Consider the following 60584-nt stretch of genomic DNA (forward strand, 5'->3'; position numbering starts at 1 on the left):
CAAAATCGAGAGAAAAGCTTCAAAAATCCCTCAAGCTTTTATTTTCTTTAAAATTGCGGTTCGGCAAGATCTGTCTATCAGAATTTGAATCTGAACACAGTACCGTACTCCTCTCATCAACAGCTACAACTGGACGTAAGTTTTATTGAGTTCTGTTATCATTTGAAATTATGATATTGGAGAAATTATTATTTGATCATTATTATGTGTTCTGGGAATACTACACATCGTAGAATTGAAGTCAGATCGAAGAACAGATTGATTATGGAATTGTTATGAATTTCTGATTATATGGACTGAAAACCGGACAGATTTAGATTATTGATTGATTACAGATTGTATCGGATATGGGTTATGATTTGTAATTGATATTTGTTGATATTGTATTGACGGGGATATCGGGATTGTGCCGTTATGTCGTTGATTTTGAACTAGATTTAGATTAATCAGATTCAGGATTGAATTGAGAATGGAATATTGATATTATGATTCTCGCTATGTCGTTTCAGATTTACAGAGACACTCTTGAGTTCAGAACTGATATTGCTTCAGACCGACACTACGAACGAAAGGTATAAGTCAATGCGGTATTGGGAGATCGACTCAAGTAGGATATACTTGGGTTTCCCTAAATCACATACTTATTGTTACTATATGCATTGATTTGATTTTATATGCTGTTCTATTGATTTGTAGGAAGCATGTATTAGATGAGTATTAGACGAGTGATCTTGTGACAGAAGTGCCTGATAGCGGTGGGATCCCCACGGGCACATTGCACGATGTCACAAGATAGTGTATTGGCGATAGTGCCATAGTCTGTGACGGATAGGTCAAGACACCGGATGTTTGGTTATATCGACGTGGATAGAATCGGAGTTTCTTCTATTACTGTTGGTCGATATAGGAATACCAACGTCTGGAAACCGGGATCCCTAGACTAGGATTGAGTCTAGTCTGAGTCGTGGAGTCACGAGCATTGTCGACAGTTTTGTATTGATTATGTTTCAGATTTTGATACATATTGCTGTTATCTGTCCATGCTTTTATGTTTATCATATGATTGCATGTTCGTTGATTTATACTGGGATTATATTCTCACCGGAATTATCCGGCTGTTGTCGTGTTTGTATGTGTGCATGACAACAGGTGGGACAGGATCAGGGTCGAGGAGATGACGAGAGATCATGATTAGAGTGGAGACCACAGACTTTGATGTTGCTGTAGATAGGGTTTGAACACTTGATAGCTAGTTGGTGAACCTTCGTTTGTATCGAATGTATGCTGTACAGGACTTGTACCTTATGTTATATTGATATGTATACTAGTATGATTTCCATTACGTTCCGCATTTTAAAAAAAAAATTTAGACCGTGTTTATTGTAATTAATTAAATTGTCCCAATGACGATTATGAACTTGATTAGCGTCCAGGTCCCCACATTATAAGCTCTTAAAACACTTTATAAACGCAAGAATTTATAAACTGTTTTAAATAAGTTTTGTCAAACATTATTTAAATAAAATATAATTTTTTTATATAATATTATCTCAATATAAATATTTTTTTAACACATTATAACAAATAATTTAAATTTTAATCAAAATTATTCATCTAATAAATGATAAATATTTGATTTAAAAAAAATATTTATTTGTTATTTAAAATTTTGATAGATAAAATAATATATGATTTTTAATATATATTTTTTAATTTTTTATTAGAATAAGTTTCACCCTATCAAGATAAACAAGTCTATTAAGCGACATAATATTGTTATCCTCGTTTAAAATTTATCTGAAAATATATAAATATTTTGATATAATAATTTTTACAATAATGTTAAAATTTATATATAATCAATATATTCTATCAATAATTTTAATAATTATTCAAATGCTAATACTTACTAAATTTAATCACTAATTACATAAAATAAAATTTCATACATCACACAAATAAGATACTAATTCATGAAAAATTTTAGTTTTCCATCCATAGGATGTGTGTTGGTGATAAACGAACGATACGGCATTGTTTATACCAACATATCGAGAGACGGTTTAGAACGACTAACTAATAACATTTCCGACAATAAAAAATAGTGGAAATGTTTTAAGTTTTTATAAATTTAAAATAAAATCTCAGCATATTTTTTAGTTTTAAAAACTTGTGTTTATCTTCTAGACATATATGCTTCTTCTGCTCGAAGGATTCCCAATATCAATTAGGTAGGTTTTTTTAAAAAAATAAAAATCAGAGCGTTGTTATTATTATTATTATTATTATTATTATTATTATTATTTCTCAAAATTGTTATGACAATTTATTTTCAATAATATTTCTCTCATATTTGTAATATGATCATCACTAATTTCCGTCGCTCATTTATTGAATATGATATGATAAAAAAAATATATTCAAATTATACAATAAGAGGTGAGCACGTGTGTGTGTCTCTATATATATATAATTGAGGGGAGGATTTCTTTAACTAAATTTTACTAAACTAGTCACATAAATGAGATTTGAACTTAAAATCTCATGAATCTTGGACATCACTTTTAGTCATTAGGCCAATGAGTCTTTGGCGAATTTTATTAATGAGCACGGAAATTAGTGTTATATCAATAAATCCATATATTATGAAATATATATCCTTAAATACATATTTGAGACACCTATCATGAATGTGATTTTGTTCTGCCCCGGAAGTCATAACAATTAAGCGATGATTATTTGAGTTGGCGACCCGACTTTATAGGCCCATAAAAATTCAGTAGATGGATTTATTGGCCCAATTAAGACAATGCTTGTTCTTAGGTTTTATATATATAATAATAATATATGTATAACAATGGTTGTTTTCAGGTTTTTTTTTTTTCCTTTTCAAAAAAACTTTTGTTTTTATTTCTATTATCAATTCAACTTTTCATTACTACCAACAGCTCAATATTTATGACGATATATCACATAATAAACCATATATTTCGACTTTAAATTAAATTAACCTTCAATTATTTTTTGAAAATATGTTTTCAAACAGAGATTTTGAAAACTTCGAAAATAAAGCGGAGATGCCCTAAGCTTTGACGTTCTCTCTCGGACAATGGCAAGCAAAATTTAGTGTCAGCTTTTGGATGTATCTTAAACGCACAATTTTTATAACATAATTTATCCTTTTTCCATTTTATGTAAATTAATATACTCGTGTAATTTAATTTTAATAAGATTAAGTCATATTATATATTTCAGACGTGAGGGAGTTGTTTTAATGGCTTTCGGACGTTTCTCCCCTCACATTGCGGAGATGTCGGAGGCTCTTTCACTAGCAATTCGTCTTGGCTGGATTCGTTGGTTGATCGAATATCATCGAATTTGAGCAAAGTTTTTGTACAGTTTTATTTTTCAAAATATTCAGCTAACTTTGCTGCAGGTGTGAATTTATTAATACTTTTAATACACATCTCTCAATCTTCTTTCGATTTTTTCTCAATTTATCGTTAATTTATCTAAACGTTCAAACTATTTCAGTAAATCTTATCTATGATAATAAAATATTATAGATTTTTGTACACAAAAAGTTATCGAACAAAAAAAAATTTAATACAGTTAAATATTTCATAAAGCGGAGTAGATATTTTTTGTTTACGTTTATTTTATTGGTAAAAACTTCTGTGACACGATCTCACGGGTCGTATTTTGTGCGACAGATCTCTTATTTGGGTCATCCATGAAAAAATATTACTTTTTATAATAATAATATTACTTTTTATTGTGAATATCGATAGGCTTGACTCGTCTCACAGATAAATATCCGTGAGATCGTCTCACAAAACACCTACTCTATTTTATTGGATCATATCGGATGACACGTATTCATAGATCCAGACTTCCAGTAGGACGATATGATACAGGCCAAACAATGACCGTTTTCCACATGGTAGAATTAGGTGTATATACATTACTTATTGTAAATCGCTATCTAATCTAAAATTTTAATAAATAAATATCCAAACTTATAGTATTATATGCGACATATAATTCAACGTATCTACGACCAATAATTTAATACACCTGTTGCAACTAACGAAGCACAAATAAACTATTGAGCTGGCATTAAAAATAATTCATTGAGAACAACATATTCAATTGTTGGTGCATATCCAATAATTATCTATACATCATCTCTCCCACTACCAAATAAATTATGGCCAAAAATTTATGTGAGACGGTTTCACAGGTCATATTTTGTGAGATATATATCTTATTTGGGTCATACATGAAAAAATATTATTTTTTATGCTAAGAGTATTACTTTTTATTGTGAATATCGGTAGGATTGACTCGTCTCATAAGTAAAGATTCGTGAGACCGTCTCACAAGAGACCTACTCATAAATTAAAATACAATAAAAATAAATTATCATTTCTTTCTTTACGCTGCCATATATTTAGAGGCAGTTACGAATATATAACTTATGAATATATTTAGAAATTATTAGATTTATTTGTTATTTTTTACAAATATCGGGGAAATTATTATATGTAATATTTAAGTATAGATGAATTTGTTTGTAAATATGACAAAACTTCGAGGAGATAAATGTAATTATCTCATTAAGGCACACTATTATACATGTGTCAATGATTTAAGAATGTATATATATGAATTTGAAATGATATTGATCTTATTGTCTATTACAGTAGTGATTGGTAAATGGTAGATCTAAAATTCTCAAATATATCCAAACAATAATGGATTTGAAATCACGAAAAAACTTCAGAATACACTACGTATATCATACATATACACTTCACGAACAATATAAAAAGGAACAAATGCATCTCTTTGCAGATAACAAACTATTCATGAGTAGCTAGTGAGCGACTCGGTCAAAACTCTACTCGATTACACTCATATTTGTAGCTAGAAAACTTCGGTTCTATGTTATAACATTTCCAAAACAACACTGAACCAAAAAAAAAACCTTGAATATCTAATTTGAGACAATGGGTAAGAAAAACTAGCAACTTAATTTCAAACAATTACATATGCGCTCTGCTTTGTGTCATAAAATAAATATCGTGAATGTTCTAGCTAGGATGTCGTTCAAAGAGTGCGTGACAGCATAAACTGAAAAATGCACATCGAAATTGATATTCGCAAAAATCGAGTGACTAACAAATGTATTACCGTTTCAATCGACTCGTCACAAAAAATCAAACTTTTTTTTTTATATAATGTTTTGATTACTTCATTTAGATTTTAGACCATTTAGCTTTACACAAAAGCCAACACCTCAGCTTAGCTTATAATATTTAATTAATCGGATACATATTTAAGTCCAAATTATCTCAACTCACAGTCACATTAAGCTCAGTCCATTTTTTGTCGGGTCAGGTGGACCGAACTTAACCCAAACCCGATCTATTCAACAATCGCGCTTCCAAAAAAAAAAAAAAAAAGCCAAATATTTGATGTATAAGATACACACATGTTCATATATACATTATTTTTCATTACACAACTTACAAGTAATATCACATATGTTTTCTTATCCGCTTCCTGCACCACGGGAAAACTCGATGTTGGCCAGCAAGCTGCTTCCATATCCCATGTTTGGCCCACGGGTTTGATCAACGTCGATCAGTTTCATGTGACAACATACATGCTTTTTAGGTACTATATCCACATGCATCAACTTTTCCCTCTCCGTCGGGAAATTGCAACCAATTCGTACCATACTAATTAACTAACCTTCCTCCTAGAATGCTCATAATTTTCCTAAACCTAGCTGCTATCAAAGCTACAACAAAATATGGATAAGTTGTCATTAATATTTATATATGTGCAGTTTTAAAAATTTTATATAGTTAATTCCATCATACATGAATATTCCACTACGTACAGTGCCAGCCCGATTGATATATAGTAAGAATCGATTTATTTTCTTGTACACGAGAATTGTGCATGCAACATTTCTTATTTGTATTACTTGACAAATTGGAATCTAGCTGTCAGAATTCATGCGGCATTATACATATATTATATAGATATATTTAGAAAGCCGATTATTAATTTATATACTTCGAAAACAATCTAGCTATCTACCCATGGAAATTTTCTATATCCCATCGCCGGATTCGCTTCCACCTGTTGAATCTATAACCACTATTTTAAATCCTACAATCCTAATTCATTCTCAAATCTAACGCGTGTCCTTAGATTCATGATCTTTTCTTGCATTATATAAATACCGTTACACCATCGGACGGAGAATCAGAGAGAGAGAGAGAGACGGAAATCTTCTCTTGTTCATTTCTTGCTGACAAAGCCCACCACCCACCATTTTCTTGAATCCAGGGCTTAGAAAAAGACAGAGAAACGGATTCTTACGCTAAAATCTGTGGCAGAATCTGCAAGAGCATGATCTATGGAGGGAGTGACTACACCGCCTGGATATTCACGAAATAGCTCACAGTCCAGTTCGTTTCTAACGCCATTGCTGATCTCCATGGTGGGCATAGTTGCCACATCTGTAGCCATAATCGTGTACCATTTATTCCTCGTCAAGTACTGCTTGCGATGGCGGCGACAAGAACCCGTCGACACGGTGGCGCGAGCCGTGCCGGTGGTCTCTGCCGGGGTGGAGAAGAAAGTCCTCGACTCCATCCCTGTTCTCGCGTTCTCCTCCGTGAAAGGCGGCGACCTTTACCTCCGGTTAGATAAAGAAGAATGCGTCGTGTGTCTAGGGGAATTGGAGGACGAAGATCTTGTCCGATTATTGCCTAACTGCAAGCACGCTTTTCATGTTCGGTGCGTCGATCAATGGTTTCTTGCCCACACGAGCTGCCCCTTGTGCAGGTCTTCGATTCTGACGCAAGACAATCCCAAAGAAATTCCGGCAGATACCGAGCCGACAAATTACAATCCTGGTGAAGAAGCTTATCACACGCCGGATAACAGGGAAACATCGCTGCCGTGTGTACGACCTTTTGGCCGTCTCCGCCACTGTATGTCGTTGGAACTTCCGCACGCGGTGGAGATGAAGTCTCCGGCACGTCCCGTCGCAGGATTGAACCGATCAATTTCAATGGACCCGTCTTTTGCTGTGATTAACATCCAAAATGAAGGAGAATTCATAGTGAATAATCCTGGGACTGCTTCATCTTCTTCGAGAAGTAAAATGAAGAGGAGTGAATCGTATAGAACGAGACCAGTGAACCAAATCGATCGTATGTCGTCAAAGTTGATGAGATCATTTTCACGGTTACGATTGGGGAAGGGGGGTCAAGTCGGGCCTATTCTTCCATACTGAATAAATTTTCATTTCTCGATTTATTTATTTTTATAACAAATTAAATAAAATTTGTGATATGTATAAAAATTAAACACAGAGAGAAGTATATTTTTCTTGTTTTTGGCAATCAGGAGAAAACATTGCAAGTTTTTTTGTCAATGTTTTCGGCAGTTTTAATTATTATTATTATTATTATTATTATTATCTTATTTCAATAGCTGAATGAGATATGGAAGTAACGTAATGTCATTAACCTTGTCATTGTATCAAAAGATTGCGTGAGATTATATATATATATATATATATATATAATTCTTGAACTCCAAAAGCTTTGTTTGGTTATATGCTGAGATTTTTAGGAAAAGAAGTATAAAAATTGGATTTGGAACATCTGCTTTGTTGAAAAGACAACATTTGGTGCTGTATATTTTTTTAATGAGATGATCACGTGATCATCTTGTGGACATCACACCCATAAGAGATAAATTTAAAAAGTTTTCAGATTAAACGAGATGATCATGTCATTAAAAAAATGCACAACACCAAAATCCTGTATTTTCAACGTAGCAGAGGATCCAAATCCCTAAAAATTACTCAAGAAATATGTTTTTTTGGGAAAAATTTAATAAATCTTATGTTTGCTTATGTTTTAAGGAAAAAAAGCTAATTTTTATTATAAATCTCGATTAATCACGAGATCAGATTTTTTTGATGAGAACTTGCAATTATTATATTTAAAAATTATCTAAGAAATATGTTTTTTTGGGGACACAATAATATACTCAATTATTTGGACTAATTAATTAACCGAAACTTTACACGAATATGAAGAAACAGTTACTAGCAATTGAAAAGTCAAGGGAAGCTCTTATGAGTATTGCAATTAGATAATAGAGCACCAACCCGACAATCGTGTCTCTAGACAATTTCCAAGTATTTTAACAAATATCTTGCATTTGAAATAAATTTAGCTTATTTTTTGAGTATTTCATACTCATTTCTCATTAATATGAATCTCACAATTTTAATAAATTTTAATTTTAAATTATGTTCATTTTTGCCGTTTGCTCATATTCTTGTTTTTAATATCCTTATCGAGTTATAATCAAGCCAAGTCGAATTCTAATATATAATTTTGATATGTAATTTATTAACTGTGTATTGATATGACATTCACTTAATAAATATATTACAAAATTTATCAATGAACAATATTTGAAAATATTATATACAATCAAATTTTTGGAAATTTGAAAATATCTCCAAACTTGACTTAGAGATTATTTAAATATTTATAGTCTTTCTATTATTATTATTATTGAGACGACTCTTTCTAAAAAATTTATATGAATATAATTATGAACACACACACGTAACTATGTACTATAAAATTAAAATTAAAATTAAAATGAATAATGAGAAAAAGATAACTTTGGCTTAGTAGAAGCTGAAATTCTCAAGTCAAGGCCAATCGAACTCGGATAAGATCGGAGGCGGAGCCCTAAAGAATCTCTCCATTGAAGACGAGAATCGATTCTGTGTTTTAGGGTTTTGATCCTTTTTCCGATCCATTCGGAATTCATCCGTCGACTCAGGCCATTTCAAAGTCATGTTTAAAAATTTTTGGTAATCATTTGTTTCTGAAATTAATCGGTTTCCTTTGTAAGGAAGTAATGATTTAATATTAGTTGATGCTCTGAAATTTTTCTGTTTTTTGATTTATTTGCTTGTCGCGACGAGACTTTTGCATTATTAGGCCGGGAATTGATTCATCTTTTATTGTTTTTAATCGAATTGTAGGAATTCTCAGGAGCAGCAATCTCAGCCACGGCCGCAGGAGACGTCTACAAATTCAAATTCGTGGTATCCGCCTTCTGTTGTTGGTTCACCCAGCTCTTCACACCCGGCGACGCCTGGCGCTGGCTCCAGCAGTTCTAGCGGTATATCAAGACCTGCAGATCGACAGAACTCTCCGGTGAATGTTTCACCTGCAGAAGCCGCAGGCATCATTGCTGCGTTGAAAGATAAAAGGTTAGTGCTTTGTATCACTAAGTTGAATGGGATGATTAATCCTGAAATTCATTTTTTTCCCTTTCCGATGTTTTCAACCTATAAAATACTTATACTTTTTCTTGATGTTCGTTCTGGGTTGTAAGGCATTATTTCCTACTTGTTGAAGTTGTAAAATCGGATTATTTTGAGTACCTTAATTGGAAGAGAAATTCATGTTATCCTTCCTAACCAATACCAATCAACAACTTAACCGAAGATCAGTCTAGCGCGCTGTTACTCACCAATGGGATAAAAAAAGTATAAGTTCTCATGGTGAAAATTGTTAATTAAGGCAAAATGAAGAAAGATTATGCTTGGAAATTCAAATTAGTTTAATCAATGGGTTTCAAAACAAAGATAACAACTAGTTGTGAGCTGAGTTTATTTAGTTATTTTAATTAATAAACAATTTTGTTAGTTTGTTGGGCTTTTTCTTGACTATTTTTTATTTATTTTCAAGCTTCACTTGTTGGGGTATATTTTGGGTTAAATTAAGTCTTCTTTTAGGCCCATGTAGCAACTATAGACGGGTTCTTATGCCTAATAAGGCACTTAAGCGAGAATTGTATATATTGATCGGTCTCGATATTTTGAGTTTTAATATTGATTTAAGAGTTATCATTTGTGCTCTTCTTAAACAAACGAACTTAGAGAAGTGTCATCTTTGTGGCAACCGAAACTTGAGTTATCATCCTCGTATATTTGCATGTTTGGATGTGGCATATACAAATCGATACCTAGATTCTTACCTCTGTATTATTAATGGTCGGCATTCGTACCTAACGTGTGGCTTAGGTTCTTGCTAGATCTAAAACAACAGGTTGAAGCTTTATAATTGCTAGATCTAAAACAACAGGTTGAAGCTTTCTATGCTAGTGTGAGCCTTTGTTGAACTAACATTGTTGTGGATTTGTTTATCATAATATTCTGTGTGTCTTATTGATGTGTTTTTGGGGTTCACTTCTATTTCAATAATGAATTTTTCCTTTATATCCTCACGTAAGATAGTGATGTTATGAAAGTGAGTGTCACATGTTAGACACTACTTCGCAGCTTTCTCTATTTGTCATCTGCAGAAGAATAAATATAAATGTGTGTGTAAAATAATTTTGGCAGTAAATTGTATTGTATTTGTGAACTTGTAGAGTTTCTTGTCATCATCTCCATTGTTTGATGTTTCAGTGTTGATGAGCTAAGGAAACTCTTATCTGACAAGGAGGCTTATCAGAACCTCTTACTTTCACTTGAACCTGTGAAAACTCAAAACAGGGTAAGTTAGGTTTTGTGGTTTTTATAATTCGTCTGCACTCTGCTGTTCATCATCTTTTACTTGAACAAGGTCTACTTGAAGCGTTCTGCACTTTTTCTATGATAGAATAGATATTTAGAATTACGTGCAATACAAGTGTCTAAGTAGGTTAAAACAATAATTTTGGGGCCGATGGCGAATACTAATAATTGTGACCTTTCATTTAATTCTGAACATATAAAAGGAGTGTGAATGTTTCTCGAAGTCAATCATTTTGGTATGACGAACTAATAATTGTGACCTTTCATTTACTTCTGAACATTTAAAATGAGTGTGACTGTTTCTTGAAGTCAATAATTTTTTCTTATCGATCTGAGTTTTTTTGTTTGATGCATGCCCAAAAATTCTCACATTTCGATGCTGTATTTTCTTCATCCACGTCGTTGCGAGTTAAATTGCCGCAACTATTTTGAGACACTGAATTTTGTTCATAACCAAATTAGGTCAGGGATGAACTGAGGAACGAAACGCTGCAGCTTGCTAGTATGTTCTTTATTTATGTTTACTTTAATTTTTCTATTTGAGTGCAATACCAAATTAAGATCCTAATCAAAGAAAATCGTTGATATTTCGCTTGCAGGAGAGAATCTGGAAAAAGAACCACTCATAATGGAGCTTAGGAATCAGGTAAAGTTTTTTTTCTCTGAGAAGGCGTATACTCTATTATTTTCCTTAAAATTTTAATTTAGCTTTAAGTGGATGATTGAAATTGTGTTTATCTACTTTTTGTGGCTTCAGTGTAGAATCATTCGAACTACTGAACTGGCCTCTGCACAAGAAAAACTGCATGATTTGGAGAGGAAAAAGGAAGAAACGCTGAAATATTATTCTCCTTCTTCTCTCCTGCATAGACTACAAGGTAGATTAACTGCATGTTTTATACATCTAATTTGTTACTCTTCATAGTACATCTTTTGGATCAAACTTAAAAATTTGGAAGCAGTATCCCAGTCTCTTTTCCTATTTGGTTTCATATACACGTATTGTTTCGATTAGGAGGAAAGTGATTCTTACACACTCAGTCACAATCTGAGTATATCCTGTTTGACAAGTGCGGTCCCTTTTTTCCCAATTTACCCCAGAATATCTCCTCTATGCTGGGGCTTCTCTTAACTTTTTTCTTCCTTTATCATGAAACACTATGCCTTGTTCCTGCATATCATGTATGCAATTCATATTTTATTCTTCTTGACAGACTTGATTGAAACATTTATGTCTTGATCTTGAAGTTCTCCTTATGCATTTCTTTAACCTAAACTTCCACGACATTTGCATATGACTTAAGGGACTGATGTTTTCCTCAAAACCATGCCTATGACGATGAATTTAATTAAGGAAAACCCAACGGGTCTCTATGATATTCTTTGGTGCGACAATATTGTCTTAACTTTAATCATCTATAAGATTGATTGCTGCCGATGTTATTAGCTTTACATGTGTGTCTATGCTTCCTCTCTGAATTCTTCTCAAGGAGACGGGGATATTGAAAATATTGAATTACTTTTCATTATCAGAACTGTCGGTCTGAACTATTTGCATTGTGTAGATGCAATGAATAAAACAGAAGAGGAATCCGATGCCTTACATAGGCAGCTTCTTGACAGAGAGATTGATCTATCAGCTTTTGTACAAAAATACAAGAAGATGCGCTACACTTACCATAAACGTGCTCTTACTCATCTTTCTGCAAAGACATCTTTCACGGCTTGAGGAATGTTACAATGTGTGTGTTACCAAACAAAATTCTATTATTAAAAGTTGTGTGATTTCTCCTGTAACTACGTAGTAATATTGTTATTTCATGTAAACCTGTTTTGGAATTGTCAGATAGCGAGACACCAGCTTGTCTCTCGTTGTATTTCAACTATCTGCGTGAGTATAATGTCGAATTTTTAGGTGAAGTCTTTGATTGAAAGATTTTTTGGAAATATACATTTCAATAATATATCAGAGAATGCGATGTGTTTATAATTTTATTTTTTAAATGAAATAATAATAATAATAATAAAAAATTTGAGTTGAGGGGGGAATCAAATAATTTCTCCTGCACGAAGGTGGAGTAAATTTTCTGTTAAACCGAAATAACCAAATAGTTGAATGAACCAAGCTAGTTTGGAAATTCAATTTGGTTAATTTGTTTTTTATTTTTCAAAATCAGTTAAATTGGTTCAGATTTGGTAAAAGAATGGGTTAAATTGAAGACAAAAACTTGTATGAGACGGTCTCACGGGTCGTATTTTGTGATACAGATATCTTATTTAGGTTATCCATGAAAAATATTACTTTTTATGTCAATAGTATTACTTTTTATTGTAAATATCGGCATGGTTGACTGAAGAAGACTCCATTACTTAGTTTTGACACTTTTTCTTTATGTTCGAAATTACACACGCATTTTGAATCTAACTAATGTATATAATTTTGTTCTCGAAGTTGACACTTTCAAAAAATGAAAATGATTGTGTTTTATACATTAAATTATTATTTATTTAGTTTTTTTATTATTTTGTAAACAGAGTATTCTTAAATTTGTATATTTCATAATTATAGAAAAATATTCTTTCTAAACCCCATCTTATATTTAATTTTATAAATATCATATTATATTACACTAATTGTGATTTTCGTAGTGTGGGAATTGGGCTTTGGTATTTGGCCATCTTTATAATAAGCATTTTGCGGTACTAATAACTAATAAGGGATGAAAATCCATCTTTGTTCTCTTTACACATAAATTTCTCCATCTCTGATATTCAACCAATTCTGGTGGTGGGAAAGTGAAAGGGTTCTGTTTCTGTCCCTTTTTTACATGCCATTTTCCAAATATGTGGGCATAGGGTGTTGTTTGGCCGATGTTTTTGGTGGTATACAGAATTAAATGACAACTGGAATGAACACGAAACTGCACAATTCCTCACTATGTTTTCAATTGCAATGGCGGTATGAAAGTATATAGTGAGAGGAGCAGCAAAAAAAAGTATTCTGAATGCAACAAAAGGTCTGTGGTCTTTTCGTATTTTTTTCAAAAAATTATGTTGATTTAAATTTGATTCGGTCCGGTTCATTTGGTTGGTTATGTTTGATGAAAAAAATCGGTTAATATGATTTTTGGTAATTCAGTAAAGTCGGTTAAGTTTTGACCTAATTTTCACTCTAATTGTTATTATATAAGAATGCGAAATGTATTAGATTATTTAGTTTTTATCAGCATATATAAGTTTTAGTATACAGTAACTGTACTGGATTCAAATGTATCTGTTTTTTTTTTTTTTAATATAAAGAATGATGAAATATCACTGGTTTAATGTGAATGTTGAAATATTTAGAATTAAAAATGAAAACAATGTTGTGAGTAAGGTTGAAAGTAGTGTTTTCAAACCAGTCCAGATGTTGCTTAAGAACCGTTTAACCAATCAAATCGATTAAGAACCGGTCGGACCGGTGTTGAAACAGTTCAACATGTTTCAATTTTTTTAAAATTGATTTTGTTTTATTTTTAAAATCTTAAATTTAAAATTTGGTTATATACATACATGAATTTTCAGAATTTGGAATTCATTGAAAATATTATTTTAATAGTATTAGAGTTCATTTAAAATATTTTTTTTGTTTTAAAAAATATAACTATGATTGGTATTTTTAATATATGTATATAATTATTTAATTTTTAAAATTTGTTAAGTATTTTTGTGTCAATTTATATACATCTTTTAATTTTTAAAATTAAAATTTAAAATATAGTATTCATTATATTATATTAATATTTATATGATAAAACAATATTGGTGTCCGACTATTTGATTAAACCGGTCCGACCGATCCGAATAATATCTAACTTTATTTTTTTTAATGGAAAACACTCCCAAAAAAGTAAATACCTGGACTCAAAAGCTTGTGTCATGTTTGTTTAAGTGGGAATCACATCTGTTATCGTCGATATGAGCTTGATAAATCACCATACAATGTAATAATTTGCAAATCACATTAGTCAGATAAACCATACGCAACAAATTCTGTTTGATAAGCTCGTTCGAAAAGACGTCCGTATGGTGAATTGAAGTCATCACCATTAATCAAGCGTTCACCTACTCCATCAACTCAAACTTTCCTTAAAAGCTTGTGTTATATATTTATATATATGGTCTATATTTATATATGTATGCATACGCGGTCTACATTTATATTCCTAAAGCGGCAACATTTATCCTATATCTCGTTTACTACTAATAAAAAAAAATTCCATAGATATCATATGGAGTTAAATTAAAATTATATGCTTAGTTATATCAATCTTGCGCTTATATTTGTTGAAGTAAGCCAGATCCAACATCCAATTCGACAGAAAATATGTGAAAACCAATGATTTTATAACATCAAAGCCACCAAAGATGAGCAAAACAACATTACAGAAGCCAAGAATTGCAAATACAACCGAAACCATCATCAGTAATTTCCTTGTTCACCATCCTTGGAATCATCATCATCATCAAGAATACTTGTATCAGGTTCATCGCACATCGGAGTCGTATAATAGAACGCCCCCAGCGCATACTTCACCGTATCTCTGTACACCACAGCAGGCCGCTGGAGCTTGACACCGGTCTTCCCTCCGGCAAAGTTGGTGGCTACGTTGCACACCGGGTCCGGTGATGAAACCAACCTCAGAAAGCAATTTTTGGGGTTAAGTTTCTTGCCATTGGCATACTTGTTACAATTCACCTCAAAGTCTCCGGCCCCATCTGTTAAGTCACTTGCATAGTGCACAATTCTGCCCCTCTCGTCTAGGCATGTTATCGATACCTTTGCCCCTAAAGCGAAATAATCAAAATTTCGAGACAGGACAAATGCTTATCATGTATAAATTTTGAAAATGCAAGAAGAACGTATGTACGTATATATATTACAAACCTTTGAGGGGGTCGGCACCATCGATCCATTCGTTCCACCCCTTTGAGCAATCCTGGCAGAGGACTTTTCCGGTGACTTGGAACACCTGAGTTTCTTCCTTCGAATATCCGGCCGCTGCGACTCCGACACAAATGCCCAAGATTAATAGTGTTGATAAAAAACCGGTCCTCATCTTTCCTCCTTCCCACTTTAATTTTGAGCTTGTGAAAATGTATATTCTTCTTGTATAAATATATATGGATTATGTAGATAACAAGGGTGCACGATCATTTATTTTATGTGGAAGTCCACCACTCGTGACGTGCAAACCATGAAGGTGTTCTATATATTGAATAACAAATATTCCAACAAGCATCGGTACTGTGTGAAAAAATATCTGACATGATACGAGATTATTTTATAAGTATATATATGCGTATTTTGATTTAAATCGTATTTGAATTTTATTATATGTTTCTTCATTTTAAATTTGAAATTTAATTTTATCATTTATCTTCAATGAAATATGGCAAAAACTTGTGTGAGACGGTCTCACGGGTCGTATTTTGTGAGACGGATCTCTTATTTGGGTCATCCATGAAAAAATATTATTTTTTATGCTAAAAATATTATTTTTTATTGTGAATATCGATAGGGTTGACCCGTCTCACAGATAAAAATTCGTGAGACCGTCCCACAGAACATGACACTCCAGTGCTTCTTTGACTTTCGGATATTGTTATTTAAACTTAGCCAATATTATTTTTTAAAAATAACATTCTGTAGTATATTTCACATATACTTGAGAAAGTCATTTTTTTTAAAAAAAATTACTGATTAGGTCCATTTTCTTTTATATCTCCTTCTTTCTTAAACAAAAAAAAAACCAAAAAAAAAAAAAAAACTTGAGGCTCTTGTAATGTAGGGAAAATAACTGATGGGCCAGTCAGTTTTAGTATTGGGTCTCGACTTCATTCGGAATATTGGGCCTCCATATATTTGATTGGGCTCCTGTAACAGATTTGGGGCTAGTTTATATATACTTACTCATAATTAAATTAAACATCCTATAATAATTAATTTTAATAATGTTGACCATTTAATCACCTAATTTCATATTTCACATTTATATCATATTTTATCTCCGATCATATCAGTTTCGAAAATTGATAACTTCGTTTTAATTTTTGTTTAAAGAACTTTATCACACACATCGTATATATCACGATCCGCTAATATATTTATTGACGAACGAAAATAAATAATATAAACAATTTTACGTTAAGGAAAAAAAAACAAAAACAAAAGTGAGTTGGAACCACCCAGCTTGAAATTCGGAACCGCCAATATTAGTATATGTAGTTGCATTATTGTGGGACAAAAGAAACCAAAAAGCCACCATCCTCGTTTTCTTTTCTTTGGCGAAGTGATTAATGCTTCCTATTTGGGTACTGTAATTCATATATTTGGACAAAGATCTTGTTTCAAACTTTGTCGCTCCAATCTTTTATATGTTGCTTTGTACCATGAACGGTTAAAAAGATTGAGAATTGGACCTAACTCAACCCCAAAAACTAACTCAGGAGGAAGATTGTTCAAGTCCATATAAGCAACTTCCAGGTTTATCCAACCGATATGTGATAACTAACACAACCATTCACGTCCAAGAATGAACATTTTGAGCGTAAAGTTTACAAGTGACCAAACGGATGACCAAACTATAAGTAGACAGTCCAACACACAATGATAGAACATGCGCTCTGATACCATATTAAGATTGAGAATCGAATTTAACTCAACTCCAAAAACTAACTTTACGGAGGATGATTGTTCAAGTCCATTTATTCGACTCCCATATATTTTATCTAACCGATCTGAGACAACTAAAATAAAATAGTTAGTGTGTCTTGCTATTCGAATTATTAGAAATTGCGAGGCAATGTTTGGTAGTAGTTTTATATGTTTCGGGAAAAGAAAAAAGGTATAATTGGTATTATTTTTGGTGGAAATTTTGATTTTAGTTTACGAACAAAAACCAAATATTTTGTTGGTCTTTTGGATTTCTTTTATAAAAAGAAATTATGGAAACGAAAACAATAAATATCGATAAAGTTGATCGGAATTTGAACAGAGAATCTGATGAGAATTCTATGTGGACAAAGTTTGAGCTTGAAACCTTAGTGCTTAAGATATCTAAGTAGCCCATGTTACTTTGGTTTTTGATGTCGTACCAAATTTTGTTATTTTTAAAAAACATCTTCCCGGTAAATACTATTGTTTTAAAATAAATCAAAATATAATAAATTAGTGACTAAAAAGACATAATTAATCAGAAATTCAAAAATTAAATTTAAATAAAAATTACAATAATCTCATTATATTTCATATAAAAATGTATTGTACATAAATATAAACTATATTTTAGCTAAAAAAAATTAATTTATTGTATATAGAGATCGTCCAAGATTACAAGTTTGCATGCTATAACAAAGATGAATTATGTGTATTTCTTGACGATAAAATGATATATTATACAATGATTAAATTTTAAACTATTAAACAACTTAGATGAACTTTTTTCTGCCCAAATTTATTTTGAAAATATTAAATATTTTTTATTGGAATTTCTTTTAATTTTTGATCAGACGATTTCTATGAATATATCCAATAACAAATAATCAGCAAATCCTAATAAACCAATTTTTTGGTGTTTCCATTTCTTTAAACCACTATTAATGCATTGCAATTAGCAGAACTAAAATTTTCATGCAAATTTGTTTTACCAAATAAATAAAGATTAATTTTATGGTAAATAATTTTAATACTTAGAAATTATTCTTAATTATTAACAATACTAATATCTGTACCGGTTCAAGTGGATTTATTGCTATTAAATATTAAATATAATATCACAAAAAATTCATTTGAGATGATCTTTCCAGATTAATTTTGTAAAACAAATATCTAACTCGATCAATTTATAAAAAAATATTATGCTAAAAATATTCTTTTTCACTTTTAGTATGGATCAGATGGATCCGTCTAACAAAAATAGATCTATGAGACGGTCACATAAGATACCTACTCGTACAAAATATACAATGATATACTTATTATGCTTACGTGTTATTTATAAATTTACTAATAAATAGAAAAAAACTATTATTTGCATTTTTTTAATTAAATAATATAATATTACATATGATACCGACCATCAAGATTTCAAATTTAACAAACCACTTGACTAAAAACATAATCATATATTTAAATTTTTAAAATCAAGAGGCCGTCAGGATTCCGGAATAACCTGCTCTTAAGTTGACCGCTTGCAGAGAATTTTTAATAATTATTTATTATTTCTTTATATATGCAATTAGCCTTTTCTATATATCACATTTTCTCTCTGTGTGTGTGTAATGTGTGTATATTATCACATGTAACAAGTAATTGTTTGTGTTAAGGTGATTACTGGCGAGACTATCTCACATGGAGTTCAGTTGAACTAAGAAAATTAACTTACTTGTGGTTTTTCTGGAAGATTTTTACTATGAATTTGGTATAGATATGCATATTATTACACTTCGTAGAGTGTAGAGATATTTAAGCAGATACTCCGGTGGGTTTTGGAATGCCTGTGATGGCTGGCGGGGGGTTAGTGATGGTGTCAGCAGTGGTATTGGTGGCGGCCGCGGTCGTGGTTGCGGCTGCGAGAGGCGGCGGTGAAAGTAAAAGGGTGTTGATTCTGGAGAGGGCGTTCCCAGTGGAGGAAAGAGTCGGGATGGAGGTGATTATCGCTCAGGACAGTGCGAGGCACGCGCGGACGTTGCAGAGCTTCGCCGGTGGCATCGTGGATTTCCCGGTTTACGGCACCTCTGATCCTTACGTTGCTGGGTAACCATATCGCTCTTCTAAAAAATTTATCTTTTGCTTTTTGTAATTGTTTTTCTTCTCCTTTCTGTTATTAATCTTGTCATTATTATTGGTGCCGTTGTTTTGTTTCTGATAGCTAGAGACCCGATTTTATGGTGTAAAACTTTGTGCTGTTTGATTTTATTTATCGCTTCTGTTGATTGATGAAATTCAATGTATGTTTCAGAAATTTATTTCGTATTTAAGGTTAAAAAAAAAAAGATGACATCCATAGGTCTTGGTTTTTGTATTAAGATCCTTTGCATCTGTATGGACCAGCTTTTGAATGAGAAAACTCATAGTATCGTGTGTAAATTTCCTAGTCGTGATTCTTGTCCTCTACGATCCCTTGTTTGAACTTTCTTGGGAATGCTTTCAGAACTTTTGTGTTGGGCCTACATCATTTGACAATGATGTCGAGAATTTGGACTCTTCTGTTCTTCATTGTTTGGTTTTCTATGCCAATTAGGGTCGTTAATTATTGTGCTTCTAAGATTTTCAGTTGAGATTGACTGGGGTATTATATAGTATAATACTGCTTGACTTTATGTCTCCAACTTTGAAGTGCTCTGTTTGTCTTGATTTCAAGTCATTGTTAAGCATTATGTTCACGTGCAGTCATATACTCCTTAGTTGTAAATTTGTATTTTCCTCTTATGATAAATGATTAAGGCTGTTCAATTATGTAGACTTTATTATACTAAAGTGAGATTGGGGTCTCCACCACAAGAATTTAATGTACTAATTGATACTGGTAGCGATGTCCTGTGGGTTGCTTGCAGTTCATGTAATGATTGTCCCCAAAATAGTGGCCTAGGGGTAAAGTTCTCACTCTATATTGTCTTCCAATTGTTTTGTTTGGCAAATCACTGATGTAATCCAGGTTTTTAATCTGAATTCATACTGCTCTTCACTTGCAGATTGCTCTCAATTTCTTCGATCCTGCTATCTCGTCAACTGTTTCTTCCATTTCCTGCTCAGATAATATATGTGCTTCTTTAGTGCAAACCTCGTCTGCCGAATGCTCTGCTGAATATAATCAGTGTGGTTACTCACTCAAATACGAAGATGAGAGTGGTATTTCTGGTTTTTATGTAAATGATCTGATTTATTTTGACACAATTTTGGGTACCTCATTGATTGCCAATTCATCGGCTCCTGTCGTTTTTGGGTAAGCTACCATTATGATACATATCGAGTGAATGTGCGATACATATATACTGCTGTATATGCATCTGTAGATTTTGATTTCTTAGCTAACTGTTTTGGACTATCTTAAATTCTATTTTGATTTCTTAGCTAACTGCTTTGGACTATCTTAAATTCTTACTCTTGTTTGTGTGCATGCTTGTGCACTGTCATATACGCATCTGTGGAAATTGAAATTACTTAAAATAATTTTGGATTCCTCTTGATAAATCCAATTGTTTTGTTCTCAACGTTTTTAACTACACTGTCGCTACGATTCCTGTAAATTGTTAACTACACTGTCTCTACGATTCCTGTAAATTGTATAGAACTGTATGTACTTTGTATGTGGACTAGTCAACAAAGTCTTAGAAAGAACCGGGTGATTTTTTAAGTCGATTTATAACTTGATTTGGCACAATCTTGGATACCTAAATCCTATCGAATCCTTATGCTCCTATGGTTAATGTTTGTTATTATGATTCCTATTTATTGCAATTTGTATGTTTATGCTTGTATGTACTATGCATCCATAAGAACAGCTCTAAATACTAAGGACGGAAATTGTAAAAATGTGTGGAGTTTTTAGGAAATTTGAAGTGAAAATCAAATTATAACAATTTAAATTCTTGGATTTGGCACACAATAGGCCTCGTGTCTTTTCATTTTTTTACTTCTATCTCATTTTTTATTCTAGTTTATGGCATGAAAATGTACACGAGTTTGGCAGTTTCTAAATTTTATGCCTTTATTTTCCAAAATAAAACCTTGAACATAAATTTTATGGGGGAGCAGGTGCAGCACGTCTCTGTTTGGTGATTTGACAAAATCAGATAGAGCATATGATGGTATATTTGGGTTTGGGAAGCAGGGTCTTTCAGTAATTTCGCAATTGTCATCACGTGGGATCACCCCAAAAGTATTTTCCCATTGTTTGAAAGGAGAAGGCAGTGGTGGAGGTATACTAGTTCTTGGTGAGATAATGGATTCAAGAATCGTTTATACTCCCCTTGTTCCATCAATGTACGTACTATTTATGTTTTGAGAATATTCTAAATATTATCGTGGTTTGATTATACAATGGAAATTATGTTTGCAGTTTATAAGTTAGTTTTCAGTCAAGAAATTTAGCATTCATCCATGTGATTGAAACCTAAACAAAGAATATATTCTGTACAGTTATCCACGGTTAGATACATATTTTTATGTTCATGACGAGTTTGTAATTTAGGGATCATTCATATGACAGTATGATATTAAAGTAATGTTGGAAGGTCTCCTTTTCTTGTACATTTTTTAGCTGCAAGCATTTGTAAATTGTGCATTTTCCGTCTTCTCTTATCTGGTCTTGGAGCTGCATCTTATTTATTATGTGTAATTAGGTTGTAGAATTAACATATTTACGAATTGAAGGTAATAGTGTTTGTTTTGCTCTTGAAATTTATGTTTACGCTAGAATTTATCGACCAAAATTATGATGTGAATTCCTGAAGATCTAGTATACTTGCAATGTCAATCTTTTCCATTTACTTTTGGAGTGTTTAAATATGAAATTATACTAGGCCTTACTCATGTAACATCACTCAACCCATATGTTACAGCTTTGTCTCTAAGCTTTTAAACTCTCTCTTCTATGTTATGCATTCAGATCACCCATTATCCAGTTCCTTCGACCTTCTTTTTCAGAAGATGATTATGAGATGATTTTCCTGTTTTTGGATTTTTTTCTAATTGCTCGGTGTCGCATTAATTCTTTATTTCTAATGTTTCAGGCCTCATTATAATTTATATCTGCAAAGCATTGCTGTCAATGGGCAGTTGTTACCTATTGATCCAGCAGTGTTTACGACAACAGACAAACAAGGAACCATGATTGATTCCGGAACAACTTTGGCATACCTTGTGGAAGGAGCTTATGATCCTCTCGTGACTGCTGTAAGTGTATCTTCACCCTCCCCACATCTACCTGGTTACTCCTATCCCGATTTTGCTTGAAGCCACAACTCGCAAAATAGCCGCAAATATATCGGCTTTATCTTGTGCATGCCTCTTAGTGGTGTCCCTGTCTTGGATTAAGTTCTTTTTAACCAGTCACACACCACTGTAATAAAAATTTATATACGGTAATAATGGTGTCATTTTAAACCATATAACAATATAGTATTAAGTGTTGTCATTGTACCTTATAAGACAACAAAGGCAAGTGTTGTTTTTCAATAATAGCAATCTAATGAGAAGGAATATGTAATCGTGACTTTGATAATAATTGTAAGACAAAATGTCTACCAAAAATTATAGCTGATAATGACAGTATAAAATTCAAATCTTTATAATCCTTACAATAACACTAATGTCATATTTTAATCACTGTACCACACAAGACAGTAGAGACAATCATTATTCCCCATTTCTATGGCAAGTTCTTTTTACAGAGCTGAGCGATTTGAACTAGGCTCTTGTTTTAAATTAACCCACCATTTTTGGAATAAAAACACAAACTATTATGTTATATTTGTTGATGTTGCCATTATCTCTTATGAAGGAATCAGATGTTCACCCAAGTTCATAGGCAACATAAACAAGGGAGACTCTTCTTTAAATCTATTTGAACTATGAAGTTTTATGAAACTTTCCTTACTGAAATTAACATCATCCCAACTTCTTTCCTGATGTATTACTGGTTTGCAGATTACTGCATCTCTTTCTCCATATGTGACGCCAATTGTTTCTGATGGGAAGCAATGCTATCTAGTCTCGACAAGGTTCATTGAATCCCCCATTATTTTGATTGTTACATGATCGCCAATTTGGTTTCTGACTTGAAATGATAGTTGACATAAGATTCTTCACGAGGCTGTTTGGACTGTATAAAGAGATCGTTTCTGTTCTTGAAACAGTGTAACAGAGTTGTTCCCACCTGTTTCTTTCAATTTTGCTGGTGGCGCATCCTTGGTTTTAAGACCTGTTGACTACCTTGTTCAGATGGGATTTTCTGTTAGTGTTCCTATTATACTCATAATGAAGATTTAAATGTGTATCTTATTCATTTTGTTAATTTTTTCAATGACTCTTGGGTCTTGACTAATTTGAGCCGAACTTATAATTTTTACCATTTGTCCCAGGATGGCGCCGCAATGTGGTGCATAGGCTTCATTAAAGTTGAGAATGGAGACACAACAATTTTGGGAGGTTTGTTACATGGCAAAGGCAGCCTTTTTAGTTCCTCAAATCACAATAATCAACTTGATATATGTGTTAGTAGTGCTGTCTCAAAATCCCCAGTAACTAAATACACATATTTTTGGAATTCAAATCTTAATTGGATTTCCATTACGATTATGTCCGTCTGGCCCCTTATTATTTGTTTCAACTTTCAGCATATGGGTTTAGGATTTTACTTAAGTTCTGTAGCCATTTCTTCAATGCTGTGTACTGACGGTAACTTGATTTCAAATTGGCTTAAAAGTTTTGCAGGAATGAAAAAATGTTAAGAGAATCAAGTACAACACTCTAGAACTATAAGAAACATTTTTTTATCATTCAGTCATCCATTCACGTTGTAGAGAAGATCTATTACTCTTAGAAGAGAACCTAGTTGTGCAATGCTCGATGTCATAAGTTGTGTTTTCTGGTCTTTCTGTCGATATTTTCTTTCTCGCGCAAGTTCACTGATAAATGTGGGACAAACTTCAACTGCTATTTTCTTGTTTACAGATCTTGTTCTTAAAGATAAAATCTTTGTTTATGATTTGGCTCATCAAAGAATAGGGTGGGCAGACTACGATTGTAAGTGATTGATTTTCCTCCCTTATGTTTCATCATTCTAACTGTATCTAACATTGCAATCCCATGTAGCTCAGACAAGAAATTGAGACTAGCTTGTCAAGTGTCTCATCTAAAAGGCTAGTTGTTTGGCTTATGGGCCCGTCATTTTTGAACATCTAGCTAAACACTCTTTCATCTCAAAAGTCCGATTCTGTAAATCGTTTAAGCGAATCTGAATCACTTTGCTTCAGGTTCTTTGTCCGTGAATGTTTCCATAACATTTGGGAAAGATGAATTTGTAAACGCTGGAGAATTAATCGTGAGCAGGGGCTCGTCAAGTAGTGTACCCTTCAAAAGCACGCATCAGATTATGAACTTTTTCTTGCAGCATATATTTTTGTACGTCGGATGCCTCGTACTTCTGTAAATTATCTACCACCATAGAGGCTTGGCCAATTTGTTTTATTATAATTGGCAACCGATTGTAAGAGTCTTACTTTGGGATCCTGCGACGCCAGACTAGAAATCGGGCTCTCAAAGGTTTGTCCTTTTGAACATTGGCTGCAATTCGAATTCATAGAATGAAGGTGATGGATAGAATGAGTAAAGATTGTTTCATACTTCATTTCATACATAAAAAGGGATGAAGCTTTGGGAACTTGTCTTTGTCGAAGTATTCTTAGGTTGTATTTTGTTTTCTCATATGTAAATGTGACCAGATGATTCAGAATTATTCTTGTTTGCCTGTAAAAAATGGTTATTGCTAACATCAATTGATGTAGATAGAAGTTTTGATGAATCTAGCCTACTCGAACATTCGTTATTTGTATTTTTCGAAATTGTAAAACTCAAATGGGTTCGAACATGTTTGAATATTTTGAATCAGATTTTATGTTTGAGTTGGTGTTTTATTAAATACATAATGACTCATTATGCTCTCTAAAGAAAATGACTCCTTATATCAGAAAGATAAATAATGGCCTGATTTAGGCGGCATGAGACGGTCATACGGGTCATATTTTATAAGACATGTCTCTTATTTGGGTCATCCATAAAAAAATATTCTTTTTATGCTAAAAGTATTATTTTTTATTGTGAATATCGGTAGGGTTGATCCGTCTCACAGATAAAGATTCATGAGACCGTCTCACAAGATACCAACTCTTTTAAAAAAATATACTATAACGAAAGTGCGTATTCCGTAATTTTTCCTAAATTTGTAAAATTTAAACTTTTTCCTTCGTTCGTAAACATCCGCGTACACGAATGTTTAGGTAACTTTAATTAAATAATTAATTAGTTGAGGCTTCGTGATTGCGTTGTGTAACGATGATGGATACGTGGAGGAGTTAGTTTTTTTTACTATTTAGCAAAATCCTTGCTCTTTTCCATAGAGCCCCGTAAAAATAGAAACCATGCAATTAGTGCTCTCTAACTCACGATAGCATTAGCCTAACGTAATGCTCTCCGAACAAAATAGGCAGAATCTTAAAAATATAAACATACTGCCGTATGCAGTTAAGTTAACATCACGCCGATCTCTATTCGAACAGTAACCGAATGTAATCGATTGATATTTTAGGATATACGACGTACATGCGATGATATATGCCGCAAATAGTAGCGATTGCAAAATTATATCTTTGTCATAATTCACATGGACTCGAAAGGAGTTTTGTTATGTTATTTTCATGATATAATAAAGATGGTGTCCTAATATATAAAATTTAAGCATTTACAGTCCCCATCTTATGTGCTCAACTTTTCTCGAGTAGATCTCTTGTGAGACGGTTTCACTGATATTTATTCGTGAGATGAGTCAATCATGCTCAGGTTTACAATAAAAATAATACTCTTGATATAAAAAATATTATTTTTTCATGGGTGACCCAAATAAAATATTTGTCTCATGATATTAAACCGTGAGACCATCTCACGAGAGCTTTTGTGCTAAAATATTGGATTTATTTTACTATCTACTATCTTATTTCATAGTTGTCACTCAACTTGACGTAATTTAATAGTGTTTTCACCTTTCACTACTACGGAAAGTTGTCAAACGGACCAACTCATGACGGATTGGAGATCCCCAACCCAATCCATGGTGAGTTGCGGGGTTAGTCCGGCCCGCAAAAATAAAAATAATTAACTAAAAATTTCATTTCATTTCATAAATATTTATAAAAAATATCGATAAAATTTTTAATTATTTATTTCACACTTCTATATTTTATACAAAGTAATTAATATAAAAAAACACAACTTTCAATTAAAAATACATATATCACCATAAATTCATAATGTAATTTTTTTTATTTTCTTTTCAGGCCCGCAAACCAACCCAAGCCCCCTTAGGCAGGCATGCTTATCGGTTCCGTCGAACCGGTTTCGGATCGGTTCCTACCGGTTCTGGGTCCGATGAGTTCGGAACCGGTCTAAACCAGTTAGGAACTTAACCGGTTTCAGTTCCAAGTTAAAATACTTGGAACCAATTCAAACCCAAGACCGGTTCGACTGTTATTAAATTGGTTCCGGTTTGGGTCGAACCGGTTCCGAACTCTAATTTATTATATTTTATTATATAATTAAAATTAGTAATATTAATTGACAATTTTTTATTTAGTATTTTGATTACAAATAATTGTGATTACATAAAAAATTATAACAAAATAACTTAAACATTTTTTTTACAATTGAACATCTAAAATTCACGATTTATTAAAATATATTTTGAATACTCTGGATCTTCGTTGGAGCGTGAGCTTTGAAATTCTTCGATCGCTCCAGCGGTCTTATTCTTTTTTTCTGCTACAAATCAATCTTGTAGGCATGTTAGCATGGAAAGTGTTTCGAGCTTTAAATTGGTTCTTTGTTCACCAATGATCTTTCCACATACTGAAATTGCTGATTCGGAAGCAACACTTGAACTTTGAATTGGTAGGACATCTCTTGCAATTGCACAATGGATAAAGTTTAGAATTTACTTTCCACCAATTAAGAACATCGAAATTCTCCGTAGTCTCAATATATTGGCTTTAATAAATTTGGATCTCATTGTAATTGGTTGTTGTAATCGATTTTCCTTTGAAATTTTATCGTTTCAAACTTTGAAAGAAGTTCAGTGCTCCAATTTTGCTTTTATATGTCGGCATCTCCTCCGGCTACGCACTCGGTTCATCACATTGTCCACTAGCATACAAATCAAATAATTCTTGGAGAGAATTCATGATTGACATTTTTTGATCGTCAACATTCTTCTGAAGAAATTTAGAATAATATTCAAGCAAATACGTCTAATCCTCCTTGATTTTGAGTAGGATCATGTAATGTTGCTAAACCATGCACAATTGGGATAATTTCACAATATCTTAAATTTTGTTTTCCGTATTTGAAACAAATTCACTCATAACAGAATCATCACGATATTCAATAAATTTATAAAAACATATTGAAAAACAAAGGTAGAAACATGGTTGAAGTAGGATAGTTAACATTTCTAACAAAGAAACACATTTACTCAAAATATTTCAATCATCGTCAGTTAGCATTAAATATTCTACCGCAATATTATTGTAATATGTAGTAACTAAATCTTGAAAACGTAATAAAATATGAAGCAAGTGATATAAAGAATTCCATCTAGTTTCAACAGAAAAAGGAATTTTTTTAAATTTAATTCCATTTGATTCGACTAGTGTTTTTCAGTCACGTCGATATCTTCTTTCACGTAATAATTTCTCACATAATTTGAATTTTTCTATTACAGTGGACATATGCTCATTACATGCATATTTAACACATAAATTGATAATATGACATGCACATCTAACATGAAGCAAATTACCATCTAAAATTGGTTTTAGTGAATCTTTAAGATATTTAATTGCAAGAGTATTGGCACTCGCATTATCTAACGTGATCGACATTATTTTATTTTGTATGTCATAAATCTTAACAATATTTAAAACATATATAGTTATAACGTATGCGTTGTGTGACGATTCTAAATAATCTAGAGCTAAATTTTTTTTTTTGCATAGTCCAAGTTTCGTCAATCCAATGACATGTAACAACAAGATAAGATTTATATTTTAAATTAGTCCAAATATCATTTGTCAAACTAACTCTACAATAAATATTTGAAAGATGCGATTTTAATGTTTCTTTATAAATATCAAAACAATATTTTTTAAATGTGTGCCTAGAAATATTGTGAAACCAGGTTGAATAGTACTAGTAAATTCAACAAAATTTTCTTGTTCAGCTATTATAAAAGGTTGACAACATTTGATAACAAACTTTACGATGGTTTTTCGAGAAATTTCATTTGTAATTGTGAAAATTTTACCACTCGAAGGATTAATTTGTTGTTGTGTTGGTTCTCTACCGAATGATTGTAGTGTATCAGGGTCAGGTTTATGTACCTTAACTAAATATTTTTTCAAAGTTCCGGTACCACCGAAACCACCACCCGTTTTGCAACTTTTACATACAGCAAAAGAGTTATTCGTACCTTGTTGTTCAATATCGAAGTGATCCTAAACTTTGCTCTGTTTTGCACGGGTTGGTTCATATAGGCCCGCCTTTAAATAGATTGAAAAAATTCAACCCAACTTATCTATAATGTCTATACTATTACTATATTATTAAGTGTGAGGACATGATAATAACTACCTAGAGAGGACACCAACTTTTTCTTCAAATTTTACCCTTATACGATACTAATATTACACTTTTGTTTTTTGTTTTTTTTTTTCAATTTCAACACACAATCTTCCAATTTTACACTTATATGATACTAATATTACAATTTTGTTTTTTTTTTCAATTTCAAGTTTTCAACGCACACTTTTATTTTTATTTTTTTATTTCAACAATTCAAATATCAATTTAGTCTCTTCATAATTTGTCAAATTTCACTTTAGTCCATCGATAATGATAAAAAAGATTGTACACACACATCACGTGTGCAGAGTAACTAGTTTAAATTGTGTGGCGGCACAAGCCTAACTTGACGAATTTGATTCAAATTGACGGCTCTACTGCTACGTTTGGTTTCATCAATAAATTAAGCCTTTTTGTGAAATTTTTGTCCACGACCCATTTCCTTTATATAATATAATATATGTTCATTTTCGAGTGACAAAGCATCGAGATCAAATTTGATTTAATATTTGTAAATTTAAGAGTGTTTAATAAAAAAATTCAGCAAATTAAAAGCTTGAATATATACAATAACTTGCAAACCACACGCATTAAATAAACATGCGGAAGACAGTAGACATCCTCAAAGAATTGTAGAAATCATATATTAATATGTCAGATATTTGAATTGGTATGCATTGAATTATACGAACCCATCGAATAACTCAGATTAACCTATGGAATAATTGTTACCATCTCTTCCGAGTCCGTCTAGTAGCTAGTGTTTATAAATTTATTTTTTTAAAGCATACTTTTATGTATGTGTTTTATTATTTAAAACAAAATTCTTTGGTGACAGAGGTCATTAAATCATTTACAGTTGGATGAATAAATATGTTGATTTCATCCTACATGTAGGGGTACTACCCCATGATAAAATCAAAGGCTCAAATTTAGCCACACATATACGGGGTCCACTAATTTTTTTAAAATCACATATATGTGTGAATCTTGTCCATCAAAATAATGTGGTACAGTGCCCACATGTAACATCGAAGCTACCGAATAAATATTTGGACTCGAGTAAATGCCCAGTTGATTAGAATTTGTCCGCATTAAATTCATACATATCTACAATACTAGTATTGAAATTGTGAACTGTCTCATTGGCACCTGCATCTGCAACAGATTATTAATTATAAACAACCAGTATTAATTGTCCCTTATTAATGAATATTAGTGCACAAACGTATGAATATATACAAATAATTCATTTCATTTATATTTAAAAACAAATATTATATGCGTTGAGCTACATATGAGATGCACTGAAGTTTCAATACTTTATTAATATATATAATTATTAAAACAGATCTTGACATAAAAAATTAGTTACTCTAATATTTAAGAAAATTATAACTTTGTGTGGGCTATTCCTATATTTCAAATTTCTATCGGAAAACAAACAATTTCAATATAATCTTTATATTTCTACATGAAAAATTATCAACACAACAAATATTAAATGTGATCTTATTAAGAAATAGAATTTTATAATGTAAAAGCACTGCATGGGGACAAATATTGTACTCCCCCGATTAATTAATTCCAGCGTAACCCGAGATGCGTGAATATACATCTAAAGTATTTAGCATAATTAATTCTCATGTCATATTTTTATTCAAAATTAGGAAAAATTTGTGTGAGACGGTCTCACGAGTCGTATTTTGTGAGACATGTTTCTAGTTGGATCATCCATGAAAAATATTATTTTTTATGCTAAGAGCTTTACTTTTTATTGTGAATATCTATAGGATTGATCCGTTTCACAGATAAAAATTTGTGAGACCGTTTCATAAGAATCCTATTCATTCTCAGTGAATGATTTGAAATCAAGTGTGTTGACCAAATATATTGTTTTGTTTCAATTTAAAATTTATTATCAAACCTATTAATTTGAATCCACGCACCTTCTCACAAATTCAAATCATTCTATATCTTCAATTTTTGAAAACTTATAAAGTTCTTTTGTCAAACCTGATCAATGAACTTACAAAACTTTTCAAATTGTATTTGATTAAATCCAGTTATTACAGACATTGTCTGATTTCCATAGTCTAACATTTTGAATTTATTATTTATAAAAAATCTCATTATTAAAACATTCTTCATCAAATTAGAATGACCACGGTTCAATGACAAACCTCAGTCAATGTTTAGTAGATCTATAGGAGCATATCAATAAATTATCATTGCCTAGCATATTTAAGAATTCCCTAAATTATTAGGTTTCTATGTAGGGATTAAAACAATTTATAAACATCATAAAAAGTTTAAAAGTTTATTTGATAATTTGTTTTTTTCCCCCCAAATTTACCGCAATTTTGTGGAACTTTCCGACTTAAGAAGAGTCGGTTTTAAGGCAAAAACTTATGTGAGACGGTCTCACGAGTCGTATTTTGTGAGACGGATCTCTTAGTTGGATAATCTATGAAAAATATAACTTTTTATGCTAAGAGTATTACTTTTTATTGTGAATATCGGTAGGATCGATCCGTCTCACAGATAATTATCTGTGAGACCGTCTCACAAGAAACATACTTCTGTTTTAATTTAAATAAATATATATATATATTTATAAATTTAAATGGGTGTAATATATATAATAATATATTACGTCCATTTGAATTTATAAATTTAAAAAAGTGAATTCACTGTCATTATTTCAAAAAAAAGAACAATAAATAAATTATTCCAACGAGGTCGTTTTGTTAGGAAGCAGTAGCTTTCCGTGTAGTTGGCTTTAATGTTAAAATTACTCGACATTCAGAAATAGACCAACTCACTGCACTCCGATGCGATGACCAACGTGTCATTCTCTGATTCGCTGTTGGTCACTTTTATTTTAGTTTCGCACACTGCATGGTCAGCACTACCTGTATAAATTTTTTGGCCGGTGCCTTCCTTCCTCTCTCGCTTCTCTCCTCTCTGCGGCGGCGGAGTACAAAAGCCATGATGAAAATGGAAGCTCTTAGGTTCACGGGCCGTGCACAATCGCCACTTTTTACTGCAGAATTCACCTTCAAAAATTCCTCCGCCGCCGTAAAGAGCACATGCATAAAGCCATCGATCCATGCCGCACTGTCGAAGTCGACGGCGGAAATTTTACCGGCCCTTGAGATTCCAGTTCCTAGGATGTCTCAACTGTCCCCGCCTTGGGACTCTGTGGGGCCTTCTTTGGAGAGAGTTTCTCCGAGTTCTCTGCAGTGCGAGAGCGGGTATTTGATACCGAATCTGAATCACTCGGGCAACGGTGCGGCGAGTAACGGTAGCTTGAATGCAATGGAGTATTTGACGAATATACTGTCGTCTAAGGTGTATGATGTGGCGTACGAGTCACCATTGCAGCTGGCCACCAAGCTGTCGGACAGGTGGGGGGTTAATGTCTGGCTCAAGAGAGAGGATCTTCAGCCCGTATGTCTTCAATCTTATGCTAATATTACTTAATGTATGCGGCATATTTCTGCAAGTGTGTTGTTGAGTTCAAATACGGGAAAAAAAACCCTTCCATATTTACATGCAAGAAATTGTAGTCTGTAGATTGCCCAGGATTGAAATCCCAATATTTCAGCTGAATGTGGAATGATGGATAAAATAAGGAAAATTTATCTTTGTCGAAAGTTTTTTTTTTTAAATCCATTGAAATCATCTTGTAACTTTATCATATTGTTATTTTCTAACTTTTTGGGGGATAATTGTCATGAAATGTTTGTAATGTTTCAATCTTGGTTAATTTTTACACTTTTTCTTCCGTATCTGGGTACAAATAAATTTGTTATTGATTTTGGGAATGTTTTGGAGCTTTATACCTGAGTTTTCCTAGCGTACTTTGTTTTGACTGAGCTTTTTATTGAGGAAAAAGAGAAGATGTAAAGCTCGTAGCTTTATGGTGCGGTGTGGTAGGAGATCTTGGAATGTGAATATTATATTATAATTCCCAGGTTTTTTCATTCAAGCTTCGGGGTGCTTATAATATGATGGCAAAACTTTCGAAGGAACAACTTGAACAAGGTGTAATATGTTCATCTGCCGGAAATCATGCACAAGGTGTGGCATTATCCGCTCGGAAACTGGGTTGTAGTGCTGTCATTGCTATGCCCGTTACCACACCAGAGATTAAGGTTATTGTTTATTTAAATCTTTTTAATTGTTTAATTTGTTTTAGAATTTTTTTCCTGATTGATATAACAATATTATTAAAACCTTTTTATCAATAGTGGAAATCGGTTGAAGGACTGGGTGCCACTGTCATACTTGTAGGGGATTCTTACGATGAAACCCAAGCTTATGCCAAAAAACGAGCCGAAGAGGAGGGTCGCACATTCATTCCACCTTTCGATCACCCAGATGTGATCATAGGCCAGGGAACAGTTGGAATGGAGATCGTGCGGCAAATGAAAGAGCCTCTAGAAGCAATATTTGTGCCAGTCGGTGGCGGGGGCCTTATTGCTGGTATTGCTGCCTATGTGAAAAGGGTCTCTCCTGAAGTGAAAATAATTGGAGTGGAGCCATTTGATGCGAATGCGATGGCGTTATCTCTGCACCATGGCCGGCGAGTAATGTTGGACCAAGTTGGAGGTTTTGCTGATGGTGTAGCAGTCAAAGAGGTTGGCAAAGAGACATTCAAACTTTGCAGGGAACTGATAGATGGTGTAGTTCTTGTTAGCCGGGACGCAATTTGTGCATCAATAAAGGTCAATTTCCATTTGAACTGTTTGGGTTAATCTTTTTTCATCCTTCTTGATGCATTATCAGAGACTGCTGCTGTTATTGCGTAGTTATGTTCTAAGTTTGTGCCAGTCTGCACAATAGAATGTGAAGCTGTATTTATTTGTTGGGACAATTTGTATGTGTAATGTTTTTATTCCATCTTTGTTCTTGTATTCTCTTGTTATCTGGCTTTCTCTCTTTATTTATCTGTCTCGTATTTGTTTTTGCCTTATGACAGGACATGTTTGAGGAGAAAAGAAGCATTTTAGAACCGGCCGGTGCTCTTTCTTTAGCTGGGGCTGAAGCTTACTGCAAGTTCTATGGAATTAAGAGTGCAAATGTTGTCGCGGTAACAAGTGGAGCTAACATGAATTTTGATCGACTGAGATTGGTAACCGAACTTGCGGATGTTGGTAGACGTCGGGAAGCTGTACTTGCCACTTACATGCCTGAGGAACTTGGGAGCTTTAAGCGATTCTGCGAGCTCGTGGGTTTTCTGATCTATTTAGGCCTGTTATTTCCCACCATCTTAGGAAATGCATCCAAGTTTACATGCTTCAATTGTCTGTTTGCAGGTTGGACCGATGAATATTACCGAATTCAAATACAGATATAATTCAGAGAAAGAAAACGCACTTGTATTATATAGGTGAGAGATACATTTCACATATTTCTTCATATTACTCAAAGAATAAAGAAAAAGGTAAAGAATTGATAATTAAGCGTTTAGACAGAGAAGCTCATTTAAATTAAAAGTACTTTTTTGGCAATTAAGTATTTAGATGGAGAAATTCTTTAAAAAGTGACATTTAGTTGAACTTTTACTTTAAAAAATTCAAACACCGTGATGCTAAAAAATGTAATTTTTAGGGCTATTGCTACAGCTTCTTTATAAGAAACTTATGCGATATTTTAATTTTATCCAAACATAAACTTCATTTACTTTTTTAAGTAAAAAAGCACTATAAAAAACTATTCTTTTATAAATTGTTTTTTAAAACTAAGTGTTTTTGTATCCAAATTAGCTCCAATTTATCTTTTCTTTTTATTTTCTCCAGTGTCGGGCTTCACACTAAATTGGAATTGGATGCGATGATAGAAAGAATGAAATCAGCTCAACTACTGACCATTAATCTTACAGAAAATGACTTGGTCAAAGATCATTTGCGGCATTTGGTTAGGGCCTTTTTAATTCTTTCTAAGATTTGATTGAGCTTGCGAACACTTTGTTTCATCAATCTAATTGATGCTCATAACCTTTTTTAAGACTTTATAGGAGCTAACTTAGCTTGAACAAAGTGACTTTTCTTTTACCTTTTGAATTTTGTATGTAAGCCTGAACCCAGGTTCATACTAGTTAAGAAATCATACAAACTAGGTTATTCATCAATTTCAGTTCAATCTTGTCTTTGAGACGAGACAAGTATGAAACTTGGTCCCTATTGAACTCATTGAAAAGTTATCTTGAAAAGCTTGAGCATTTTCTTATTATATCGAACAAAGTAGATTATAAGCATTTATCTATGAGTATTGCAATCATATGTGAGATGAATGAAGGTTGTGGGAAGTTGCCACTCTTTATGTAGGCTACATTCCCAAAATATATCAGTTGCCAACTTTTATGTAGGCTACGTTCCCAAAATATATTTTGTTCGTACATGAACAAATTCAATCTGGAACTCTTCTCTGTAGGTCAGCTTGTTAAGCAATCAAGCCTAGTTTGCTCATTAACTTGACATATGTACATCTTAATGTTGTGTAGCAGAGCCGGATAGTTGTCTTCCAGACTCGAACTTCTGCCATACCTGTTGAAGAATGCAATGCCGGGTGTGGATTCTGTTAGAATAAGCAGAATATAAAATTCAGAATAAAACATAGTCAGAATTTGTGAAACATTTGTGAGATTTTCAACAAGTTCTTTATGTGAAACAGCAACCTGCTGAAAGTAGGAGTGGCTGAACCTGATGCCTATTTGCTTAGACAGTTTCCTGAGCAATTCAGTTTCATCGGTTTTAGGTCCAACTTTTCATTTCGATATTGTACATATTATGGAAAGAGAATTGTTTAAATAAAAAGGGCTAATGAGGGATCAGGGAAGGAACACAGATGTTTTGGTATTGTCAACATTTTCCCGTGACGGTTTTCTGCAAAAGAATGTTGTCGGATAAATTTGTCTGTTTCCCCTCATATGCTTGAGTCTGTACATATAGTATGAACATATATTTTACACTTACGGTAGATTGTTTTGCTTTGCAAAATCTCTATTTTTTTGGTTTTATAGTTTGTAAACGAACTTTAACATAAAAGATCAGGAATGTTTTCTTAATTTGGTGTAATTTTCTTTTGCCAAGTTTAGAGTACCACGCAAGATGATGAAATGTGGAAAAATCTGAATCTAGAACAAATGGAATGATTATATTATACCGAACTACAAACATGTTGAAATCATAGTTGGCAGCCTATCAGAGAGGAGCACACAATCAACTATACGTCAAATTCATTGTAGAACATGAGCTTTGTTGTTCAATGTTTTTGTTTTTTTTTTTTGTTTTTGTTGAGCCTCGTGCTATACTCTTTGTGTGATGTGAAAGAGTGGAATATATGTTTGTATTCGAATATTGATATAGTCATGCGGTTATTTTTACTTTTTTATAATGTATTCCTCCTCACTTGGATGTTTTAAAAATTTTACGTCCCTTGGAAGATGATGAAGAAGACTACACAGCATATAGTCCCGATATTCCATTTTTTGCCTTAAGTTCTACATGTATTGGTTAAGAGTATACATTCGATTTGCGTGCTCACTTTTTTTTTAAACTTTTTCCAGATGGGTGGCCGATCAAATCTTGAAAACGAGCTTCTATGCCGTTTCGTTTTCCCAGAGAGGCCAGGAGCTTTGATGAAATTCTTGGATATGTTAAGCCCGCGTTGGAACATAAGTTTGTTCCATTACAGAGCACAGGTAATTGGGACGATCTTTTTAAACACGCCGCCATCAATTTCATCCGTATGCATATGATACTGTTTATCTTTGTTATATATACCCTCACATATCTGTAGGGAGAAACTGGGGCTAACGTGTTGGTTGGCATCCAAGTTTCAAAAAATGAGATAGACGAGTTCAAGAATCGTGCAAACTGTCTGGGATATGAGTATGAAGTAGAAACCATTAACGAAGCGTTCCAGCTCCTATAATGAGATGATGATGATGCCAGATTTCTAGATGCCAAATTCTCGGAAGGATACAAGGATTTCGTCGATACTTGGTTCTATGGTTGTGGGACTTTGCAGTTGTTGAACTGTTGTGATCGTGGAGAGTTCAATGTATCTGTAGTAGTATCGTACTTGTAGTCCAGCTGAAATCTTGCGGCACGCAGTCTTTTTCGTTACCCGTATGCTTTGCATCAAGAGATTGTCAAACAAGAATCACTTGTGATGGGAAGAAAATTCTTGATCGAGTGTTTGTAGTGTTATATCTATGTTCCAATAAAATGATTCAAACATTACATGAGAATCGCCAATTACGAGATAATACGAAAATCGTCCGTCTCACAAAAACGACTCGTGAGATGGTCTCACATAAGTTTTTGCATTTTACTGCTTATGAATTAAAATTAGTATACGCAAAATATTATAAATTAAAATACTTACACACATTATAGAATTTTGCAATAAATAACCTACTTTAAGGTTTATATGATTATATATACTTGAACTAAATTATGCAATAAATAAATTTTCAATATAATTTAAGTCACTAATAATATAATATAAATTTAAAAATCTAATAAAATATTTTTTTTTTATCATAGAAAAAGCATATTAAATTACCAAAATTTATTACACTATTAACTTAATTGATTTTGATCAGTTTAATTCGTTTTTTTTTAATCCAAAACTTGAATCAAACTAATTTTTTTAAGTTTGGTTGATTTTAAAATCAATTCAGATTGTGATTGACTGAAAAATAATTTAAATCACGCAGTTTAATTTGATTTTATTTACACTTTATCTTTTGGTTCAGTTTCTGAACACCCATATATATGGAATACATAAATTGGATCAAACCTATAATTAGATAACTCCTCTGCATCTCTCTCTATTCACATAATTCGAACATGAAATTTTGCGTTAGGAGATTCAGACTTAATGTCAATAGAACCAACTTCAAATATCCATGTCATAATTTTTTTTAAATTTCTTTCAATTTTCGTACTTAGCTTGCTAATATAATCAGTTCATTAATTCTAAAAAATACTTTATTATTATTATGTAACACAACGCACAATCATACATTGTAAAATGCTAAAAAAATACCCCTTTTCCTTCGCATAAAGCGTGCAAAATACTCCAATAAAAGTAACAAATATTACAATAAGAAGCGTGTTTGAGCAAGCTAAATTCCCTTGTGTTACTAAAAGTGTGTTTACCCTCCAACGTCCTAACCAAATCTTTTGTCCCATGCAGAATTAAATCCCCCCAAAATAGTATTAAAAGGAACCAATAATTCCACCTTTTCATGTTCAAAACAAGTAATGTGCATCTCAATAATAAAAAAATTGAAGTCACTTTATTGCAACACACACCCATTGCTTCATCCAAAAGGAGCCAAACATGAGACATGCGCCCATCATTGGGTTAATTCAGACAGCAAACATGAAATACACACCCATTGCTTCATTCATATTTTGGTAATTCAGACATGTGTTCTGTAAACTGGTTTCTTTTTTACGTTCTCCGGTATATCTTTTTGCGTAAGAAATGTGAATATACATATACAAGAAAAATGGTTTTTGGTCAATTGGTAAGAAGGCATGAATGAACCCATGATTGCTAGCTGAGATATACACAATCATGGCAGATATACAAAACCAAAAAGTCCTATGCAAACTGAAGTACATGCAGCTCACGCCAACATACTTGACTTATAAATGAATACCATACATACAGAAACAATTCAACAAATACTCATATTTTCCATATATATATATATGAAAAGCAATCTAAAATACACAGTGTGGTGATTTGCATCAACGAGCTCTCCATGCATTCTTCCCCCTAAGCCACAAAGTAACATAAATCTAAAGAAATCTTGAAACAAATGGGGTTCGTGAGATACATAATAGGTGCACTTCTTGTTGTGCTGTTATCGGTTGCTAACGGGGATCCTCTGGTTCCCGCACTCTTAATCTTTGGGGATTCTGTGGTTGATGTGGGGAACAACAACAATATGCTAACCTTGATCAAGGCCAACTTCCCTCCTTATGGAAGAGATTTTGTTTCACACAGACCTACCGGAAGGTTCAGCAACGGAAAACTCGCCACGGACTTTACTGGTAATTTGATGATCAGTCCCTTGTTCTAATGCAAGTTTTCACCATATACATGTATGCTCACACACGAAAACACACAGCGGAGTATCTTGGGTTCAGTTCATATCCACCGGCGTACCTTAGTGAAGGAGCCAGAAGGGGGAACAATATTCTCAATGGTGTCAACTTTGCCTCAGCTGCTTCGGGTTACTACGAGACTACTGCACGCTTATACGTAAGTGCTCCATCACATGTAAATTAAAGATTAACTCGTGTAAAAGAATATCAAAAACGATTACGAAATTGATATGTTCTGAATTTGTTATAGCTAGTTTTGTGAACCGATATAACAGTTTTACATAATTGTACATGTGCATGCAGCGGGCCTTGACGTTAAGGCAGCAGCTAGCATATTACAGGGAGTGGCAGGGCCGAGTGGTGGACTTAGTAGGAAGGGCTAAAGCCGATGATATATTCTCTGGAGCAATTCATCTCATAAGCGCTGGGACGAGTGATTTCATTCAGAATTATTACATTAACCCAATCCTCAACACACTCTTCTCTACGGATCGCTTCTCAAACTCGCTCATAGAATCATACTCTAACTTCATCCAGGTCTTAAACTCACTCATAGAACAGTTTTTAGACAACCGGTCATCTGTGCATGAATTAACACGAACAATATTGACTCGTTATGGGCAGAATTTATACAATCTTGGTGCTAGAAGAATAGGAGTTACATCTCTACCACCCACAGGATGCTTGCCTGCAGCAATTACTTTGTTTGGATTTGGAAGAAACGAGTGTGTGGCGAGGCTTAACCGAGATGCCGTGGCATTTAACGGTAAACTAAATACCACGTCTCAGATTTTGAGGAATAGGCTTCCTGGATTGAAGATTGTTGTCTTTGACATCTACAATCCTCTGCTGGATATGATCGTTCACCCGACCGACAATGGTGAATTTACAAGATCCTAAAATTTACATTTTTGGGTATTTTTTTTTCCATTCAAACATTTCCTAATAACACTAATTCATAGTTCTACTTTTTTTTTCAGGATTTTTTGAATCAAGAAAGGCCTGCTGTGGGACAGGTGTGCTGGAAACATCATTTCTATGTAATGTGAGGTCTGTGGGGACATGCTCAAATGCCACGGAGTATGTTTTCTGGGACGGATTCCATCCTTCTCAAGCTGCGAATGAGAAATTGGCCCAGAGTTTACTTGAGCAAGGATTTGATCTCATTGGGTAACCTATGTATCTATATATATATTATACATATGTTGATTTGGAGTTAATGAGGTTCTATTTATGTAAACTTTGGACTCGAGAATGTTGTTGTTCTTATATTATTATAAAATAACTTCCATTTAATCAAATACCCAAATCAAGTCACCATGCTTAGCAATTTATCCTCAAATGATTTTTGTAAAAAAAAATGAAGATATCCAAATTTGTCCAAAAATGCGATTCCTGCTCAAAACTGTTTTAACGTGATGTGCAAAAGTTCAAAGCCCAAATTTGCAAAGAAGAAACTCCACATAAACCTACTATACTCCAACCTATATCATCTAAAATATATATGCCATATATTAAATAATGCACTTTTACTAGCATTCAACTTCAACAGCAAGCCTTTGCACTGAAGATTTGCAACCAGTAGCCCCAAAAGTTTTCTCCGATACATCGATCGAGCAACTTTGCTGGCCAACACATGCCTAAAAATCATAAACAAAACAAGAACAAGAACAGTCAAAAATACTCTATCCAAACAGCATTTTACACTTCAAAGAAATATGGAAAATCCTATATAGGAAACAAATTTATAGCAGAGTTTTTGAACAGCGAAACTTAACGGATCAAGAAAACAAATAAAGAAGTGAAACAGAAACTTTACCACTTTAAGAACTGATAAACTGTTGGATGAATCGCAGTGGCCTTTTTCGAGCGATCGGAATGTGAATGTCCCATTTGGAAGACCGAAACTAGCAAACTTTACATTGGATATAACCCATTTCCCTTGGCAAGACAATTCCAAACTGCTCCCTTCATAAGCATGTGCATATGCCTTTAAATTTTTCATGGTTTTTACAGTTACATGACAAGGGTTTCCTCCGAACTCCTCAAACAGAACCAAGGTATTAAGGCCTCTTTTGTTCAAGAACGACCTCGGGACATGGTACCTAGATCAGTATGCAAATAACACGGTTACATACGCTAAATATGCATGGTTTCAACATTTTGAGTGGGAGGATCAAGATTCTTGGGTTAAATTTCTAAACTTCCTACCATCTTTGCGTCGGTTTCCCACAATTAGATTCGCATTTGGAAGCCCCATAGCCGCCTCGATAATCACACGAGGAACTACACCCGTCGCCTGCCAGAAAACTAGGCCAGTATCTGCCTATGTTATTACCATTCACCCAAGCTGTCCCTTTAATTCCTAAACCCCACAAGTCCAAGACCACAGCATCATCTCCCTGTGGTGTTGCGAAGGCTGTCTGCAAGAAAATTCACTTAAAAAATGTAAGTTCATCTCTTTTTCTCGGCCTATAAACAGATAGATAGATATCTATTATCTAACATACATGTGAATATACCACTTTCATTTGTGAATTTTCTTATATGTATTTCTTCATTTATTTAATTTAAGTTAGCAAATAAATTAATAGGTTATCTTAAAGGTTTTTTTGGTAATTCATTGTCCATCTTAAATGAACTTGGACATTAATACACATTCATCTTTCTTTCCTAACTTTTATGCCAAAAAAATTATTTATTTAAATTTTATTGTTAATTTAAGTTAGCAAATTAAATTAATAGGTTTTTTTAAGAGTTTTTTGTAATTCATTGTCCATCTTAAATGAATTTGGACATTAATACACATTTCTATTTTTTTTAAATTTTATGTCAGAAAAATTATTTATTTACATTTCTCAGTAAATTTTTTAACCAGTTCATTTTTAAATATGAACTAATAAAATCATATATTATATAGATATTGAAATATGACAAAGATTAGAAATTTTTAGTCTAACATCTAACATACATATATATCATTTTCAATTGTGTTTTTTCCTATGTACCCTTATATTTCTAGATTTTGCAATTTGGCTTCATGGAGGATTAATTTTTTCGCTTTGTACTTGATGATGATATCCATGGAAGTTTAGTATCCAACTTCAGGTTGTCTGTGCATACATTATGAGATGAATGGGAAAACAACTTATCTGCTTTTGTAACTCTGTAATTAGTTTTTTAAAGAGAATTACTTCAATCTCTAATTTTTTTACGAAACATAGGCATCATGTGTGCCACGTACGATCCACTAGTATAGATATTAAACTTTACATTCATGTGAATTTTATTCAATTTGCCAAATTTCTTATGTGGAATAATTTGTTCGATTTAATTTTTCACCAAATTTTTTAAACAAAATTTAAACATATGCAAATGCCCCAAAGGCAATTATTGTGACAAAAACTTGTGTGAGACGGTCTCACGGGTCGTATTTTGTGAGACGAATTTCTTATTTGAGTCATCCATGAAAAAATATTACTTTTTATGCTAAGAGTATTACTTTTTATTGTGAATATCGGTAGGGTTGATCCGTCTTACAGATAAAGATTCATGAGACCATCTTACAATATACCTACTCAATTATTGTTTGTCACAACGAAAGTCAATGCTTGAAAAGTTGTCATTATGTCAAATATAATTTGGATTCGAAATTCAAAGGGAGGATTTTATATGATATCGATTACATTATATACGCCGGGCCGTTAGGGATAAGTTTCAGCAATGAATGTTTTAGCACCTCTGTACCTTCATTATTTAGTGTGGATTCTATAATAGTGCCTTGTAATTTTCCTTTCTTCTTTTACACAAAAACTCACATGAACTGATTTTATAGGCCAATTTCGTGAGATAAATATTTTATTTTGGTCATTCTTAAAAAAAAATTTGAAAATGAAAAAAATTGACTCGTCTCACGAATAAATATCTGCGAGACCATCTCACAATAGACTTACTATTTTTTATTTATCTACTTTTGTAACTCTGTAATTAGTTTTTTTTTCGAAATATTTCGAAATATTTTGAAATATTTAAAATGAGAGTAGGCCTCTTGTGAGACGGTCTCACGAATCTTTATCTGTGAGACGAGTCAACCCTACCGTTATTCACAATAAAAAATAAAACTTCTTAGCATAAAAGGTAATACTTTTTCAAAGATGGCTCAAATAAGAGATCCATATAACAAAATACGATCCGTGAGACCGTTTCACACAAATTTTTTGTCATTTAATAAAGTGTCACTATAATTTTGTTTTTCTAACAAATTCAATCACTTTTTTTTAACAAAGGCTTCTACTGTTTTTTAATAAAAATAACATTTTTACCCTCCAATACTTTTTTTAAAAATCCAAATGCATTCTCTTAGTAATAAATAATGAGCTCATATTGTCTAGAAATTTTTTAGATCATGATAAATTAAAATACATCTAACATTAAAGTCTCAAATTTATAATAAAATCTCGTATTCAAGACTATTTTTAAATAAAAATAACAGTCATAATATAAATTATAATTAAACTCGAAAACAGTCCTGGGAAAAAAATAATCCACATTAAAATAAATGATAACGACATAATTTTCAGTATATACAAATAAGAAAACCTAAATCATTCGAGGAAACAAATCATTAATGCAACGTACCTTTTCAGCCTGATAGAGAGAGATTGGAAGGCCTTACCGTATTGGGCTTCGATTCATACAGTTATTACGGGCCCTTCCAAATTAAAGCCCAATGGAATAGTGAATGGTCTCGGAGTAGACTTCAAACTAGGAAGAGTCGTACAAATATATCATATATCTGCCAACCACGCAACCAAACTAAGACCGAAATCGTCAGGAACCGGAAATAGAACCGTATTTCAACGGTTCAATTCCGGTTTTCATCTTTTATTTGAAATTGGAACCGTCGATTCCATTGCCAAATGGACCCCCCCCCCCCCCCCCCGTGACAGTTCACAGTAGATGCAAAGTAACAAAGCCAGTGGCCACGCGGGAGAGATATTTTCTCACAATAAAACCAAATGTGTTGTACCAAAATTACCGCTCCCTCCCAACTTAAATTACGAACAATTAATTTATTTTAATTAATTCCCAATGGTTTTATACCAAAATTACCGCTCCCTCCCAACTTAAATTACGAACAATTAATTTATTTTAATTAATTCCCAACTATTTTAGTGTATGTAAATCCATTTACAATCAGATTTTCATTTGCAAATTTTTAATATATAAATTTTATTCATTTTTTTTTTTTAAAAAAATTCCAGTCATGTTGTTGTGATGAATTGAAATTGTGGCGTCTGTGGTACATGTTAGATATTTGGTTAGCTGAGGCATTCTGCATTTTTTATATGATAGATCTCTTGTGAGACAGTCTCACGAATTTTGATCTGTGAGACGGATCAACCCTACCGATATTCACAATAAAAAGTAATAGTCTTAGTATAAAAAGTAATATTTTTTCACGGATTACCCAAATAAGATATCTGTATCACAAAATATGACTCATGAAACCGTCTCACATAAGTTTTTGTATTTTTTATATTGTGGAAAAAATTATGGCAAACCTCACATCCAACAATAGACTTTTCAAATTGGGTTAGGCCTATCGGGCCGGCCCGCCCCTCTATAAAAATTGAACGGGTTGGGTTGATAAAATAGCAGCCCATTTGGAGGCGGGCCAAATAGGTTGAGCCCGTTTGGGTTGCGGCCCAAGACGGGTCGAGCCCAAACGGGGCGGGCTGGCCCGCCAAATTAGGATAAAATTTTATATTTTTAAGTTTTAAGTTTTATATAAAAATTGGAATAAGTTTTATGTGCCTCCATGTCTTAGAACAAATATATTAATAATTTACTTTTAGAACAAATTTATTGATAATTTACTCTTACAACAAATATACATAAAGAAAATAAAAAAAAAAGAAATTTACAGATATATATAAAGAAAACAAAAGGGAAGAAATTCCTGTAAATTTTATTCATGAATCTTAAAATAATTTTTAAGCATAGCAGTTGTTTGTGAACCCAAGAGTGGTTTCGTTTGAAGTCCGACGAGTTGCAGTGAAATTATGCGGACCCGACGGAGGTTTGCTAATTATGTGTATTGTTGAAGACATAATATTTTTTAAAATTTACAACCGTCTCTTTCCTCGACTTTATGTTATCTTCCATGTCTCAATCTTCATGTTTGATTTAGACAATTTATTGTTTATGGATTATGTTGTATATTTTCTTAATTTCTTATTTCAATGTTTTTAATTATTTTATGAAACTATTTGACTAAAATATGTTTATAATTTTTTTCTTGACAAAATAAGCGGGTCGGCCCACCTAACCCGCAGCCCAAGGTGGGTTGGGCTGGATTGACCATTTAGAGGCCCGCCAAAATGGTGGGCTGGCCCGCATCGCCTAATGGCGGGTTGCAGCGGGTGGCGAGTTGGCCCGCCCCGCCAATTCATTTTGACATGTCTAGCCGACAAGGATCCCATTAAACTTTTTACAAATATATATATTTTGTTATTCGAATTTTTAAAAAAATATTATTTATACAGAAAGCAAGCGATTTCTCTTTTTTTTGAATGTCAGGGAATGTTTCAAATACCAAATTTCAACCCCCAGATTACGTGCATTTGAATAGAAAACAATAAGTTAGCCTATGCTGTGCCAAAAATATTTCTCCTGCTATTTCAATATCGTTAGATCAAATGACAGCGGAAAATAATTTTAAAACTATATATAAAAATATTAAAACTAAATATTAAACAATGTTGATAATCACATTTTTATACAAATATTAAAACTATATATGTTTCTCTTTAAAAAATATTTAAAAAGTCAAGCTTAATAAAAAAAATTATTTTTATTTTTTAAAAACCTATATCATGAGCATAAAAAATGACCTTACATAAATCTCCTAAAAAAAGATCTTATATTTTTAGTGAGAAATGTGAAGCAACACTACAAAAAACTTGTCACGGGGCGTAACAGGACAACTAGATACGTACCACCCCCCTCTGTCTGTCCCGTCCCATTCCCCCTTTCTTCAAGCTTCTTCACTTTTTCTGTGTTTTCTCTCTATAAATTAACCACAGCTGCTTTCAACCAAAAACCAAGCTTCCATTTTTGTTCTTCTCCTTCAATATTTCTCCAATGGTTGCTTATAATAAAACTCCCTTTTTCTTCATCGGATGTGTCATAATTTTCTTGGGATTCTGTGTTGGCCCCGATCATGCCCTTAATGTTGGCCTTCATGTATATGTAGGCCTCAAAGTGGTAAGTTTATTGTGGGTATATGTACATATGTACATATATATATATATATATATATATGTATATATATATATTTTACGTGTAATTTTTTTCCTTTGAAATGAATGATTCTTAAGTAAGTAATATAGAATTTGGCACCAATTTTGTTTTGTTTTTTTTTGTTTAGAATAAAGAATGCAGTAGAACATGTGAATCAAAGTTCTGTGAAGGTAACCCAGCTCTGTTTATTCTACTCAAATGATTGATTTCAGTTAAATAATTTAATGTCTTAAAAATTGGTATTTTTGAAATGGAATCGTTGCTAAATTTTGGGATCAGTTCCTCCATTCTTGAGATACGGGAAATACTGCGGACTTCTGTACAGTGGATGCCCGGGAGAGCGGCCTTGCGACCGCTTAGACGCTTGTTGTATGAGCCATGATCAATGCATACAACACAAAGGCGGTAAGTTCTTACATTTAATTTCTTAAATTAAATAACTTTATATATATATATATATATATATAAATTAAAAATATAAAACAATTCTGTATAAAACGGTACATACTGATAATGTACCGAAATCTCGGTATACTGCAAAAATTCAGTACGTTAGTTTTATAAACCGAAAATCCGATATACCGAAATTTTCGGTACCATATCGATATATATTTTCTAATACGTTATATGGTATATGATTTTTGGTTCAGTACAATATGTTATACCACCCTTACAGAATTGTGGTGTGAAACTTTCGATGGGGACTTCTCAACTCCAGTCTTTTATCTGTTTGTTATTTAATTTCTTAGAATCCCTTTTGTTGTTCTGATAATTGCCAAAAACCAGTTCACACCTTCTACCTCATCAAATGTCGTTCTAAATTATACATAAGTTTGTCTATTTCGAGTTTTGATAATCATCGAAATAAGGTTTTTTTGACATTTACTTATATTTCATCTTGACGCTAACGGGACGTGAAAAAAAGAAGGCAGATTCAGGAGCAATACCCTATTTTCTATATTTTCACTACCTAGAAAATTGAAACCCAAATTGTGTAAACTTTCACCATTTTCTTGATTGATACGTGCCTTACAAAATAAGCCCAGGAAATATGATTTAAAATAGGAAGTAGGTGGAGAGTAGAGACTTCATACGTCGACTGTGTGTAATAGTTAAGCATCACAAGTAATATGAATAACGTCAATCTACATTGTTGTTGATTATTTAATCAAATAATTTGTGGGGATTTTTCAATAAGAAATAAAATTATTTTAATAAAATTTAATGTTGAAATTATTTCTAGAAATTAATATTGAGATTAATTAATGTGATGGAATTAAGCAGACGATTACTTAAGCCAACAGTGCAACAAAGAATTCTTGAATTGTGTGGAGAGGTTCAGAAGATCGGGTGCCCCTTCTTTCAAAGGCAACACTTGCAAAGCTAGTGAAGTCGTGGATGTCATCGAAAATGTTATGAATGCTGCCATTCTTGCCGGTAAAGTCTTCGGCAAACCATGAATATATATATAGTTTTGATATGTTATCCACTCACCGTGTTTACTTATAAGTAACATTCATACATTAATTGTGATGAATCATATCAAAATTGGTCATAGATTGGCACGATTAGTGAGCAAGATATCAAAACTATATATATACGCAACGTCCCCGTCCCCGTCCCCGTCCCCTTCTATTTCTGTTGTAATTTTTTGTGATTTATGGAGCAAACAAATAATGTGTTGTTGTGATCATGTGCTTATCTATTTATAATTAGCTGCCGCGTAAATCGGTTAATTGTTTCTATGCTTATAATTTGAACATTTATGAAGTGACACTTTCAAAAACAGTGCTAGAGTTATGACTCAAGGTCAAGAAAAAATATGTAAAAATTTGTGTGAGACGATTTCACATGTCGTATTTTGTGATACAGATCTCTTATTTGGGACATCCATGAAAAAATATTATTTTTTATGCTAAGAGTATTACTTTTTATTGTGAATATCGGTATGGTTGATCCGTCTCACAAGAGATTTATTCGAAAAAAAAGAGATATTATGTATGTTTAAAATAAAATTAAAATGCATTTTCTCCACAAAAATATCTACTCCACAAATTAAAAAAAACACACATCGAGATGAAGAAAATGGTTTTTGAAGTATATTATGTGAGTAGACAGTTTTGAAAATGATGTTTTTGTCACTGAAATATATACTGTCCCATATAATTTTATATATTGGCTTGAGGAAAAAACAAGAATTTTAGTTTGAGTTTGATTGGGTAAAGCTTTTCAATCTCCGGTAATTGTCGAGTTAATCGATCTCAAATTCGAGTATTAAGTTGTATTTGCACAGAAACCCTTTGGTTTTTAAATATAGGACTATTCAAATATGCGATATACATGGGTTCAAATGGATTGAGCTGATTTGCGAGTTTTTTCGTGCTAATTCGAAAGATATTGGATTTGTATTTCAAATTCGACTTGAAACCGAAAATGTTAAAATTTTATTTTGATCATAGCCGAGTGCAAATTCATTGATTTGATAGTTCACGATCCACTACGATTTTAAATTCTTTATTAATATAATATAATTATATATTTTATAAATATATTTTTAGTCTTCTAAATATTTTTTTCAGAACAAGTTCTAATAACTTACAACATATTTTGAATGTTTCGAGTCAAACTTGAACTTGAAGTTCAAAATTTTAGGTTTGATTCAATTCGTCTATACTACTAGTGATATATATATATATAATAAAATCAAGGATAAAATAACAATTTAAAGTGAAAATAGCTAAATGATCCAACAAATTGCCCTAACTTTTATTTAAGTCATCTAGTTAGTCAAATTTCAGCTTCAATGCAATAATTTTGCCTCTTTCTCAACAGTACTACTATTTTTGCTGGAGTGTTGATGTTACATCGAGTTTATGAGCAATATCCAATATCACATTAATATTTTGATAAAAATGGAAATCGAGAGAAAAGCGCACCAAAATTTAAATTTAACCAAATTCGATTTACTTATTAGACCACAAATTTTTTTCTTACACATTTTTATTTCTTCATGATATAATTAGTTTTTAAGTTGTGCGGATAGTTGTAATAATAGGTATATTCATACTTACCATATTGGGGAATTAAATCCCGAATCATAGTAGAAAACACCGCCACCCACGATAACACCTGAGACTACTCCACATACGGTGCCGGAGGAGATCATGAAAAAGTTGGATGAAATTGGTGAATTCTTTGAGTTCAAATCTCCCACTGTCTGGCAATATCCAACGTCTGAGGAAGAACAACAAAAGAGGAGACCAGAAGAGGTCTCCGATGACTGCTTGGAGACCGATCAGATGATGATCACGACGAGGGACAAGTTCGTAAAAATCCTACGGGATATTATTATAGAATCTCTCGAATCCAAGATCCCATATTTAGAACTAGTAGAAACCAAAGACATCTTTTAATATTCTATGAATATAACCGTATCCACTTGTAGTTATTGATAGTTTAGTTAAGGGCCGATGGAAACGTTCTCTATGAATTTTAATTATGTACTCATTTAGCACATAAGATCTCAAAAAAATTGATCAACAAATACTCAAAGGTTTCATGTAATTTTATGCCAATTTTTCTTCTTCCATTTGTTCACCTATGTTGTGTACATTGACATTTAATTTAACTACCACATAAAACAAGTGATGAAAATAAAAATAGCTACGAATTCATGAAAAATCATCATATGCATAACCAAAATAAGATATGTTCAATAAAAACGTTGAATAATTATAGAATAGAAATAATACAAAAGTTAAAATTCACTACCAGTTCAATATTAACTTCACTACCAGTTCAATAATTAAAAATCTATTCAAAAAAATATGAGTTAAAATTGTGTACAGAATTCTAATCACTAATCTAATCACCCAAAAGTCAGTCATTCATTAAACTTATAATCTATCCATTCCAAACGCTCTTCGATTGTTATTTTCAGGAAAGCCATCTTCTTTGCTCTGGTATTAAGCAAGTCAAGCACCTTGTACCGAATACGATTCTCCAAATTTAGGGACTTCCTTAATAGCATCTCAACAATTATCATCTGCAATGTCAAATTGAGACAATCTTAGAAGCTACCTTCTTAACGTTGTAAGAGAACCTTTGCATAATATCTTGGTCATGATTCTTTGATGTACTCGATTTTATTTCAAACTCGATCATATCTTGTTTTCTAGTATCTATAAATATGTGATTTTATATGTAAATTCCTTTTTATCTCCTTATTAATTGTTTACTTTACATTAATTGCTTATTTTAATTGTGTCTTCTCTTTTTTCTTATTCATATTTTAAATATGTATGATTATTAGTATTTAATTTTTTATGTCTACCCATATTATAATATGTTATTTTTATCTAATGATATCTTTTCATTATGTAAATTAGTATTTGGTTTTTTAATGCATACCCACATTATAATATGTTATTTTTAATCTAATTATTTAGATTTTTATTTATCTTTTCATTATATAAATTAGATTAGATTAATTAAAGTTTAGAAATAACTCATTATCGAATTGTGAATTTTCTTTGGTGTCTTATTAATTTTTTTCATGCCCTCAAGTGACAGTTTGCTAGAATTTACGTGTTTAAATTAAAGTTTTTTGCAACCGAAATTTTTTTGCGATTTATGATTATAATTTATTTAAATAAAACACGGTAAAAGATCGTTGTGATTTGAGCTATCAATTTGGGTTGGGTCTGTCGATTTGGCCTGCACCGCCAAACAGTTTAAGTGAGTTGGGTTGAAATTTTGTCGATTCATTTAAAGGTGAGCCTAAATAAGTTCGCACAAGCTTATATTAAATATCTATATATCTAATATTATCGATTTTCAATCATGAATTCTTGATATAAAATGAAAAATATAAGTTTGATTTCAAAATTGTGATGTTGCTATCTTGTCCAAAAATTGTGGGTTATCGAGACATTTTGGCAGTCACTCGAAATTGAGTGTCAAAGTTAACATTTTAGTTGTATTTTTGGACTTCCTGACAATATGTTCGTCAACATATTATTTTTAAGTTAGTTTTATTAGTATCATGAGGGTAATATGTTTATTACAATATATAAATATTATCATCTCTTTAAATTAATATTAACTTTCATGTCTGACATATTATGAGTCTTGGTAAAATGAGGAATAATATATTCAAACGAATGAATACACAAAAGTCTGGGGCGAAACCAGAATTATATCAACTTGATATGAGCACGGGTAAAGGATCGGGTTATGGGTCGGTGAAGAGGTTGATCGTTTAACTCTGAGATTTGTTTGTGATTTTTTCTACCTTGTCTACCTATTTTTTTGGATGTTCGAGGCTCGTTTGAGAGAACCTCGCGATCTCAATATTAGCTATAATTTTTTGAGAAAAGCTGAATGTTTATTTCTTTCATGAGCAACCCTTTAAATACAAGATAAGCATTAAATTGACATCCAAGAAATATGCCCATTATTCCCCTATCTAAGTTTAGAGATGCATGATTTATTCAAATGCATTATTTTAAATTAATTTTGGTTTTGTGATTCACGTTAAAATATTTTCTTGAGTTTTTTGTTTCAGACGATTATTCGATGCAGGATCGAGGAAAGGAGACCGACGACGATTTTGACAATTTTAAAATGTGATATTTTATTTTAAGTCAAGAAAGTGTCATTTTAAATGATTTATTTAGTTTCTAGCATTTTTAAAGCCTAATTTGATTATTAAGTGATTTTATTAGTTTTTAAACTTTTAAAGATTTGTCATTTGTGCATTTTATTTTAAATTAGAGGTGTTAGAAAAGTTAGTACTAGATTAGTATTATTTTATTATTATTTACTATGCATGATTATCCCCTAATTAGGCAATTAATTATTAATTAAGCACAATTTTGTCCCATTATTAATTATTTACCATGCGTGATTATCCTCTAATTAGGCAATTAATTATTAATTAAGCTAAATTAATTCCACTTATTACCTACAAACACATGCACACACACATTATCACCCACACACAATTCTCCCTTCCATTTCATTTCATTTTTTTAAGAGAAAAGCTTAGGGTTCTAGTGTACCAGCAGCCGTCCCCTTCTCTTCAAATTTTCCGGCAATTCTCGTTGAGTTTTCTTCAAGAAAAATCGTGCCATGTTCGTCCCGGATCAACCCTCGCATCCTTCCCGCTTCGATGTCGTCGTTTCGGTAACGTTAAATATCAAAAGGCATGTATATTTTTTCGTTTCTGCATCGATCTTGTCATAGTAAATATTTTGATGTTTATTGTATGAAAAACATGTGAATGTTACGCAAAAATTTGAGCAAAAATAGTTGGATCGATTTTGAAACGTTTTTGGATCTCAAAACTCGATGTTTGCCGTCTTTTTAAAAACTGCGACTTTTAGGTCGATTTTCTGGAAAACTTTTAACTAATAAAACGTAGTACTTTTTGATACCTTCGATTTGACAGTAAATTCGTAATTTTTGGATAAGAAATAAGTGAGTTATGATCGTTTTCGTGGGACTGCTCAAACTGCACTTTTCTGATAATGCGTTTTTTAATGTGTTCTTGAAGTTTTGGTTGCAGGCTTCGTTGGGATCTCCTAAATCCTTGCTGCTGTTGTTAGGGCAGCATGTCCAGAATGTTCCAACGAAGCCCTCGACGTTTTTAAGTATGTTCGACGTGCAAAAGAAAATATTTTAAGTTTTTGAGGTATGCTAAATGTCTTGTGGCCAAATTATGAACGGGTTTGGAAGTCGGTGAACGTGGTCGAGGACCTCTCCACCCCGGTAAAGCATGACCGGGTTTAGATCAGGATTGAAAAGCGGTGAAGCATGACCAGGGACCAATCCACCCCGTTAAATTATGAACGGGTTTAGATCAGGATTGGAAAGCGGTAAAGCATGACCAGAGACCAATCCACTCGTTAAAGCATGAACAGGGATCTCATGTATATGGCAGTGGATCTTCCCTGTCAGCCCAGTACAGTGATTTAGTTTGATCAGGCACATTTATGTATGAGTCACTTGCTTTGAAACATATCTCTACGCAAAATAATGTTATGTATGCTCAAGTATGTATGATGCAAATATGTTTAAGAAAAATTTTATGATGATGGCACGTCTACGTTTATGCTACTACGTTCAAGTTTCAAGTATGTTTATACTACTACGTTCAAGTTTCAAGTCTATATGAAAAAACCCTTATCATGTAAGGACCAAACAAAATCGAGCCCAGGTACCTTAAACTTCGAAAAACACCACAGAAACAAACATAATACCTTCTCATGTACCATAGTTAATCACTTGTATCATTTGTCACAAGCTTTTGGTCGATGAGTCCATTTGCATAAGTAACACCTTTTTAAGATTCCCACTGTTTTGAACGGGACATCTCAAGTGCTCGATTCGCTCGCTTCTCCACTCCCAATTCAAATTATAATGTAGTCCTCTCACAGCTTCATCTGGTAATCTCTTCTCCATTAATGATGTTTGTGTGTTCACCTATCACAAAATATTTTTCTTTAAAAAAACAAGTTCCCATTTTAGAGAACATACGATGTTTAATCAAACTTTTGATTTCCATCCCAACTGAAACCTTGTTTTTTCCCTACCCGAGCGCTGTTGTAGACTTCAGTGACACAGTCAGGAAGAATGCTAACTGACCAAGATGGAACAGTGTACTTCTTGCCTTCAAAATCTATTGTCATGTCTTCTTTGTCATTGCATTACCAAAGAAACACACCCTTGAACCGTTGTAATTGTATATTGTGGACTGCAAATACAAAATAGTATAAAATTTAATATAATCTTTTAGGCCAAGACACATATACATATATGTAAGTATATATTGAAAAAGAAAATGGGAATTTAGTTTACTCACAGACATCCAGTTCCATTATTCTTTATTTGTAGATTCACCAAGAGATAGAATTTTTCCGCCGACATGAGATGGGAGTGAAGCTGCCTTAAGATGTCCATATTTAGGCGCTGGTTCAGATTACCTGCAACATCAATATAATGTCACCTTAATGAGAAAATTAAATCACTTTTATGCATGCATATTATTATAATATAAGAGCACTAATATATATGATATTTAATTCTTGGATTTCGTATATTTCGCCTTATTCATCGAGGGTAGTAATATACGGTCCACCAGCTACACGTCCAAAATTCGTTCCTCCGTGATACTACGACCACATATAAGATTAATATATTAATTTAAAATCTTCAAATGCATAAATTTAATGAAAAAATTATAAGTTTCCTAGATTTTAATTTTGTCACAAACCATATAATAATTTTGTAAAGTGCCACCATATTCATAGAATCGTCCCACTGAAAATGCAAGATCTTCTGCTGTTCTATGTGGATCTTTGCTACCCCAGTCCTTGAACCTTAATAAATAAATAGAGCTAAAATTAGAATATTGCAGAAAACGAAATTAAGAAGAAAAAATTAGAATAAAATTAATACTAACCATCCACTCCAATTTTCAGTCCAAAGCTTTGGGTTATTTTTATGAGGGGAAAACCGATCGCAGTAATAACTATTACACGTATTTATCTGTTCAAGAATCGGGAAAAAAATGTTAAATCATAATAAATTTATATTTGAGAAATAGTTGAAGAATATATTTAATCTATTACAGACCATTGATGGTGGAACATACTTTTCTTCGCACATGATCCAAGGGACACCAATGTCCAGAGACTCAACAAAATTGGCACACCGATTGATATATGTGTTGCACAATATATCGAACGATAAAGTGCGGTAATCTTTTGTAAAAAACCTAGTGAACAAAATGGTGAAGAAACTACGGCATAACAAAGCTTAAAGTAAATCAAACTGAGGCCTGTACAAACTACATTCTCTTTAAAATATATTCGTCCCCTTCAGTATGTCCTCTGAGATTCGACTTGGACGTCTGTTTCTCAGGATACAACGGAACAACTAGCAGTAACTTAATAATAGACACTACTACGACGAACTGAAAAGTACATGAACTTTATCACGAGGTAGAGTAGATGAGCAGCAGCTGAAGCAAACAAGAGTGTTGAACGAAAAAGGAGAGTGTGTTGTGTGTTTGAAGGACTTGATGCTGCCTCTATTTATAGGCACACTGATTCCATATGGACAGTCACAAATTGGTCATCTGAAAAGCCAAAGGTCAGTCCAGCTGGAACACCAACAGACAGGCCATATGGAGAGTCAGGCAGATGAAAGGTCATCCAAAACTGAATTTTTGAAATAAAAATAGCAAAAACCAGATGTACCTTGGTGGGAAATTTTGCCTTGATCAATCTGATATTCGACGCACACAGGTCGCGCTCGTACGCTTATACAAAAGTCAAACCTTTTCCCAGTGCAAATCAGGCCCAAGATTTGCACCCCGCGCCGATGTGCGCGAGAGAGAGCCTCTTGACCAATCTTTCTTACACATTCACAAAGTGTAACCCAATATAAGCTCACCAATACTATGATTATTTTCCTTTGTGAAACAATTCCCACTTACCATCTACTTATAAAGGTTTTGCTTGTCCAATTTCTTATTGAAATAGAACAAGCCCAATAGGTCAAATGCTCTAAGTCCAACAATATGACTTTCCTTTATCTCCATATAAGTAGACGACGTTTCCATATTTGTTCTCGATCTGTGTTTTTATTCCCAAAAAAATAGAAAAGTATATAATTAAAAAACACTTCAATATAATAAATTATAAATTGGGTTTTAGAAAATAAAATTAACTTGATTAAATAAGAAAATTAAATATAAGATTTATAAATTAAATATATTTAACGGTTGATGGACACTTGAATTTTCTTGATCAATAAAAATCGAAGATTTGACTGGGAATTTATTTATTTTTCAAAATTATGTATACACAAAGTTAGGAAAATGTTTATTCGAGAGATCGATTTATTTATTGACATACCTGAGCTATTATAATGGGTCCTCCTTCAGAAGCAAAGAGATTATTTTTCTTCATCATATCAACAATCAAGACTGTGAAAGTCTTCGTTTCATTCTGAATCCAAAGAAAGGAAATCCCATTCATAAAAAAAAAAAATAGTTAATTAAATGTATAACAATACAACGAAGGCATCATTATGGGTTCTGAAAGTAATATTTTGCAGGCTATCCAGCCAAACAGGGAAGCCCCTACAAATGTAATTCAAAAGTTAGAATTGAATTTAGTGAATAAAAAAAAATATCCCAATTTTACAAACAATTAAAATTAAATAAATAAAATTTGTTCAAAAAATAGTACCCATAATTCCATTCTGTACAAACATATGGTCCAATTCTCAAAATTACGTGAAGCCCTTCATCTTGAATTGTCTTGATAAACTTGACAAGGTCCAAGTTACTTTTAAAATGGTACAGTCTGAAAAAAGGATGATTAGTCGCATTTTGCACAAACGTTCTTAGTATAATCCGACGAGTATATGTTATATATCCTGTATTTATAAGGGCTCGTGCGCGTTCCAAAAAACATAAGACTAGTCAATTGCATTTAGACCTCCTTCCTTGGCCTTCTTGGTTAGTGTTGGCCAACCAAAAAAGAAAAAAAAAATGTTATTATTATTGGAAATTTTCCATATAAAGATGCTATCCAATGTTTTGTTAGGATTGAGATTTGACTTAATTCAACCTCAAAAGCTAGCTCAAATGGGGAGGATTGACGCCCATGAATGAACAACTGGAAACGTGAAGTTTACAAGTAACTCAACTTTGGGCAAAACGGTTGACCCAACTACCGACAGCCCAACACATAAAGGTGTACCTGAGCTATGATATAATGTTAAAATTGAGACTTGAACATAATTCAACCCAAAAAACTAGCTTAGTTAAGGATTGTCCAAGTTCATATATACAACTCTCAAAGATTTTATTACTAATGTGAGACAACTGACATGTTTTCCTATATTTTTATCATCTAATAACTTTATAAAGACAAAACGTTCTTATTATAATAAAAATTTAAGAATAAGGTTGAAGCATGAATAGCATGGCTCACGTATTGCATGCATATAACTTTAATAATTGTGCAAAGAAAAGTGTCTTATATTCGTTTAAGATGTCTAACAAGAAAATAACAAATAGTTAATTCTTTTTTTACAAAAAATGTTATGGGAATTTTTGTAAATGAATTATATTAAGACGAAATACTCTTTTCCGGAATCGATAATATTTAAACATCAACTCAATAATTATTTTTCGTAAAAATCGTGCTTGTATGTGACATTGAAATCGTGACACAATATTAGAAGACAAAAACTTGCGTGAGACGGTCTCACGGGTCGTATTTTGTGAGACGACTCTTTTATTTGGGTCATCCATGAAAATATATTACTTTTTATGCTAAGAGTATTATTTTTTATTATGAATATCGCTAGAGTTGATCCGTCTTACATATGAAGATTTATAAGATCGTCTCACAAGAGATCTATTCATGTTAGGAATCGTACCTAATTAGAGCTACAAGGATAATAAATAGATCCAGAAATGATGATTTTCCTTTGTCCATCGATCTTGATTGCTCTATCATCATATGTAAGCTCAACAGCTTTTGCAATCAAATAAAAACTGAAAGAAAAAAAAAATCAACAGAAATAATCTAAAAGATCCCATCATTATTCTTTCTAATTAAAAATTAGAATTAGAAACCAAAAAAATCACAGAGAAATGATCATTTGGCATGTGGGTGTTTATAGGCCCGAAATTTTACTCGAATTCTTGATGAGATAATTGGGATAACTCAAATCTTGAATCATATTTGTTGGAGCAACTATGATATCTTCGAAAATATGAAAGTACGATTTCATATATTTATCATATACCATAATCTTTTAAAAAAGTATGAGTCGATTAACACAAAAAATATTACAGATATACACACAACGTGTGCAAAGAGTCAAAAACTAAAAAATAAAACTATAAAGATATTTGGATAGAATATTTTTCTTATTGTTTATCTTTCATTTATTCTCCAAACTTGTAGACCCTTTAAATTAATTGTTATTTTTTAGGAAAAACTTTGTGTTCTTTGTTCAATAATCAAAAGTCATCGGTTATAAGTTTGTCAAGCCAGGACGGAAAATCATCCGACGCCCAAAATAGAGGTATAGGAGATGAAACAGAAAATTTTGTCAGATCATGTGCCACCGCATTAACTCTCTGATCTCTGTCGCAATGGTTCCCATGTATCCAAAGTCCTCATATGGCTTGGTGACTTGTTACACCTTCAATCGAGAATCTGATGTAACGTGAACTACTTAATGATTGTTTTTTAATTTCATATATGCTGTTGAAAATAAAAAACATTAAAATATGGTAAAGTCTTTTGTTTCTTGATTTGCGGTTATTCGAAAGATATAACTACAAATTTATGTTTAATCTATAATCCTAACAACAATTATATTGTCTTTATGCTATTTATGAAATAATATCTGTCAACAGCACTGAGCAAAAAACTGCTATATTAATTTCAGATTTCTGAACCTCTTAAATTCAGTTTACTTTATAAATAAATAACCTCAATGCAAAATAAATTGATGGATGGCCCATTTTGGAAACTAATTCAAATTGGGCCTAAAGGTCAACCTTAAACCAACAAATTAAAGGTATTAATTTTTTATTTTTGAGTTTCAATTTAATCTCGAATAAGATATACGATTGAGATTTTGGGTGGTACTAATTATTTTTTAGTTTCTTATTAATTAACGATTGTAGATCTCATAATCTCGTATTTTTATGGTTTGACTTGCTTGATATCCAACTTCTACGGCACGGATGATCAATGATTTTCATGCTAGGGAGAAGCACCTTAACAGCGCAATCTTGTTTTTTAAACAGAAAATAATAATAATAATAAATGAGTAGGTCTCTTGTGAGACGGTCTCACGAATATTTATCTGTGAGACGAGTCAATCCTACTGATATTCAAAATAAAAAGTAATACTTTTTCACGGATGACCCAAATAAGATATATGTTTCACAAAATACGACCTGTGAGACCGTCTCACACAAGTTTTTGCCTAATTAAATTATCCATGACTTTACGAGATATAAATTTAATGGATTTTAAAATATACATCTATATTGCCCAAACTCTATTTGCTCGAGTGAATGAATAAAAAATTTAAATTGTTTTATATTATATATTGCTCATGAAAAATATATTAGTGTCTTCTTGTCCACCTAAACTGAAATGGTGATATCACCTTTTTATTAGTCGTTATATATAGCATGATTTTTGTAAGACGATCTTATATATATTTGTTAGATAGATCGCCTCAGCCCATATTTGGAGTCAAAATTTATACTTCGTAAAATTGATTCGTGAGATTGTATCGTGAGTTTTTATATTATATAATATATATTACTGCAGGATTACGAAAGCATTTTTTTAATTATCGTTATTATAATTAATATTTTCTTGAAGCTTCTGTTTGTTCCTTGTCACTATATTTGACCAATTTATCTTAGCATCTCGACAATTCTAATTGCAACAATTTATCGTCAAAACATTTTTATAAATTATCTTATAATTGATTGTAGCCAAAACGGTCCTTGTTGAGTTGAAATTATATATGTTCAAAAAACACTATTTTTACATAAAAATGCCATATGTTCACATATCATGGATTCGTTTTGAGTTGATAGATTGCTTGTTAATTAATTTATAAAAAATAACAATATCACTGATCATTTAGAAGGTTTTGGGGGAAATTACAAGTTTTCAAAATAAGTTGGTAATTGTTTTTAAAACAACTAATTACACGTTGTAATAACGGTAATTTGGAGAAAAGTACCTCTGTCAATGATTTAATTAAGATTCAGTACCCAACAGTTTTTTTTTGTAATTTAATATCTGACAAAAGACCAACTTAGTTTTTACTACATGTTTTATGAATTTTTACATTTTTACCCTTTTTAATTAATAAAAAATTATATAAATCTCTAATTTTTGTTGGTCATCTTTTCTTTCCACTCATCATTTCCGATGCATTTTGATGACATGTACATTGAATTAAAATATTTTTTATTTAAAAAAATACAAATTCATAA

General features: G+C 32.4%; 7 protein-coding genes and 1 long non-coding RNA gene across 12 annotated transcripts; 6 read left to right on the forward strand and 2 right to left on the reverse strand.

Moving 5' to 3' along the window:
- The first annotated feature begins 6436 nt into the window (after positions 1–6436).
- On the forward strand, positions 6437–7321 carry LOC142537184 (uncharacterized). The gene has a single exon (XM_075642741.1). The coding sequence runs from the start codon at positions 6437–6439 to the stop codon at positions 7319–7321; it is 885 nt and encodes a 294-aa protein (XP_075498856.1).
- Positions 7322–8719: 1398 nt separating this feature from the next.
- Positions 8720–12592, forward strand: LOC142526919 (vacuolar protein-sorting-associated protein 37 homolog 1-like). Its single transcript, XM_075631587.1, has 7 exons — positions 8720–8929; positions 9104–9334; positions 10538–10625; positions 11108–11147; positions 11245–11291; positions 11403–11523; positions 12211–12592. The coding sequence occupies exons 1-7, from the start codon at positions 8913–8915 to the stop codon at positions 12372–12374; spliced, it is 708 nt and encodes a 235-aa protein (XP_075487702.1). The 5' UTR covers positions 8720–8912; the 3' UTR covers positions 12375–12592.
- A 2418-nt stretch (positions 12593–15010) lies between these two features.
- On the reverse strand, positions 15011–15758 carry LOC142537315 (pistil-specific extensin-like protein). The gene is made up of 2 exons (XM_075642855.1): positions 15573–15758; positions 15011–15472 (listed from the first exon to the last, which is right to left on the reverse strand). The coding sequence occupies exons 1-2, from the start codon at positions 15742–15744 to the stop codon at positions 15108–15110; spliced, it is 537 nt and encodes a 178-aa protein (XP_075498970.1). The 5' UTR covers positions 15745–15758; the 3' UTR covers positions 15011–15107.
- A 3156-nt stretch (positions 15759–18914) lies between these two features.
- LOC142526929 (aspartic proteinase 36-like) lies at positions 18915–25212 on the forward strand. Of its 4 annotated transcripts, XM_075631612.1 has the most exons (10): positions 18923–19442; positions 20150–20279; positions 20381–20631; positions 21444–21671; positions 22421–22583; positions 23337–23410; positions 23546–23642; positions 23771–23837; positions 24363–24434; positions 24665–25212. In XM_075631612.1, the coding sequence occupies exons 1-10, from the start codon at positions 19180–19182 to the stop codon at positions 24838–24840; spliced, it is 1521 nt and encodes a 506-aa protein (XP_075487727.1). In that variant the 5' UTR covers positions 18923–19179; the 3' UTR covers positions 24841–25212. The 4 variants fall into 4 exon arrangements, 3 of the variants coding, with proteins under 3 accessions (XP_075487712.1, XP_075487735.1, XP_075487727.1); XR_012815362.1 differs by having other exon boundaries at positions 18915–19442; positions 23771–24434; positions 24665–24841; XM_075631620.1 differs by having other exon boundaries at positions 18918–19442; positions 23771–23966; positions 24169–24836.
- Positions 25213–31992: 6780 nt separating this feature from the next.
- LOC142526943 (threonine dehydratase 1 biosynthetic, chloroplastic-like) lies at positions 31993–37285 on the forward strand. Its single transcript, XM_075631634.1, has 8 exons — positions 31993–32531; positions 33059–33238; positions 33335–33811; positions 34066–34314; positions 34403–34476; positions 34886–35003; positions 36655–36789; positions 36888–37285. The coding sequence occupies exons 1-8, from the start codon at positions 32070–32072 to the stop codon at positions 37020–37022; spliced, it is 1830 nt and encodes a 609-aa protein (XP_075487749.1). The 5' UTR covers positions 31993–32069; the 3' UTR covers positions 37023–37285.
- A 1513-nt stretch (positions 37286–38798) lies between these two features.
- Positions 38799–40457, forward strand: LOC142526964 (GDSL esterase/lipase At5g03810-like). 2 transcript variants are annotated; one of them, XM_075631671.1, is made up of 5 exons: positions 38799–39163; positions 39241–39374; positions 39521–39754; positions 39842–39983; positions 40198–40457. In XM_075631671.1, the coding sequence occupies exons 1-5, from the start codon at positions 38929–38931 to the stop codon at positions 40389–40391; spliced, it is 939 nt and encodes a 312-aa protein (XP_075487786.1). In that variant the 5' UTR covers positions 38799–38928; the 3' UTR covers positions 40392–40457. The 2 variants fall into 2 exon arrangements, with proteins under 2 accessions (XP_075487786.1, XP_075487779.1); XM_075631664.1 differs by having other exon boundaries at positions 38803–39163; positions 39842–40097.
- Positions 40458–40591: 134 nt separating this feature from the next.
- On the reverse strand, positions 40592–41667 carry LOC142526986 (uncharacterized). The gene is made up of 3 exons (XR_012815371.1): positions 41429–41667; positions 41037–41322; positions 40592–40857 (listed from the first exon to the last, which is right to left on the reverse strand). It is a non-coding gene; the product is annotated as an uncharacterized LOC142526986 (long non-coding RNA).
- A 4582-nt stretch (positions 41668–46249) lies between these two features.
- On the forward strand, positions 46250–48258 carry LOC142526978 (phospholipase A2-alpha-like). The gene is made up of 4 exons (XM_075631680.1): positions 46250–46486; positions 46650–46692; positions 46802–46927; positions 47807–48258. The coding sequence occupies exons 1-4, from the start codon at positions 46364–46366 to the stop codon at positions 47980–47982; spliced, it is 468 nt and encodes a 155-aa protein (XP_075487795.1). The 5' UTR covers positions 46250–46363; the 3' UTR covers positions 47983–48258.
- The last annotated feature ends 12326 nt before the right edge of the window (positions 48259–60584 follow it).

The sequence above is a fragment of the Primulina tabacum genome, chromosome 2 (genome assembly GCF_025594145.1).
Source record: "Primulina tabacum isolate GXHZ01 chromosome 2, ASM2559414v2, whole genome shotgun sequence".
In the NCBI taxonomy this organism is placed as follows: Eukaryota; Viridiplantae; Streptophyta; class Magnoliopsida; order Lamiales; family Gesneriaceae; genus Primulina; species Primulina tabacum.

Excerpts from the sequence above, each read along its gene's own strand:
- LOC142526943 (XM_075631634.1), top strand. The coding sequence starts at position 32,070 with ATGATGAAAATGGAAGCTCTTAGGTTCACGGGCCGTGCACAATCGCCA. Across the intron at positions 32,532-33,058 it reads AGAGAGAGGATCTTCAGCCC|GTTTTTTCATTCAAGCTTCG; the intron begins GTATGTCTTCAA and ends TATAATTCCCAG. Across the intron at positions 35,004-36,654 it reads AAGATCATTTGCGGCATTTG|ATGGGTGGCCGATCAAATCT; the intron begins GTTAGGGCCTTT and ends AACTTTTTCCAG.
- LOC142537184 (XM_075642741.1), top strand. The coding sequence starts at position 6,437 with ATGGAGGGAGTGACTACACCGCCTGGATATTCACGAAATAGCTCACAG.
- LOC142526929 (XM_075631597.1), top strand. The coding sequence starts at position 19,180 with ATGCCTGTGATGGCTGGCGGGGGGTTAGTGATGGTGTCAGCAGTGGTA. Across the intron at positions 19,443-20,149 it reads TCTGATCCTTACGTTGCTGG|ACTTTATTATACTAAAGTGA; the intron begins GTAACCATATCG and ends TCAATTATGTAG. Across the intron at positions 22,584-23,336 it reads ATGATCCTCTCGTGACTGCT|ATTACTGCATCTCTTTCTCC; the intron begins GTAAGTGTATCT and ends ACTGGTTTGCAG.
- LOC142526919 (XM_075631587.1), top strand. Across the intron at positions 9,335-10,537 it reads GCTGCGTTGAAAGATAAAAG|TGTTGATGAGCTAAGGAAAC; the intron begins GTTAGTGCTTTG and ends TTGATGTTTCAG. Across the intron at positions 11,524-12,210 it reads TCTCCTGCATAGACTACAAG|ATGCAATGAATAAAACAGAA; the intron begins GTAGATTAACTG and ends TGCATTGTGTAG.
- LOC142537315 (XM_075642855.1), bottom strand. The coding sequence starts at position 15,744 with ATGAGGACCGGTTTTTTATCAACACTATTAATCTTGGGCATTTGTGTC. Across the intron at positions 15,473-15,572 it reads TGGTGCCGACCCCCTCAAAG|GGGCAAAGGTATCGATAACA; the intron begins GTTTGTAATATA and ends ATTTCGCTTTAG.
- LOC142526978 (XM_075631680.1), top strand. The coding sequence starts at position 46,364 with ATGGTTGCTTATAATAAAACTCCCTTTTTCTTCATCGGATGTGTCATA. Across the intron at positions 46,487-46,649 it reads TATATGTAGGCCTCAAAGTG|AATAAAGAATGCAGTAGAAC; the intron begins GTAAGTTTATTG and ends TTTTTTGTTTAG. Across the intron at positions 46,693-46,801 it reads TGAATCAAAGTTCTGTGAAG|TTCCTCCATTCTTGAGATAC; the intron begins GTAACCCAGCTC and ends TTTTGGGATCAG.
- LOC142526964 (XM_075631664.1), top strand. The coding sequence starts at position 38,929 with ATGGGGTTCGTGAGATACATAATAGGTGCACTTCTTGTTGTGCTGTTA. Across the intron at positions 39,375-39,520 it reads AGACTACTGCACGCTTATAC|CGGGCCTTGACGTTAAGGCA; the intron begins GTAAGTGCTCCA and ends ATGTGCATGCAG. Across the intron at positions 40,098-40,197 it reads CGTTCACCCGACCGACAATG|GATTTTTTGAATCAAGAAAG; the intron begins GTGAATTTACAA and ends TTTTTTTTTCAG.